This window comes from Heloderma suspectum, chromosome 1 (genome assembly GCF_057233095.1).
Source record: "Heloderma suspectum isolate Gila_16-S chromosome 1, 16-S_ref, whole genome shotgun sequence".
Classification (NCBI taxonomy): Eukaryota; Metazoa; Chordata; class Lepidosauria; order Squamata; family Helodermatidae; genus Heloderma; species Heloderma suspectum.
Window position 1 is genome coordinate 361,480,424 of NC_139458.1, and position 72,089 is coordinate 361,552,512.

At 43.4% G+C, this 72,089-nt stretch overlaps 1 protein-coding gene across 1 annotated transcript; it reads right to left on the minus strand.

Moving 5' to 3' along the window:
* Positions 1 to 2,649: 2,649 nt before the first annotated feature.
* On the minus strand, positions 2,650 to 57,116 carry THBS2 (thrombospondin 2). The gene is made up of 21 exons (XM_084828050.1): positions 57,047 to 57,116; positions 53,314 to 53,870; positions 50,378 to 50,462; positions 42,569 to 42,765; positions 39,851 to 39,994; positions 39,186 to 39,282; positions 36,863 to 37,033; positions 36,182 to 36,358; positions 34,849 to 35,022; positions 34,163 to 34,290; positions 33,870 to 34,022; positions 30,991 to 31,209; positions 27,827 to 27,934; positions 27,093 to 27,252; positions 24,212 to 24,330; positions 19,833 to 20,067; positions 15,280 to 15,507; positions 11,911 to 12,182; positions 10,607 to 10,704; positions 7,688 to 7,827; positions 2,650 to 6,222 (listed from the first exon to the last, which is right to left on the minus strand). The coding sequence occupies exons 1-21, from the start codon at positions 57,114 to 57,116 to the stop codon at positions 6,215 to 6,217; spliced, it is 3,540 nt and encodes a 1,179-aa protein (XP_084684176.1). The 3' UTR covers positions 2,650 to 6,214.
* Between the last annotated feature and the right edge of the window lie 14,973 nt (positions 57,117 to 72,089).

Consider the following 72,089-nt stretch of genomic DNA (forward strand, 5'->3'; position numbering starts at 1 on the left):
ACCATCTCTTAAAAAGAAAGAAAAAAGGAAAGAAAGACCTAAACAATCACAACTGCTTTAATAAACCCCTCAGACTAAAAATGTTCCAATAATTAAAATATTCTGGCGACTGCCAGAATCCCTAAACTGCATACTTTGCGACACTGGCACTGAAGTTCATTAGCTGGCAGCATAACTGGTTTGAGGCATAGATACCACCAGTATGGCAGAGAAACATTCATGTAGAATTTTGATATTCAGAATACAGCATCAGTATACAGTACATATGACATTCCTAGGGATGAGTGAGTTTATGTTATGTCCTCATTTTGATGCAGACTAAACCCTATTCGCAAAACCTCTCCCCCCAGGATAAAACACGGACTGGAATACAGTTGTGACCAGAAATTCACACTTCCCCAGAACACCAGGCTCAAGTTTCATCAATTTTAAAACTGAGCACAATAATTGCACAGATTTGGAACAATTGGATCGCTTTATTCAATGGGGGATGTGTACATCTCTAAAATCTGCACAAAAATGTGCAAAGAAAACATAGATCTATTTGAGGGGGGTTGTTGTTTTGCTTTCTTTAAAGAATCATCAGCAAATCGATACAAAAATGGGTTGTAAAGTTTTTGGTGCACAAACCTGGCAACCTCTCAGAAACAGCCTTGACAGAATCACCCATCCCTAGACAGATGACTATCTCCACCAAAATGTCTGAATCAGTTTGAGGGTATGATTAGCAGCATTTGAGGGCCAAGATTTATAACCATATGCTCTCCTATATGAATAAAAAGGACATGCCAGTCATTTTATTCCCTGGCCATTCATATAAAGGACATGCATCATTCTTCTCTAGTTCATGAAAGCTACCATATATCTTGGCAAACTAGTTTCTCTGGGGAAAAAAAAAACTTTAATTGCTAAAGCATTTCTGGAAAATACTCCAATAAAAATGCAGCAAATATTAATAACGTATAATGATTAAAACCGCTTTCCACACTCATCTGTAACTGTCATGATAGGAGATAGCATGCAAGGAAAATATAGTATTCTCTAGGAAATAAAACTGCAGAAAAATGTTATCAATAAAACCATTCCCACTGTATTGTGACTAGGGATAGGCAGACATACACACACATACCTCATCTGTTTTGGAATGGCTCCTGTTAAATCAGATGAATGTGACAAACATCCACTGGACATCCACCCAGAATTAATTTGATTTTTAACAGGGCCCACTTCAAATTGGAGACCCCTCTAGGCTCCCATCATATTTTTAATAATGGAACCCTCCCTGCTGCCCGCACTTTCTCAAAACGTACAAAGGTGTGGAGGCAGCGGAGAGGGCTCCAAGGAACCATCACTGACTGAAACACCTACAGTAGACCTTAGGTTTGCGGGCCTGGATAATGTGCATACACGTCAACATCCAGGGCCACTAGGAATTATGGGAGATTGTTCCCATGGTTCTTGGCAACCTTGGATGCTCTCAGGAAGTAGGTGTCCTACTTTACAGAGGACAGTCCTCCATTTCAGAGAACTGGCAGGGGATAGTCCTCTGTTTGAAGGTGTCCTCTATTTGATGGGTTGTCCAGTCCAAGTCCACTTCAGTGGTGGCTGGTGCCCACTGTGCAATGCCACTGACAACTCTACCCCCCAGTTCTTCCTACATCCCTTTGCAGAGACTGCTGGAAGATCAAGGTAAATGAGGCCAGGAAGCCAAATTAGTCTCTGCTCTGCCTCAGCTCAGCTTAGTATGGCAAGAATAGTGCATCTTCCTATCCTTTCAATATATGCTTATGGTGAAATAGTTCATTGATCTGCATTTATAATGTATTTGCAAAATCAGAAGGTGGCAGCCAGTTCCAGGTTAACCAGCACATTACAAATTAAACTTTTCTGTTTAGTGGTAACGGGTTAGATCCAGGATCTGCCTTCTATAGTCGGAAGGGTTCCACTCATGGAAGGTGCCTCCACCTGATTTTTGGGGATTCCCCCCCATCACCACAGCTCATCCCATTCAGCAGGGTCCCTCAACCTTCTGTGTAACATGTTCAGGGGGCTGAAAAGGCCGCATGGGGGAATGGAGGTGGGGAGTCTGCTTACAACAGCCCAGTTGCATACATCCAAATCTGGATCCAAACCCAGATGATTTTCTGATGATGTATTTGTTCCAATTTAATAGACTGGGAGGTCTGTCTAAATGGATTCTTATCGCTGTTCTCATTTCTGCAACCCTTTTTGTGCTGTGAATAACTGGTCATACAGAGAATCCAAAGGGGCTAAAGATAAGCCTATGCATCTGTTCAGAAATGCTACCCCAAGTTCAGTCAAGAAATCCATGCATAGCAGTGATGTTGACAAGAATGAGTTACTCTTGATCACAGGAATACTTTAAAAAAAGAAAAATGCAGTCCACCATGAACACCTCCAGCACAAGCTCCATTAAAATCAGTGGGAGGTTGCACAAGAGGATTGTTGTGGTATCAGATCAACTCCTCACAAATCAAGCTGAATTCCATTCTTATCAACATGGGCTGCTTACGAAGATCATATAAAGGATGCTTGGTTTCAATTACAGAGAAATTCCAGAAGATGGACATCTTGGATTTCTGTTAGTCTTTTTAAAATTAAGCTATGCAAAAGTAAAGAGAACACTTTCAATAAAACCTTTTTACAGTTTATTGTCTATTGTTAAATGTATAAAAAAGAGAATTTGAATAAATGAGGGACATTAAATGGTGAAATTCTCTCCATGCAAACAAATAAATAGTCATTTACAGTCTCTGGCAAAACAAAATGTAAGTCTTGTTGGTCTTTTGCTCATATGCACATGCATGCACACACACACACACACACACACTTGCTCCCCTCTCTCACACACACACTCCCTTGCCCCCCCCCCACTCACACACACACACACAAAAGGAAACCATCATAAATAATTTACATTATATAGGCAATTATGGTACAATCTAAATATTAACATCTTAGTCCCAGCACTGATGTCTTCTTTTTATTTGAAGGATACATAAACATTATTACATGAATGAAATTTCCCTCACTTCTCTCTGGGACTTAGCACTACACTTTCAAAACATTAAACATATGAATTGCAAAAACACTCCAGCAAAAAAACAAAAAATAAGCCTCATAAAGAGGACTTTATGTTAACATGACTTTATGTTAATATGACAGAACTAAAAAAATGTGCAATAAAGCCAGAAACACTGGATTCTTTATAAGGCATACAACATCCCAATCTATTTAAAAGCTTGATTGAAAAAGAGCGGAATTGACATTTGGCTCACTATATCCTCAAACAAGGCAACAGATCATCCCAATCCAGCAATTGGCTGTGGATGGTGCAGCCCAGATGCATGCTGAGAGGGAGAGCCCATCCACACAGGCAGCCCCATTAATGTGGGTGGAGGGGTAAGTGCAGCTCTGGGCTTGCATCCATTTGTATGCATGAAGCTGCCTGACCATTCATTTCTGTGAATGGAGCTGTCCACATGTGGATGAATTCCATCGCCTCCGTCATGCTAGGGACTTCCACATGTATATCCCTGGCTGGATAGGAAATCTTGCATTCAATTCCACAGCCTGATCTAGCAGCCAGGGCTGTGTAGGTGTCGCTGAATTTAACAGCTGGATTCCCACTTAGCAGCTGTTTGTTACCAGATTCTGTCTGCCATCTCCAACCAAAGCACTGATTGTCAGCTCTCCAGATTCTTTTCCTCCGCCAGACATGCACAGCCCACACTGCTCCATGTGCACTCTGCTCAATAAAGACCAACGCATGTGGCGGAGTACACACAGGACTTGGGATCAAGGCGGCTGTGTTCTTCTCTTAGTAACCCTGATCCATGAATAAAACTACACCAACCAGTATACCTCATGGGCAAAGCTCATTCAACTTAAAAGAACAAAACAAAAGTGTTAAATATGTGCATACTACGGTATAACTAAATAACTGTTGTATCTGGTTAGGATAAAAGGCTGACGTACCTTCAGCATGGTTTTCTTCGAAAGTCCTGTATACAGCAGACTTACATAAAAATACAAATGTTGTGGGCAGTGGTAAATGTCAGGGTTCCACTTATAAGGTCTCAATGGTTACTTAATTATTTGACAATTGAGAGCATTTTGAGATTATTGTAATCTATATATCACATATATGACCAAGTGCATTTATATCTGCCGGTTGTACCTTTTAAGCCATCTTCTCTGAGGTCTTTTGTTGCTAATATGCTCTTATGGCCTGCTTTCAAATAAATTACTGGAGAACAGAGCTGCGCATTACAATAATAAATAGCATCAATATCCTTATAAACTGGAACCATAACATGTTACCAGATTTCGGTCAAGGTTGCATTGCCACATTGTCAGAAACCCAGATCAAGGTTGGGGAATCAAAGTGCTTGCTGCAGCAGTGTTGGGGAACTGGTTCACGTGGCCAGGAACTATTTTCATGGAAGCTTCATGCACACAACCAGATAGTGCTTCAAAAACAGCTGTTTAACATGGCACTGCTTCTAATGTTAGTGCAAAGGAACGTCTCACCACTGCTTATTTTCTTAGTGTAAATTTTAAGGGCTGATTTTACACTTTACATGACAGCCAAGTTAGCTGTTTTTCTACCCTACATCTCCCGGTGAACACACGTGTAATGTTTTCAGTGTAAAAGATGTCCCTAAATACACAGTGGACAAGCACCAGGTCTTCTTCTATACAGCCATCCTTAGTATACCGCAGGGCATAAAACAAATGGCAGCGTGTATATCTGAGGCAGAGGAGGAATTCATACTGAAAATGGGACATGGGCGACGTGGAACCCATTTTATAAAAGGCACATCCATAAGCTTTTGCTGATATACACAGCCCTTTTTTTCAATTTACTGCAAAGCGGCCCTATTTAAAGTCAAAAGAGTATGTCTCTCTGCATATTCTAGCTGAGCTTTATGCAATTCTGATTTCTCTGGAGTGGATCATAGGATGCTGCCTCATACAGAGGCAGACCATTGGTCCATCTAGCTCAGTACTTCCTATTCTGATTGGCGATGGCTCTCCAGAGTTTTGGATTAGAGTCTTTCCCAGTTCTACCTGGAGACAGCAGAAATTAAACTTGGCATTATTTGCATGCAAAGTACGTGCTCTACTACTGAGCTGCAACACTTCCACTAGGTGCTATGACAACAATTACTGTGGAGGCATGTACATTTTTATTCTTTTACATTCTTAAGCTTGAATTATTGACATAGTTTTCCCCCACTCGTTATCTGCAAGATATTGGACTCCTGTCAACTCCTGCTTACAAGGTCGTCCCAAAGCAGCCCCATACTGGAATGGATTGAGTAATATCTACATTTGATGGATGGACTGCACTGAAATAACCAACACTCTTATATGTATGCCTCCACAAAAATAATTCCAAATCCACTTCTGTAGAATAGAAACAAATATAAAATCTGAAGATTCCTTCGGGGTTGCTAAGCTGAGGCTGAACTGTAATTGTTCACACTGAAGCTCGTGAAGTGCTAGTGTTTGTCATTACAAGAGGGAGATTATTTTAAAGTTCAAACTTATGGTTCATCTAAAAAAGTGTTAGAGAATCATTAGCATATTGAAGCTCAGTGAACCATCTGGCTTCTGTGTTAATTTTCCATGGCTTCATAATGAGCAAGATGTTTAGGATCAGATTCTCCTTAATTTTGCTGAAATGCATCTCTTAGACTTAGATCACCAAGGCCCAGCCCTGATCTGAGCAAGTAATGTGGGCTTAAGAAGCGATCTTGCTTCTAACCACTTCTCCCACCCTTCTTGATGTGTCTCCCCGCACCTCATATTCCACCATATCTATATCTATCTACATAAATACATTAAGTAATTACCCTTTTACACTTTATATGTAAACGTCATTTTTAAAAAAATCTAAGTGAATGAACAAACATGTGTGTCAAGTTTTCACTCTACACATCAATCTATTTTTGCTCCAGCGGTGGGTTCGATGGTCACGTTTAGGTCCTGTCAGTCCAAGCTCTTAGAAGGCACTAAGGTACAGAATTGGAGGGATCCCTCCTGGCAGCAGGGAGGTACAAGGTCAGGGGAATGTACCAAAGGGAAAGCTGAAAAGAGAGTGAGGGATTTGGAGTACCAAGATGTACAGAGGTGTCTAGGTTGAACGGCATCTACAGTACTTTGCTGGCTATGCAGCAGCTTTAGCTCAGACATCTGCAACAGAGAGAAACAGTTGGTTAGTACTACTGGGACTGCAGCATGGAAAACATGGAAAATTTAAAAAATGCTTGATTTTTGGCATATTATACTTTTTATTTGAAGGTTTAGGTCCCAAGGAGACTCGAAGAAGCAAACTTTGAGTATACAATAAATGTGCACAATAAAAAAAAAAATCAATTTAAAACCAAAGTGCATCAATGGGTCATTATTACATTTGCATTCTGCCCTTCCATTAAGGAGTTCAGGGTGCTAAACACAGAGTTGTCCCATTATCCTTACTACAATCTTATAATGTAGGTTTAGCTAGGACTTGCCCAAGGCCCACCAAATTTCATGACCGCACAGGTCTCCCAACTCTGACATCTTACTCACACCAGCACACTGGCTCTTGCTGGTTGTGATACTCCAGTTCTTTGGACCTTATTGATACAGATTATATGGTAATTAATGATTTAGGGAAATACTTAATCTTAGACCACCATTGTAAAGCCATGGCGACCTGAATCCAGATAAACTTTGTGAAACAGCTTAAAGCTGGGGTTGGCAACTTGTGGTCCTCCAGGTGTTTTGACCTACAACTCCCATCATCCCTCACCAATAGCTATGTTGGCTTAGGCTGATGGAGTTGTAGGCCAAAACATCCGGAGGACCACAAGTTGCCCACTCCTGGCCTAAAGTTATTAGTACTAAGGACAGCTTTTTTATTCCCCACAAGTCTGGCTAGATAACAACTCACATATGGGGACCAGAGAATGAAACATGTTGTAATGTGTATAATGCCAGTCTGCAAGTCTGGTTGACTACTGGATGGAATCTCTCTCTCTGGTTATGAAGGCACATATGTAAATGCTTAGTTACTGTATCCGATTACTGGAACAGGGTTGTTTGTCTGGGTTTCACACTGGATACACTATTCCTAAGCACGTTCATTCAGAAGTATTCTCCCTTGATTTCAATGAAATTTACTTCCAACAAAGTATGTTTCAGATCACAGCCTGTTTATCAGCTTTCATGTATTAAAAGATTTGGAACAGCTCAAAGCTGCATTTTTAACAGTTAGGAATTAATAGTTAAATTAGAGATTGCTCTCACTCAGAGGGCTGCTTCAAACATGCATGGTCATCACCCGATGACTGCAAAACCAGGGGATGAGTTGCGAGTGTGAATGGGCCATCCCAAATCTAACACTGCAGATAGAATTCCACATCACTTGATGGCCCATCGAACACTGTGTTTTACAGCAGAGTCAGTTCAGGTGTTCAGCTGCAAGTCCTCAAGTGCATAGTAACCAAGTGATGAACATGAGTATATGAATCAGCCCAAGTTTTCATCCACTGAGATCCCCCTCTCCAAACTAAACACATTATATGTGTAGGAATCCTCCACATGGTCCTGTGAAGCTGATATGTTTGGGAGCACAAAAACCAATGATTTATAATAATCCTAAGCATCAACTTACCTCTGCATTCATACTTGAGGTCAGAGAAGTACACCATCTCTTGCGAAAAGACAAAAAGACCTAACCGCCCACCAGCGTAGGTCTTGTCATAGATTGGTCCCGAATCTGCCATGACCTGCTTCCCTTCATACACTAAAACCCTATGAAGGAAGATCATCATCTAGATTAGATGCATTGCTTATCTTCCTTTCTAGCTGTAAAGAAAACCCTTTTAAGGGGGAAAATGGTGTCAAATTCCAATGCAAGTTTCTATGGAACATGACTTCTAACACATGGTCTATTCCATTACTCCTCTTCATGGGAACCAACCTGGCCATCCATCCATAGCTCTTTATATTGTTGGTCCATAAGTATGTTTATGGACACTATCAGCAAAGGAGTTCCACATTCTTATTTAGGCCAGCCAAGACTTACAGGGTAGACCTATACTGAGAAGATCGCACATTTGATCCCTATTAACCTCATTCCTCTATCGCCAATCAGATATTAGCTGGGAGATCTAGATATATAATTTAGCTCCAACTTGTCCCTTTTTATCCCAACAATAAATGTATTTAAAGCATGGCTTATTTTGCTACTCTCAGTTTACAGAAGACTGAGAGGTAGTCATGCACATAAGCTGGAGAAATAACTCCATAGCCTTAGATCATGCTGTACACTGTATGATCTCTGATAGCAGATGTTCCCATGTGCTTCAGCTGAAAATACCAACTATTCCCACCATATATTCGCCTGTTTTAAAGAAACATTTCCCCTGACCTCAGACAGTTAATCATTGGCTTTTGCAATTAAAAAATGCTTAGCACATTTTTATTAGGATTTGTTTATGACAATGCTTTCTCCACTTCTTCTCCACATTCATGGTTAGCTAGGAGCACGAGGAAATGTAAGAGTCAAAGCAGGGCTTTTTTATGGGGGAGAAACTCATGGTAATATATATATATTGCTTCTGCCAGAGTGCAGAGTGACAATAGGATAGCTTATGATACCAATCCAGAGAAACTTAGTCAGGGTAAAGATCCACTGAAAGTTAGCAATGATTAACTTAGGCTTCATTCATTTCAACAGGGCATATGGATGACAAATTATCTTGGGATCTGGGTCAATGTGTCTGTAATGTGCATTGTGGGTGTAGTGAGACTCACTGGAAATGCCCAGGATTGAACCTGGGATGTTCTGCATGCAACCATGTGCTCTGTTACTGAGCTACAGCCCCTCCGCTATTTGTAATCTGAAGTAGTACTTTCAACAAAGGACAGCGCCATTTCTTGAAAGCTTTAATTGGCCTTATGGGCTCATTCAGTTGAACTTTCTCATGACTGCAACTTCCCTTATTTATACATGATTTAATGTATATCCTGCACCTTCAACCACTGGGGTTCCCATATTCTTCCTTACTTGGTTTTGCCAAGGACAGGACACGCTTGCCCACATCTGAAAAGACACAGAGTGATGTGGAGACTGATGGGATTATTGGGACATGAGCTTTTATTGGCAACAGCAGGCTGCCATCTATAAGAATGTGTAGTACAATAAACCAAATAGTCTACTGGAACGGAGTTTGGGGGAAAACCCATAGCACCAGCAAATACCACCAGCATTGCACTAGAGGTCACCTATACTAGCGCAATGTAATTTCTGTTACTATAACATCAAACTGGATTCTACCTTTGGTACTGTGGCCATTTGGAGGTGTTTCTTTTGTTTTTTGGTGCTACAGACATATATGGCTGCTCTGCCAGTTGTCTGTGCTTGATTAGCTAAAATTAAACATTCATCCAACCATTATTTCTCATCAGGGGATTGTCCCAGTTACAGCATTGCCATGCTGATGTGCAATGGATTCACATGTGAATTAGTGAAGAAGTGTGTGGGTGTGTGATTTGCTTCCAAATAAAATATGCATTGGGGGAGAGGTATAATTTAATTGTCAGGGGATCTGGGTGGGTAATGATTTGGGGCAAACAAAAAATTGTTTCGGGGTGATCTTTAGGTTGGATATTAATTTGCGGGGAAAATAAATTAACTGAAGTTAGTGGCTGTGGTTTAGGGTATGTGGGTGAGAGAAACAGAATAAACGGAATGTGTGCGAGAGAGAGAGAGAGAGAGAGAGAGAGAGAGAGAGAGGCACAGTGATGATCACCCCTGAGGGAATGCAGCCCTGGGGGGGGGGGAGGAGGTTCACCCCCACCTGGTGTAGGCAGTGGACCTCCACATATCAGCAATCATGGAAGAAAACTTTGGTTTCAATAGTTTTTGTTCTAGGATTGTCATTGTGCAGTTCCTTTACCTGCACCACTCTCACACCACACCATATTCACATGTGAATGAAGACAGTGCACTCATCCTATGATGGGAACACATGTTGTGTGAACAGGAGTTTTTAACTGGCATTTTATTAAAATAATCTGCGTGAATAATTGTGTGAATGGTTGCATGTTTACACTGCAGTTAAGACTGGCTTCCAGATGGTCTGATCAGAGGTGTCATCACAAATCTGAGGAAGTATTTAAAATGGCCCTACTTCCAATTAATGTTTACTTCTAATAAGAGGGTGTCGGCGGAGGGGGGGAGTCCTTCTTTCAATCTTCTTTTTAGCTTTGTTTTGAACTCTCCCCACACCCCAGTTCAGATCATTTCATAAAAACAGCCCCTTTCCAAGTGTTTGAGGCATAATTTTTTATCTAATAATGGCACTGTTTATATGAGCCAGTCAAAGGAAATTGAACACATCTGATGGGATGGAAAGCCGAGGAAAGGCAAACTATTTGGAATCCTCCAAAATCTTTTAGCAATAACGAGAAAAGAGGCTGCCATCAATGAAGTGACAACAATGGAATTTGCTTACAAGCCATTAAATAAAACCTCATTTATGATCAGATGGAAAAGCAATATCATATATTACAAGAAATGTCATACTTTATTAATCCTGTCTTAGGCCTGTGGATCAAATGCCACCTGTAGGCTGTGTAATCTTTCCAGCCGACATTCTTGGGGTCATGCCACAAGGTACGCACCTATGAAAGAAGTAAGAATAAACACTAGTTTAAAAAGTAATCTATTGCCTATAGTTACTGTCCTTTAGACCGGGGTGGGCCACTTTTGGCCCTATGAGATTATTTTCCCTACAAGTCCCATTAGCCCTAGCCAGCAGAGATGGATGGTGGGAGTTGTAGGCCAAAACATCTGGAGGGCCACAAGTTGCCCACCCTGCTTTAGACCAAGAAACAAAAACCAGTTCAAAATGTGCTGCTGTTAGTTTCTATGTCCCTATTGTTTGGTCAGGTCAGTATGAGACAGTCACTCTTCTGCTACTATATTTACCAGCCAAATGGTACTACGGTGGATAGGGCATCAGGAAGAGAGAGAGAGAAAGAGAGTTGTATATTGTGGAGAACTATAATGGGGCATGCTGTGTAGTTCTGCATCTGCACACAGGGATCCCTTTCACTGGAGAGGCTGGACTACTCAGTAAGGGAGGTACAATTCGCTCCCACAGCAAAAGTATTCCCAAGTGCAGTATTTTTTTTTTTTCTGTAAAGAGAAAATGGCAGTGATTCATTCATATGGGAAGAAGTAGCTGGGTGTAGTCAGGGACATCACTGGGGTAGAAGCTAAATCTGGATCTGGTTCCCCAAGTTTCTTGGGTGGGGCAGGTTAGGTTATACCACTTGAAAATATAAGAGCCATGCTGGATCAGACCAACACCCCATCTAGTCCAGCATGCTGTTCCAGCGGCCAACCAGATGCCTATGGGAAGCCCACAAGCCGGACATGAGGGCAATAGCATTCTGCAGATAGCATTCCTGAGCCATTGGTATTCAGAGGCATACTGCTTCTGATACTGGAGGTAACTTATAGCCATCATGATTGGTAGCTCTTGACTCGTGCTGGCCAAAAAGGTCCGTATGATCCCACCAAGACCCTGCCCCAGAAAAGCAGCATAGTATCCCTTATAGATCACAATTAGACCACACAGAGCCTGGATCAGAAGGGATAGTGCAGCCAGGATTTAAGTCTGGCACTCCCACAGCTAAGCCTAACATTTTGTGCACTGCACCAAACCAATTCTGAATCACTGGCCACATGTACTGTACATTGACCCAGTTTTGCAAGGTAATAGCCAACCAAAGTATGATACCTAATACTGCCAGCTCAGGAAGATTTTGGGCAAGGGGATAATATTGACAGCATACTGTTAACGGGATTTACAAATCTCTTACCTGTCCAGGTGTATTTCCTGTGTGCCAAAGTGCATTTCTCAAATGTTCACCAGCGCCAGTTGTGGAGTTCACTACTTTAAGTGATACCCCTGAGTACCCATAAGCTCTGGTGGGCTTGTCCTCCCAATATGTCTGAGTAACTTGCTTCCACATCAGGACATAGAAGCGACTGCTGGATTGGTAGCCAAAGACAAATCCAGCATAATCATCATCCCGGTCTGTGTTGACATAGAATGTACCACTGAAGTCAACAGAACTGAATTCGTCATAACCTGGAGCAGAATGGAAAATGCTCAATATTCACAAGTGTCACAGCTTGTTAAGAATCTTGATGTTAAAATGCTATCATCTTCTTGTTCACCACAGAAACTCCAAATACTCTTGCGGTAAATGTTCGTGTTTTGTCTAGCTTCCATTTGGTTTCAGGTATCTGTTGTTGCACCATTTAGTTTAGAATGTCCCTTCTTTCCCAGTGAATAATGTATAAACAATGAATGAAGTTATAATGAAAATAAAATCAACAGACCTATAGAATTTTGACGTTTGTTATTCCAGAATGCAACAAACAAAATCGATTTCTCCATGAAACTATCAGTAAGTTAATGAAGCCAGCTTGGGAGCATGGTAGTACAGTCTGATATCTGATGATCCCATCCCACCTTTATCCTCTTTTTTGAATAGAGCCTTTGCTGATATTCTTCTGGTTCCCCCCGCCCCCTTCAAATTCTGATATTTTTTTCCAAGCATCTGAAATAGAAGGATTAACTAAAAGTGGTATGTTTATAATGAGAAACAAAATGCAAGGAAGAACATTCATGTTGATGGCAGCAACTCTACCCATCTAAGCAGGGCCTTCATCAAGGGTAGGCATGGTTGGGCCCACACTCTTCACCACTGCAGCCTGCTTGTTCACCTACCTCTCACACTGGCCCAGACAACAATGGTGGTGAGAAAGAGGAGCAGTAGATGCCACTGCCTACTTGCTCACTGGCTCTCTGCCTGTCAAGCAAGGAAGTAGTAGCAAAAATGAAGAAAAGGAAGAGGAGCAATAGCAGCTGGAGACAATGGTGGTAAGAAGATAGTCTCAGGATTGATTCTGAGCACAGGGAGATAGTTAGCAGCTCAGATTTACAAGAGGAACAGCCAGAACCGGAGGATGCATTTTCTCAAGCCAGTTCAGATATGGGTAGGCGTGCTTCTCAGGTTACTAACTACCAGATGACCGGGCCTGAAGCCCCCCCTTGCCCCCCTCTGTGAGAAGCCTGGACGAGGAGGAGAGTGGGGGCTGTGACCTAAGAGATGCTAGACTACAGCGCAGAGCTAAGAGGGAAACATCAGGGGCGGAGCTCAGATGGTCGACCCGGTTAGCGATGCATGGGAGGCAACTTAGGGAAGCATCACTGGAAGGGTGGGACATCCCTCCCTAAGTTAAGTCTAGCCAGCAAGCCTCACTTCAAACTGTAGGCAACGTGGATGGTCCCATTTGAATCCCTTGGAGGCATTCCTTTGTAGCCTGAGTGTCTTTGAGGATTTGCATCTGTAATTAACCTGTTGATAATGAATTAAAGGCCTGAGACTGAAGCCTGTGGGGGGGGGGGTGCGCACGTGCGCGCACATCAGGAAAGAGGGGGCCCAAGGCAAACATGACAGATAGAGTGACTGAGGAAAGGGGCCCATTGAGGGAGTCTTGCCCAAGGGCCTTCAAAAACCTGGAGTTGGCACTGCATCCAAGATAATGGCAAAGTCAATCAAGAATTCAATGTACAAGTAAAAACCACCATCCAATTATGATTTTTTACTGTAGGATGTTAACCACATTCTTAAATATTTTACCCTAGAGATTTTAATGAAAGCATATAGATTGCTCTTATGACTGGATACATATTCAGCCTGATTATTCTGACCTGTTAAAATGTATTTTATAACGTGAAAGTGAACTACAGATATCTAGCAATTTTGTTACTTCTCTGCTGATCTGATATGGATGAGACAGGATCAAAACACTGTCATCAGCATAAAAGCTTATTTTGATGGTAGTGACCCAAAGTTAATTCCATTAATATTATTATTCTTTCTAACCATGAATGGTAATGACATAATTATGAGAGTAAATAGTAATGGAGATAGCTGACACCCTTGTTTTATCCCTCTAGCAATATTACCTGGGAAATAACCATTTACTAAATATGTGCCCTACGGTGATGGATGTAATCTTTAAAACAGCCTCCCACACTGAAAGAATTGAATACCACAGAAAGATAACCCATTCCACCTGGTCAAATGCCTTTCCAATATCTTGGGGCACAATCCTATGCATGTTTAGACAGAGAAAAGGCCTACAACTCCTAGCCTTCCTCAGCCAGCCATGCTGGCTAGGGAATGCTGGGAGTTGTAGGCCTTTTCTCTGCTAAATATGCATAGGATTGCACCCTAAGAGTAGCAAAGCACATTCTTGTCCAGAATTATTAACTGTGTTAATTACTTTCCTGATATTATTTGATTCTTTTCAAGATATGATAATGCCATTTTCATTGGGTTTGATATAAACAAATTCTATACATGTCTACTCAGAATTAATACAGTAGATATCTTATATCTACTTACTCCCAGGTAAGTAGATATAAGATTTCAGACTCAATTTACATGCAATTATTGTGAACCAACTTTTAAAGACATGACTCAGAAGCAAGAGCATGAATCTGGGAGTGAGTTACCTTTGTTTTGGATAACTATTATTTTGACTCACCCCAAGATACAGGTAGAGAATGCAAATGCATCATCTCAGTAATTGTAAAAAGAAAAGGTGCAGCTATTTTATCATTTTTTAAAATTTTATTTTTTGTAAAACTCTGATGTCAAGCCATCTGTATCAGGCAAACTATTGTTATGTAACTTTTTATTGTTGCCAAGTGTTCATCAGAAGTGATATGGGCTCCTAACTTTTCCAAATCAATCTGAGAAAATTGAGGAATAGTTTAGAAATAATGTCTTAAACTGATTGTATGAACTGTCTGAAATACTTGCACTTCTTCTGATTAGCAGTGTGTGCAGTATAGGTTCCAGATGATAGCCACAATTCAGAAAACCATGTAATTAGCTCCAGACACCCAGTGGAGTTTTGAATTTTTACTGCTTAATCTATAGCCCTCAATATCACATAAACAATTCAGGGGAGTTTCAAAAGCAGTTTGTAATATGGCAAGGGTTCCTGTTGTTCAAAGAAAGCTAAGTCCAGAGTGCCATTGGATGCATGGAAGCCCTTGTGAATGGCTACATTTGTCCTCTAGATTGTGATCAAAGCTTATAATTCTGCATGTGTCACACTCAGGAGGATTTCTGCTATTACCGTTAGATGGTTCCAATACTCACCTACAGCTATGCCAGGATCTGAGTTAGCAGTCTGTACAAGTTCTTTGCCCTGGTGACGAATAACCCAATTTGGGTCAATCTGGGCTGTTCCTTTAGGATCCAGGGGGACCATTTGGAACTTTCTGAAATCAGTTTCACTAATGGCATCATTTTCAGGACACACGTCATGAATATCTGGGACTTTGTCATTGTCAAAGTCATCTTTGCAGATGTCACCTCTGCCATCACCTAAAATGCATACATATTTTTTTAAATGCACACAATATAAAATTGTTTAACACTATGTTCACAAGTCCCTCTTCCTGCGGGAAGAACCAACATTCCCCAGAAATAATTATGGAAACTTACAATGTCTATCAAATATTACTCAGCATTGACATAAACACTGCAAATTCAGCAGGCACACCACACTCTTTAAAAAACAGAATCAAATGTTGTAGGTAAAGAGTGGCTACCATGTTCTATTCGACGGTACTGGATAAGTAATACTACAGCCATTTTTACCAAGCCTAAAGTGGGCAAAGATGTAGTCAGTATTTTAAGGTATACCCCTAGAGATATGAAGAGGCTGGTCAATTAAAAGGTCTATCATAGTCTCCTTCATAGAATTTTAGACCTAGAAGAGACCTTGGAGTCCAGGGGTGGGCAGAAGGTAGATCTCCAGATGTTTTGGATTTCAACTCCCAGAAGCTCCTGCCACCATGGCCAATGCTCAGGAATGCTAAGTTTTGAAGTCTTATAACACCTGAAGATATACCTTCTGTCCACCCAATCTAGTGCAACCACCTGCTCAATAAGGGATGTGCAGGGCAGGATGCAACTATAGCACCTCTGACAAATGGCCACACAGCCTCTGCTTAAATACCTCCAACAAATGAGAGCCCACCAACTGCCGAGGCAGTTCCACTGTCAAACACTGCTAGGAAGTTTGCATTTTACAATAGGGAAGCCTTTGCACTCCAGCCTGTAGGCCCTAATGATTAGGGTTTGCTTTCCAATGGGAACTTCATACACCCCATGTGCAGACACTGCGTACCCCGATCCCTTTGCATATTGGGATGCACTTCCAGATATTTCGTTGCACAAAGGCTTCCGCTAGTGCTTGCGCAACAGTTTAAACTACAGTGCTAAGGAGTGGACCTGTTCCATTCATCCTTCCTTGGATCCAATCCGTTATTTTTAAGTTGGTAACTAAATGCAGGTTGTTCATTAACGTTATCATTTTTGCCTGGTATGTTGTTGCAACTGCTCGATGCTCATTTGTATATCTGAGCTTAGGGTTATGAGGTCGAAAAGAGCTCCTGTACCTTCCTGAGGTGCAGAGAGGGAAAAGTCTACCAGGTGTGGCTTCTCTTGCCACTGCCAAACTAGGATGGAAAACATTGTACCATGTCCTGTGCAATTGTTAAAGGTACAGCAGACCTCTTTAGAGTCTGGACAGGGCCGGCAGCAACCCTATCTGAGCTGAATGTGAAGTCAAATTTCTGAGAATATGTGTAATATCTTCTCAGCATGTGAACTGGAATATCAGTTGCTGAGAGAGAGAGAGAGAGAGAGAGAGAGAGAGAGAGAGACTGAATCCTTCATATCCTATTGAGCCCTGAGTGCAACAAAAGTTGATATTAAAAAGGAGCTTTGGAATTTTAAAATTCCACTTTATCTCTATGTCATCAGATGCCTTCAGCACTGTTCTGTCATCCATACTTAAGTTTGTGGCCATGTATTTCTGTCACATCTGCATCAAATGAGTGAACAGCATTACTGTAAATCATGTAAAAATAGCTCTTGGGTACTCTCTTTATTTGCAGGAAAAATTGTTTACCCTGCAAAAAAAAATAGCAGTGATAAGCTATAAGGGAAATAAGCATTCTTCTAAACCTTGGAATGTGCCTATAATTAAATCTCTGTTGATTAATGTGGTATTTAAGGCAGAGCTATTCAAGTGAGCAGAGGCTGCAACCACCAAATCTCCGGTTCTAGAGAAGCCCTGCTGCTGGCAGTGTGGTAAATAGTTTGAAGGCTATGTCTCAAAATGTAATATTTATAGCGGTTTGGGTTAAAGAGTTGTTTAGGTTGAAGAGCAGTAGACATTCAAGTAGATGCCAAAGCACAGAACTGACATCTTACAAATCTGTATTTTGAGTTCATGGGCTAACGAATGAGTTGCAAATCCCATCCCACAAGTTCACTGTATTCTTAAATGCACACCCACACACATCCTACAACCAATTTTCAAAAGCTATTTTCCTTCACTAGGGAAGTAGGATTAATCTATGGATTCCTTGTCCACTTTGGTTTCTGATATTTCATCAGGTATTACCAATACATTTCCATATTTTTCCTTCCAATCATGAGTGCCAAAAGCTTGTTTTTGGAGACAGAGATGAAGTTCTCAGCCAATTCTGTACCAGTCAATTATTCTCCTATAATATTGTGAGTTTACACTGATTTCCCTTATCAGCAAGACCTATATCACATTTTTTCAGTGGCATGTTCCTGTCGAACACTGTCTCCCACTCTAATCTTCTCCCACTCTAATCTTCAAGGACAGACTTTGTTATGCAACAGCCAAAAATCCTTTTTTTAAAAAAATACAGGCCTAGAGAGAATCAAAGATCACAAATGCTTTTGGAGTTCATCTCTATGAGAAAATGGCTCCACATTCCACTGACTGACTGGCTGGCTGGAAGCCAAGTTGAACTCCAAATTCTGACCAGCTGTATGCTCCTGAATGTGTTTATCTTAACACTTAAGGGGGAAAGTGTGTGTTCCCAGTTTTATTCCCTCTGCCAACATCAAAGAAGCAATTTCTTTGTCCAAATGAGGTTTTCATTATTTGGTGCACATGCTTGCCCAAGTTCCCCAGGGAGCCGAGTGCTGCTGACAAGGCTGCTTTTCCATCAAGAAACTGAGAAACGTATCTGACCCACCAGCCATGCCCACATGAGCTTGGGAGACCTGAAAGATGGTTGCTCAAGCACATGTAGAACAAAAGCACATAAGAACGTAAGAGCCCTGCTGGATCAGACCAAGAGTCCATCTAGTCCATCGTTCTTTTCACACAGTGGCCAACCAGCTGCCTGTGGGAAACCCACAAGCAGGACTTGAGTGCAACAGCACCCTCCTACCCATCATCCCCAGCAACTGGTGTACACAGGCATACTGCCTCTGATACTAGTGGTAGCGTATAGTCATTGATAGCCTTTGCCTCCATGAATTTGTCTAACCTCCTTTTAAAGCCATGCAAATTGGTGACCATCACTACGTCTTGTGGTATAATAACAGTTTTATTTCTTGATGGGATCCTAACAATCTGAGCCTTCACAATGAAGTAAAAGTGACACAGATGACACCATGGGGTATCTGTTACAGAACAGCTATTCACAAACCTAACTGTCAAGTAACCTATGGAATCACATGTAGAATCACATGGGCAGGCAGCCAAAAGAGCAGGATCTACAGGTGTGCTAAATTGTGAGCCAGTATTGTACAGTGGTTGGATTGTCAGACTAAGACCAAGGAGACACCAAGTTCAATCAGCCACAAAGGTTGCTGGGTGACCCTGAGCCAGTGGAATAAAAACAGATTAAAATTAAAACGTATTGCGTTGCTCTGGGTTAGCTGATTTGGGAATGGGCTTGCTCACTTTCTAAACACCAGCTTCAAGTGACTTAAAAACTATTTGGCAGGGTATCTTCATAAGTACCCTTATGAAGTTTTCAATAAAAGGGTGCCTTTGATGCAAGATTCAGTCTTTGATGCAAGACTGAGTGATGCTGAATGTACAACTGCATTATTTTCCTCACTTCAGTATTCTTCTCAAGTTACAATTCTTTGCAGAAATCATTCATCCTGGTTTCCTTCCTTAACCCCATAAAATGTACTTTGTGGATCTATCTGATAAACAACCTGGAGGGACTCCCACCCCATTATCATTGCATTTCAAGACAAAGGGATACTTTAGGCTGGGGTGGGCAACATATGGCTCTCCAGATGTTTTGGCCTACAATTCCCATTAGCCCTAGCCAGAATAGCCAGTGGTGGGAGATGATGGGGGTTATTAGGCCAAACCATGTAGAAGTCCACAAGTTGCCCACCCCTGGTCTAAGGATACCGAAGCAATAATGGCCCTACCGCTTCTCCACCTGCAACCTCGGCTTCTGAATGCCGAAATATTCCTAGTGTACTCAGCTGTCAGATGTTGCATCATTAGTGTCAAAAGACTTCAGTATATCTTTGGGAGGAGACCATGTGCAACGTCTTTCATGCTAGAAACTTTTTTAACTGGATGCAGCAATCAGTGCAAGTCAACAGCAATGTGGGAACACACCTAAACCAGATTCATCTGTGATATAAATGGGTCGAACTTTGGTTGGCTTTGAGACACACAGGCTCAGCTTGGATTTAAAGAGCCTTCCTTCATATTCATGTGCCGCTTGTTGCTCAAGAAAAATGACTAGAAATCATTCTCTCTATGGGCTGTATATGAAAAACAAGATGGGGCCTGCAGCTGTACATTGTTCTTGCAGACTACTGCTGTGAAACAGCCTTACCATCAGAATCCTCCTGGTCAGGGTTGAATGTGAGGCGGCAATTGTCCCTGTCATCTGGGATACCGTCGTTGTCGTCGTCAGGATCACATGCATCGCCTTTCCCATCTTTGTCATGGTCAGCCTGATTGGCGTTGGAAATGTAGGGACAGTTATCTTTGTTATTCTGGTGACCGTCTTCATCTATGTCCTCATTGTTGTCACACTCGTCACCAACCAGGTCATTATCCACATCAGTCTAAAGTGGGGCAGGGGGAAGATAAACAGATTAGAATTTTTGCAATGGTAAACCAAAAAAAAAAGAAATCACATAACTACGATGCTAGTAGTTCCCTTCAGAAATGTCAGTTTTTGGTGAAGGCAATAAAAAAGGCAGACAAATAATATCCTGAAAACATAGCAAGATTCTCTCAAACTTGTAAATTAGATTTTTCACCATGGTTCTTAGTTCAAATTCATGGTTTAAATCTACTGACTTCAATCATATATGTGTTACTCAGATGTAAGTCTCACTTCAATCAACAGGGTTTACTCCTAAATAAATGAGTATAGGATTGCAGCTGTACAGGGCAATCCTATACATGTCTGCTGAAAAGCTGAGCCCCACTGCAAGGTTTTACTTACTCCCAGGAAATGTATGGGAGTGCGGCCTTACAGTGCAATCCTGTTCATATATGTTCAGAAGTAAACTTCAATGGATGTTAATTTTATTTTAGTTATTAATTTCTATACCATCCAATAGCCAAAGCTCTCTTTGAATTCAATGGGGCTAACTCACAGGTGAATGTGTATAGGATTGCATCCTTGGTCTCATAAAACTCCTTAACACAGACAGAGCTTAGCAACAGTTGCCATTCCTAACATCAACAGGGGCCAAAACTTTAAATCTGTGTCTAGCAGCTACATCATTCCCCCCCTTTTTTTACTCTAGAGTAGGTGCAGAAGACCCAATCTGGATCATGAGCCTTAGCACGGGGGTTATCAGGCTTTTAGGATCTGGACTGAGCCCCCTGCACTTACTCGAGAGAAGGGGTCCCCAACCTTTTTGTACCCATGGGCACATTTAGGAATGTGTTGGTGCCACCACAAAATGGCTCATACAGAGGATGTGGCTAGTCATAGAATGGCTGCTGTGAGGGCCTGGCTAATCAAAAGTAAGCAAAAGGGAAGAAATTGTGAGGCTAGAAGGGATGGTGAAACAGCAGAGCAAAAGGGTGGAGGGGAGAGAAAGAGCAAGGCTACAGTTTGGGAGGGAGGAGAAACAGCGAGGTAAAGATGTGGGGGGAGAGAAACAGCTAAGCTAGAGGCTGGGAGAGGAAACAGCAAAGCAAAGGGGTAGAGTGGAGAGAAAGAGCAAAGTTAGAAGCTAGGCAGGAAGAGAAAGAATAAGGCTAGAGATGGGGAAGGGAAAGAAATAGCAAGGGAAGAGTTTGGGAAAGAGAAATAGTGAGGCTAGGGGCTGGGAGCTGGGAACAGAAAGCGAAGGGGAAAGGTCTGTGTGGGTGGAAAAAGATTGGGTGGAGCCAGAATCTCACTCTCTCCTTCTCTGCCTGCCCACCAACAGCTGATCTGCAGCAGGTGCAGGAACAGGAATAAATTTTTGAAGGGGGCAAGGAGTGGAGAGCTTCATGGGCGGCGTTGAAGGCCCCCGTGGGTGCCATGGCACCCTATGAGCACCACGTGGGGGACCCATGCTTTATTGCATCTGCTTTAAAAGCAAAAACATTTGGAATCTGCCCCACCATATCCATTAAGTCAGGGGTGCATAACCTCAGGAGTGTGGGCCAAATCCAGCCGTCTGGGGTTCCTCAGAAGGCCCCACTCCATCGCTGGCCCCATTCCCTTTCCCCCAACTACTTATTGTTTGTGGGTTTCCTGGCTGTTGCACATTTTTCCCCCATTCTAAAAGGTCGAAACGCCTCTCCTAAGGCTTCGTTACTGGCAGTAAGGGCTTTAAGTTAAAATATGCTGGCAGTTTTGGTGGGTTTGGCCACAACGTCTTTTGCTTTCAACCTCGCTCACCATTGGAATGTGGCCCCCAAACATTTCTCCAAAATGGAATTGAGCCTTTGGGCTGAAAGAGGTTCTGCACTCCTGCACTAAGAGTGCTGCAAGAGGAAAATGTGACCCAGTCATTTGAATGAAACTGGTCCCAGCGGAGGAACACCGTGACTTCAACAGACCTCAATTCTAGCCTTAGGTCTCAGTGTCAGATTTTACAGATGAGAAAAATCTGTGCTGCTCTTGTGGCAAACTTCTCTTGCCTAGACAACATTCTTAAGGAGTGACTGGCTGCTACTGACCTCTGTTTATAATTTTTTTTACAAACCCCAAGAAGCCAAAGGCAATAACTTCATACAATTAGAAATTCCAGACCATTCACCCAAATCAAAGGCAAATATTTCATGTTGGACTCTGAAAACATGAAATGCTGCTTTTTAAAGACCTGGGCATTCAATTCACCTCAAGCCAAAGAGTTTGCCATTAATAGAATCATGCACCCTGTTACTGAACAGAACCATCTTAATTCTATGTAAACTAGGTGGTTTTTCCATCCCAAATAGAATTATGAATAGGTACAACATAGCACTGCTGTAATGCAAGGCTGGAAAGCCCATTGTGGTCTGGGACTTCTGTTACCAATTTTAAAATGCCCAGTGGGCCAAATAAAACATACACACACACACACACACACACACACTCAGACACACATAGTTTGTTTCACTCACAGGGACAGAAATATCATGCATTTGCATTGGCACCAGCTTGGTAAGAAGCTGTTTAGAGGAACACTGTGGAAAGCAAATGGCTTGGGGAGATTGCTGTGAACATTTCGTCTCTCTGAAGAATCCTAAAACTAACTTCCCTTCTGCCCCTCCCAGGTCAGGCCCTGCCATTAGGCAGGGTGAGGCAGCGTGTCCTGGGAAGTTTGCCTCAGCAGACTTTGGAGTACTATTAAAGGATAGCAAATGCTAGGACATGTTCTGAGGGTGCATGATGCAGACACTCTGCTGAAGCATATCAGGTCTGGATCTGTTCCACCCTTAAATGCAGGGTTGGTGTCAAAAGTAGGCACAGTCAGGAACCTGCTGTGGGCCTACTCCCCGGCAGGGGCCCACTGATAAGAGGCCCCTGGACTTGCTCCTCCTCTTCTCCATGGCAACCTGCTTATTCACTTGCCTCTCACTTTGGTGGTGGTGAGGAGGAGGAACAGTAGATGCCACAGGCTGCTTTCTCTCTGCCTGGAAAGCAAGCAAGTGGTAGCGTTGATGAGACAGAGAAGGAGCAAGAGCAGCCAGTGCCAATGCTGGTAAGAAGGGGGCCCACTGGGGGTGTCTTGCCCAGGGGCCCTCAAAAAAACCTGGAGCCGGTACTGCTTGGATGGGAGACTGCCACAGAATCCCCTATGTACTACTTTGAATTTCATGATGGAAGAAAGGTGGTACACAAATGTAGTACTAGATAAACATGACCACCTGTGTGGTTTATTGTTATTATATCTTTACTGCCATGGGATATGCTATCTGGATTTTCTTTCACAGGCACCAAAAAGGCTTGGCCCATCCCTGGCCCCTCTAATGATACTGAACAACCGGCAGAGCACAAACCAGCTTTTGTTTTGAGCAGAAGCAAGCTATAAAAAAATTTCTACCATGTTTGTAAAATAACAAATGCCATTTCCCCTTCCCAATGCACTGCTGAAACTCTAAAGCTGGAGGCAAGAAAACAACTCATCTCAGAAACCGGGCTGAATACTCCTGCTATCTTTGCCCACTCATAGCTGACTGACACATGCATCTACATTGCTAAGCAACACATCATTTGATGGCTCGCAACTCAATTTGTGAACCGCCTCCATTTGAAAGTATTGTATCTGAGGTGATATGGGATCTCCATCTGCGGTGCTTAATGTATGATGGCTGTTTCACACATGCAAGTCATCACTTTATGTGGCAGTTACTGAATGATGAGTGTGCATGAGTGAACCCACCGTCGAAGTCTGGACAAGTCCCTGGTAGGGAAAGGGGTGGAAGACTGAAGGCTGTGCTACTGCATGTGATCACAAACCCCTCATTTTCCTTCACTTCCCTACATCTTGAAAGGGTTTCCCTCGGTAAGTAGAGGAGAGTAGTTAATGGGAATAACCAAGTATCACTGCAACAACAAAACCTTCTTTGCTCTCTCCCTGTCAGCCAGGCATGAATTTAGGTCTTTAAAAGCATTGTTGAAACATCCTTCACAGCGGGCAGAAAGCATCTAGTTTCATCTCAGACCCTGAACTGTGTCTATGGCACTTCTACAATGAGACAAAATGAAGGTTCTTCAAGTCACTCCCCAAATCCTTTCATTCAGCCCCCACACAGAAGTGCTTCTTCCTTTACCTGATCAGGGTTATGCACCAGTGGGCAGTTATCACAGTGATCACCAACTCCATCCCCATCTGTATCTCTCTGGTCTGTGTTGTAGACGTATGGGCAGTTATCGCGTTTATTAAAAACATCTGCCAGGATGAAAAAGCAATGCAAATAAAGCCAGATGTTCAGATCCCACTCACAAAGAGCAGCATTCAAGAACTAGCACAGTCATAAATGAGGATTGTCCCTGTTTTATCCTCACAAGAATCCTGTGTGGCAAGTTAGGCTGTGGGAGAGTGACTAGCCAAAGGCCACCCAGTGAGATTCATGGCCAGTGTGGGATTTAAACCCAGAACGCTCCATGCCAGTGGCATGCAGAATATCTTGAATTGAGTGCACTACTGCATTGTCTTGTGCTTGTTAAATAGGGCAAGTTTGTCTTGCCATGCCTTCCCTAACTGGCAATTCCCTTCTAAAAGGTTACAAATACTCTAAAGTCTAGTTCTATGTTGTCCAAACACCTTTCTGATGACGTGTCAGTGAGTCATTCCTAGTCTAGCTCTGGGATTACCCCTTTCTGCCCAACAATCTGCCACACAAAAACTTTGCACCACCTGGAAAGGTAGGAACATAACAGCCTATTATGTTCCATTGGCTACCTATCAGCTTCCATGCTCAATTCAAGGTACTGCTTTTAACCAGACCTTTCAAGCTATACACAGCCTTAGAGCAAATCATAGGTGAGACCCTCTATCTGGCAAGTAAGTCCAGTCAGGGCCTTTTCAGTGATGCCCCTTACATTGTGCAACTCTCTTCTGACTGAGCCCTGCTAAATCCTTATCCTACAAGTTTTTAATAATAATAATAATAGTATTTTTGAAAGTGATACAAAGCATTCTTTAAAAAAAAATATGTATCTCCTGAACTGAGGTTTATGGGGATTTGTTTTAGGTATCAGTCATTTTAAAAAATTGGGATAATTTTTTTGCTGATTCTTTGGTTGTCTATAAGAGACAACCAAAAAGAAAGTATTTTATAGAAATATTGTTGCGTTAATGTTTTAATCATTGTACGCTGCATGAAGATGGGTGATATGTCTAAATAAGTGAAATAAACATCCTGGAGTGCTAATAGAAATTTCATACTATTGAAAACCTTCAAAGATTTTAGAGATTCTACAGAGACACACATCCAACATTTTACACATTTACTGAATCAAATCCAAGGCTTAATCATTTTTTTCCCATTGCTGAAAAATCGGATTCATCTGCCAGGAAATGCTGCAGCAACATCCTTTCTAAGGACATTGATGCTTCTGCTTCAAAGTCATGCCAAAAACCACAAACCTAGAGGCATTCCAAAAAACACCAAAGATGTTTGGGTTGGTAGATTTTTGAGTACTGGGCTACTGTTCAGGTCAGTTTTGCCAGTTTAATAACCTTAAATATCACTATTGATTTTTTTTCCCCTTTCCAGAGTCAAAAAATGTAATTTGGAATCCTTATTACTCTAGCATCCAAAATATATTTCCCTTCCTCTCCCAGGGCACTTTGGCAAGCACTTTCAGTGAAGACATTTGATTTGGCTGGCACATCAAATATGGTTCTTCATGTAGGCATATTCGATACAAATATTTTATTGTATTTTAGTCTTTTATTTCTTGTAAGCAGCCCAGCTTTTTGGGTGGCCTGTATATAACCACAGTAAATAAATAAATAAGGATCAATGACTATTGGGTATTGCTGGACCATAATTATACTTTCAAACCATTTTAAATTAATATATCAAATGAGTGAGATATTCTTAGAAAGTGTCTCCCCGCCCCCCAATATACGTTTTTCGCCATAAAGACCTGTCAGACAGACCTGCTTAGAGTTCACTCTATTCCAGAATTGCTTGGGAGACCTGGCAAGGTCTTTTCTCTACTGCCCCCAACATTATGGAATTATTTCCCCAGTAAACCCCATCATAGCCCAAGTCTGCAGACTTCTATAAGATTATATAAAATAGTCCTTTTAAAATGTCCTTTTGAGGGCACTCAGTGAGTTGGCTGGTTTTATGGTTAAATTGGATGGAATTTAGTATATTATTTTCCAATGATATTTTCTAATGAAATATTATTATTTTAATGATGTCTTGCATTTTGGGGTCCCATTTTACTATTTGTTAGCCACCTTAGATTTATATATATATAAGCTAGATATAAACTCCTAAGTAAATAAAAATGAATCCAAAAGTCTGATGGAACAATTTTAAAGCAAGAAATAATCTTCAGATACCTGGTGTAATAACAAATTAACCAATGAGACAACACAACCAATGATACTAGGTTGTATCCAATGGTGGTATTCTGTTCATGGAAGGCTTTTTGCTCCAATGAACGGAAGAGAAGGAGACAATTTCCACTGAATCTGCTCTGGAGGGTTAGGGGACATTCTGAAACAAGATGTGAGGCGGTGCAGGGAGGCAGAGAGAATTGGAAAACATTGCTTACACACCCCTTTCCATTCATGGAAGCTTCCACTGGATCAAACAGCCTTCATGAATGAAACACCACCATTGAATAGAACCCAATATCATTGGTCCTAAGAATTCAATTGTTGCTAAGAAAACAAGTCTCAAGACTGGCCAATATAAGTCATTTGAGTTTGAAAATGGTGGACATAAACCAGAGTTGAGTACTCTAATATCACATGGAGAAGAATATTTGCATGTATCTAACGTCTGGATTTCATCCATACTTTGTCTTTTTAAACATATGCACAGATGGGTTTAAATATGATGTCAACAGCTCTAGCTAAAACAATGCCACAAAGGAGAGAGCTAGACATGGAATTGTAGTTTATTCTGAACCATTTGCTACAATGCTGAATAAAAACAAAATATATGAGAATGCATAAGAATGTACCGTCTCCATCAATATCCACCGCACACGCATCACCCTCTCCATTATTATCAGTGTCAATCTGAGCAGGATTATGCACATAGGGGCAATTATCACAACGGTCACCAACTTCATCCTTGTCATAATCAAACTGACGGGGATTAAAAAGAAGGGGACAGTTGTCCTAAAAAAAGAAACAAAATTAAAGAATATATGAGCATAGTTCAGAAACAATTACATTCCTAATTAAAAAAAAATCCCTTCTGTAAATAAAATAAAATTAAGAACTATGTTCCCATTGGGATTTCCAAGTGGCCTCATGCTAATAATAATAATAATAATAATAATAATAATAATAATAATAATAATAATAATAACGATGATGATGATGATGCATATGCATTATATCTTGGATAGATAAATATAACAGATTATCCTAGTGTCAGTGACTTCAACTTTAAATATTTCCCTCGATGTATATTATATTATACTATCTAATAAAATAACTGTGAAACTGACCAAGACTCATGGAGTGTGCCATTCTTTGAGAAATTGCGTTGGTTTGAAATGTGGAACATGTAAAATTCAGTGACATCCATAAATAACAGTGTGGCGGCCCAAGCTATACAGTTTAAACACTGTGATATCAGATAAACTGAGTTAGAGAAATAAGGACACAGCAAAGGTACTGACAACTTCTTGATAATGTCCATACTGATTTCTTCTGAAAGAAGATAACTTAAAGAAAAATAGCTTACTTTATCATCTTCTACACCATCGTTGTCATCATCTTCATCACAGGCATCACCTTTTCCATCTTTATCAAAGTCTTCTTGTCCAGAATTAGGCAGGAGAGGACAGTTATCCTGTACGCACAAACAACCCTAGATTGTTACTCACTTCTACTTCACGCGCCAAGGATTCCAAACCTTGAGTAAATGTTTGTCCCGAAACTATAAAATACATCACTGGGCAAGTTCAAAATAGGAATTCTGAAACCATTTCTAGAGAATTACAGTTTAAAATGCATATGTATTCAATTGATTTTCACACACTTTTAGGTTGTAATGGAAGGCAGCCTTTGATTGTGTTGGACGATATTGCTAAATTGGAATGATATCTGATGATGGTTTCCACCTGGTATTTTCCCTAGGTTGTTAAGAAAGGCATTTAACCTCTATCAAATACACACATGCACTACAAAAATAACGGGTTGAGCTTTTGGGAAGAGCCTCTTCTAAATGGATTCAGCATGTTAGATTTTGTATATAATGAAAGCAGATCTTAGTACTGCTTCTTGACTCAAATGAAGTATGTCCTGCTGACAGGAACAAACAACAACAAAAAAGAAATATGAATTGTAAATACTGAGTTGGCCACATTAACATGTGATCAGCCAGGGCTGAAAGAATTCAATGTCTGAATTGTATGTTCAGTGAAAGTCTAGTACTCGCTTCCTGTTCATGGAAGAATTGGAAGGGAAAAATTCATTCCTTGTTCCATTCCACATCCAGTTTCCAAATTACAAGCATTTCTCTCAGTTCCTGATGTTTAAAGTAAGGCACAGAAACCTCCTATAGAAGGAACAATGAGGGGGGAAATAAACATCTTATAATTAGGAATAGGGGCAAAGTTCTTTTGGCCTGTATTTTTAAGTGGACTGAACGAATTTGCACTTCCTGGACTAATAAGCTGATTGGAGCACAGTTATCCTTTTGGACTGCACACTTCTCTGAATTTTGCAGAGCAGTTCTTGGCTCAAAAACTGTGTACAAAAATTACGGGACGCTGTGTACCAAATCTATTGGGGGAAATGAGATACGAAAATAGACGCACTTTTTTAAAAAACGCTGACAAATTTGCAAAATTGGATGGAACAGACTTATGATTGAATACCTGTGAAACCAACACAGACCATAAATAAACTGATCAGTCCCTCCCTACTTACAATTAGGGGGCATCAAGCTATGGAAAACTAAATGAAGTTATATTTTACTGAGAGTTCTAGGCCTCTGTAAGTGCTGGGATCCACTTTGGAACAACATAGCGTTAGTAGGAGTTGCAATGTGAGTTCCACAAGGCTGTATAGAGTAGAGTTTTTATTCAATGGAATGGGGACATTCTGCCATAAGGTACATTTCAGAATAACTCTGGCAGTTAAATCCAGTTCATTCAGGAACTCAAGCACTGAATTCCTTCTACATTGTCCTACTGTCTCAATGACCCTATTTTGCCATCTCTGTTTTCCAGTGTGTAAGATAAGCCTGTTTTGTTACAGAGTTTAAGTATAGAATAGGGGTAGGCAACATGACACCTGTGGGCACTAGTACACCCTCAGACACCTTTCTTGGCACCCACTGAGGGCCTTACTCCTCCTACTTGAAAAAAAAAAATCACTTACTGGCAGCTTACTTGTTTCAAAGCAAAGTGAGGGCCTCTAGCTGCTTCCATCTTCTTTACCCATAAATGCCTCTGCGCCCCACAAGGGGATTAAGATGCATTCTTAGGAAATGAAGATGGCAGGTGGCTGCTGCGTGATGCCTTCATCTGCAGCACATCCACTTTGTGATGATGCCCAGAACAGTTTTTCAAATGGCGAAATGTGCCCAGGCCCCAAAATGTTGCCTACCCCTGGTACAGAAGGTGAGTGCATCACTTTCATACAGTGTTGCAACTACTATTCAGAACAAACCTTGATTTCTATGGGTGACATCTAATATCATGCAAGTGGACCTCCACTCATGCAATGGGACTTCCTCTCTCTCTCTCCTCCCCCCTGCCCTCTTCCCATGTATCCCCCCTCCATCTGCTCAGGAGAGGAACACATGGGGGCTGTGAGGGGCATATGTTCTACCAATGGTGTCCATTGTACTGGTGGATAGACACTGTTGGATTTCTCCCCAGGCATGTGCTTAGAATTGCAACCTTAGCGACAGAAATGTGTGTGGGCTCTATGCATGTTGCACTTCGCATTTGATGAAAGCCTGTGGGTTAGATGCATCTGATGTGACCAATGAAAATCTGTCCATTTGATCTGGGATGCAAAAAGTCACCTCCAGCACTTTCTGTAGGTATACTCAAGTAATCAGTAACATGATTACTTAAATCATGTTACTTAAATGGCACGTGGACATCCAACATTTGGGGATAAGAAGAATGAAAGGTGAATTGTAGTTTATGTTCACATTTAATTATAAGTTCCAAAAGGGGTAGTAATGTTAGTCTGTTGTAATGAACAAAACAAACACAAATTTGGAGCTCGATCCTAAATAAGTAACTTCCACTGAGTTCAGTGGGGCTTTCCCCCAAATAAATGTGGATCAAATTGTCTGATGAACCAAGGTGGCGAAGTAGCACCATTGCATGAACTGCAGAAAACCTGCATTCTGTGTTCGCTTAGTTTAATGGAATGGCTCCTAGAGAAATTTGTGATGCAACAGAAAAGCCTAGGATTCTTACCAAATCTGACAAAACGCAGAAGTAGTTTTGTTGATTCATAAGAAAAAAAACTTCCAAAATCCAGTTGGACTATAACATCCAGCCTATTTCTTGTACTGTTTTGTGTGTGTGTTTTCCGCCCCCCCCCCCCTTTGTGCAACATCCAGCCTGATGAAGAGGTCTGGAACTCAAAAGCTTGCTCTCTATTTTGTGACACATTTGTTGGTCCTAAGAAAAAGTATTGCCCAATTGTAGATTTTGGAGTTTTACCGTACCTGGTATCACCATTTCTCTCATTCTTCTGTTTTTGGTGGTTCATAGGAGGAAGATAGATGATAGATAGATCACTCACCATTCTTGCTCACCATTCTTGCTATCAACAGTAGCATAACAAAAGGCTCCAGAAGAGGGGGCTGTCAAAAGACTCTTCCAATTACCCTCCCCTAAGACATTAATGGCATTGCCATTACTTCTTCTCATTTACCTTAATGCAGTGATAAGTAGCATTGGCAGCACAGACTAGGTTATTATTGGGCCATCCATCCAGATCAGAATCTTCACCACAGATGAATCCATCACCAGCATAGCCCGTCCTACATTCACACTTGTACATGGGGTCACTGAAATGTCCCAGGTAGATGCACTCTGCTGACCTGTGGCAGTTGTGCGTTTTGTCTTTGCAAGGATTGGCAGGCTCACATACCTGAAATGCAGATCATAATCATTCAGACCACTCTTCAGTAGGAACATGCAGGTACTGTAGGTCTGGAGCTGGCTAAGTAAACTGCATCATGGGACCCCAGCTAGATTCGGGGACAGGGGGAGGAGGCTGCTTTGATGTAGTGAATCCCATTTTCCTCCTTTAAACGTTTTTCTGAGCTGAATGGAAATGTAATCATAGAATCAGAGAACAGTAGGGTTGGAAGGGGCCTATAAGACCATCGAGTCCAACCCCCTGCTTAATGCAGGAATCCAAATCTAACAGTCAGGAGGTTTTTCCTGATGTTCACCCGGAACCTGGCTTCCTGTAACTTCAGCCCATTATTCTCTGTCCTACGTTCTGAGATGATCGAGAAGAGATCCTGGCCTACCTCTCTGTGACAACCTTTCAAGTACTTGAAGAGCACTATCATATCTCCCCTCAGTCTTCTCTTCTCAAGACTAAACAGTTCTCCAGTTTGTCTGCATCCTTCTTAAAGTGCGGTGCCCAGAACTGGACAAAGTACTCCAGATGAGGCCTAACCAGCTGAGGAGAGGGGAACTGGTACTTCATGGGATTTGTAAGTTATACTTCTATTAATGCAGCCCAAAAGAGCACTGGCCTTTTTTGCAGCCACATCACAGTGTTGGCTTATATTCAGCTTGTGATCTACAGTAATTCCAAGATCCTTCTTGCTTGTAGTATTGTTGAGCCAAGTATTGCCCATCTTCTAACTGTGCACTTGGTTTCTTTTTCCTAGGTGAAGAACTTGGCATTTATCCCTGTTAAATTTCATTCTGTTTTCTGCCCAGCGCTCCAGCCTATCAAGATCACTTTAAATTTTGTTTCTGTCTTCAAGGGTATGAACTATCCTGCCCAATTTTGTATCATCTGCAAATCTGATCAGCGTTCCCTGCACCTCCTCCTCCAAGTCATTAATAAAGATGTTGAAGAGCACTGGACCCAGGACTGAGCCCTGCGGTACCCCACTCGTTACATCTCCCCAGTTTGAGAAGATCCCATTGATAAGCACTCGAGTCTGGTTCTGTAGCCAACTGTGGATCCACCTGATAGTTGTCATTTATTATTGTATATTTTTGTTTGGATTTCATCCTCATCTTAGCAAGTTACAATACTTGGAAAGGAGGAGCAGAATATACTCTCTGCAGTACAGAAGATTTTAAGAACAGAACAACGTAGGCCGGCTGAGACCCTTCATGAAATGAGTACAGCTACAGCTGTATCTGCAGGTGCAAACACAAAAGGATGCTCTAGGTGACAGGCTGGGATAATAATCAAACTTTGCATTCAGATAAACCAGCCTTCCCAGACCTGGTGCCCTCGAGGTGTGTGGGACGTGATGGCTGAGAATGATGGGACTTACAGTCCCACACACCTCAAGGGCACCAGGTCAGGGAAGCCTAAAGCAAGCTGGCACAAAAATAAGTTCGGGTTTTTTTCCAGTGGAAAACCTCACTTTTCAAAGAGTTTCGGTATGGATAGTCAAGTAGTCAGTATGCTAGTCCCTTTGATTCAAATGGCACATGGGGCATCCAAAATATCCGACTAATCAGAAAGGTACATAAGTGGAAGTGTTACCTTCCCAGAGTACTGTGGGCTCTGGACCACATGTCATCTAGCTGGGCCTAAATTTAATGACCGCTCATTGAAATCCTGGCCAAAGACTCAAGGAACGTTTGCTTGCTGAGCTAGTAAGCTATGCACTTTTGTCAATGCAGCCATTGTGAATAAGCCTTTATTTAAATAAAGAATACCCTTCAGTAGAATTACACATTACTTCACAAATTTCTCTCACATCTGCAGACTTCTGGATGTCGTTAACTAACATGAATTTACTATGGGGCAAGAACATCCAGCCCCACCCATTTCCTGTGCAGCAATTTCAGGATGTAGCACCCAACCAATGCGTTAGTTGCCTTTGTTTTAAAACCATCGAGACAGCCTAATGGACTGTGATTTCCTCTCAACAAGTCCTGACTGGTACTTCTGTATTGCTATTGTTTGGACTGACAACTTTGCTAGAGTAATTTAATATTTATGGCTGTTTTACATTTAGACTTCATGAACTGTGTCAACCAGAAAATGAAGAACCACAAAGAGACTGAGTCAAACCCAAGAGAGCTATTTTAAGACAGAAAAATAAAATTTAATTTTCTGCAATGTCTTCTCGCACAGATCGGATCTTTGCAAATCAAGATCTTTCAGACAGATATCTGGCTGTGTCACACAGTTTCACAAAATGTATCCAGTATATTAATTGTGCCGGTTCTTCACCACAGCGCATTACGGATATGGAGGAGCTCAAGGGGCCAAGGGCTGCCCTTAATGCCCCTCCCATTACGCATCAGGCAACTTGCCCACAGACCTTTTAATTTGGTCCTAATCCATTTTTAAGTTCTAATATTTTTGCAGTCCCTTGTTGTATTATCAATATTACTTTGAGATAAATGTCTGGACATGTTTGGGTTTTGACTATCACATGTTTCAAACATACAATTCTACATTTGTTAATCATGGTTCTCTAAAGAAATGAATCTTTAGGCCTGATACATCTTCAGTCTCTGTGGGCCACATTTTTATACCAGATGTATCACATTTTCCATTCCGTTGCTGGCCACTGGCCTTCTTTCAATAGCACTTACTTGTTTTTCTGTCTTGGCAGCCTCGAGGCCCACCCCATAAGGCTGATTTCCTTTGTAGCGTGGAGGGCATGGCAAGCAATGGAATCCTGGATTTGTGTTTACACAACGGTGGTTCTGATTTAACTTAAAGCAAACGTCTGGCACTACTGCACACTGCCCAAAACACACACACAAACACAAAAAACAGAGAACGGTACAGAGTTATCTCACTGGGAAAGCTCCAAAAAATCAACCAAGTGTTTCCATGGGTGGGGTCATAGAAGTATTTCCATGCAAACTGAAACCTCATCTACCTCATCAAGGTCCTCACAGAATGTTCCATTACCAAGGTAACCAGCAGGGCATGCACCACAGGACCAAGACCCATCAGGGTAGCTGTTGCATTCTGATCCAGGAAAGCAAGGATTTGACAAACATCCATCTGCCAAAACAGGATGAAAAAGCATTATTTGTGGCAGTACTGCGCTAATCTCCTTATCTGGACAAAGTATAAATAAAGACAGGGAACAAGAATAGTTTGCACCATTTCCATAGGAAGCTTTTTTTTTTTTCCCTTTAAGGTGTGTAGACATAAACAGTTGTCTGCATTAACAATTACTATATTTGATAACTGTATCAAATATTCTATGGGACAGAGTCGCTCTATGTTCTACAAACACACAGTAGTGATATCTGAGTAAATATGCCTTCTCTTGAGTCATGTCTTTGGTCCATTCTAGCCCCAAGTGCCTATTCCAGACTAACAGCAGCTCTCCAGAGATTCAGGCAGATGCCTTTTTTAGCCATACTGCCAAAATCCTCTTAAGCGGAAGCGCCTTCTGCATACAAATCACATGCTCTCCCACAGAGCAACGCCTCCTTCAAAAATCTTAGGCTGGTCTTTCAGAAACCCTTGCAGTACTGGCCCTCACATGAAGTATAATGATTTGGGTATATTTGTTTAGATCACAGCTGTCTCTCCAATACATTCCATACTCACCTATTGGACAGTCCTGCTTGTTGCACATATCATGCTGTATGACATCTCCCACACATGCCTTTCCACCATACTGAGGCTCTGGGCTATTACAGAGACGGGATCTCTCACGAATCCCTCCTGCACAGGTAACTGAGCATGCAGACCATGGAGACCAAGGACTCCATCGACCATTGACTGGAATAGGTCAGACAACAGGAAATATTAGCATAAGCAGTACTATGCAATAAAGGGTCAGTACAGCAACCACACAGTGGAATCATTCATCCATTTCAAGAAGTTATTCCAAGTGGTCACTTCCTTTCTTCAACGAAGTATGGTGGCCAGATGCAAAAGTAGACAGGGCTCCTGCACCTTTAATTGTTGTGTAGAAGAGGGGCTTTTAGCAAGCACAGCTTGCCAGGGAAGCTACACCTCCTGAAATTCCTTCTTCTATACAACTGTTAAAGGTGTAGGAGTCCTGCCCTCTGTTGCACCAGGACATCCTACAACTAACTGGCAGTTGAAAGGGAGACTTCACTCTTTGAAAGGGTTTGCAAAAGTTCAGGCTGTAGCAATTTCAGCCCCTCTATATTTACCTCTATAAAGTCAATATGGTAGCCAAGAGGTAGATTACAATAGAGAGACTGAGGTTTTTATCTAAGAAGTGCACAACTGATTTAAATCAGGGACTGCATTTCACTTTTTTGGTCGAAATTTGCTTTTTATGCAGATGCTGCGAAACTCAAACCATGAGAGTAATCTTGATATCACAGACTTCCATTGTTGGAAAAAAAGAACAACTAAGGGTGCATACCTATGCATGTTTAGACAGAAAAAAGTCCTACAGTTCCTAGTATGCCTCAGCCTGCCATGCTGCGTAGGGGACGCTGGGAGCCATAGAACTTTTTCCTGCCAAACCATGCATAGGATTGTGCCCTAAATTGTCCAGGACAGTTTGACAAACCTAGGAACTTCTAAGAAAATAACAGCGCAATCCTAAGCATGCTTACTCAGAAGTAAGTTCCACTGATTTCAATGAGACTTGCTCTGTCATTAAGTGAACATAAGAATCTAAGCTGTCTAGTAGGATACAACTGTAATCTATTTATAGTTTTGGTCAGCAACCAGTTTCCCACAAGGGACATTTGAAAAAGGGAGTAAGGAGTAGCCTGCTGGTAGCACAAGGCAGACCCCGTTGGAGGAACAGATGGCACTTTGAAGTGGTCTGGATTTGGCCCAGGGGGGCTGCAGTTGCTGATCTCAATTTTATAGGATAGGTTCTTTTAGCCTAACAAATCTTGACATCTATACTGTTCCTTTATCAGAGGATGGAAGTTCAAACTAACAAACTTACTTGGACATGGGGGTCCTTCACATTCTTTAGTTTCACGTCCACTTCCTTTGCAGCCTTTCCCACCCATCTGTGGGATGGGAGAGTTGCAGAGACGAATGCGAGTTATGTTGCCTACTCCACAGGTCACAGAACAGGAAGACCAAGGGGACCAGTGGCTCCAGCCACCATCTTGACGTACTGGTCAGGAGAAGGAACGTAATCACAGTTCAAGAGCCTGTCTATGCAGCTCTGTAAGGCTCTAATGGAAATTCCCCTTTGCTAGCAAGTGTTAAGTAGAACTCGTTCAATTTACAATACAAATATCCATAGCAGCTACAGCTATCTGTCAGCTCATGCAAACTTCTAGCTATGTCAACCCATGGCAAGATGGTAATGAGTTTGGTGGTGCCATTAACTAAGCTCAGCTGAACAGGATTTTGGCATATCAACACAAATATAGACTGAGAGCAGTATCCTCACCTACCAGGTATCTCTGATCTACCCATTTTCATTGTGAAAAATGGGACAACCCCAAAGCAGTTGAGGTCATACAGTACCTTGGTATCTGATGAGCTTAACATCTGAGCTATCTTAAACCTTGATACATTTCTTGTGCATGCAAGATTGATTCCAGGTTTGTTTTGTTTGTTGAGGAAGGCAAGGAGAAGTTGCAAAGAAAAGCAAAGAAGTTACAGCACTCACTGCGATTGTCACATTTGCCAAGGGAACAGGTTCTCGTTTGAATGGATGGGCCTCGGCAAGTGTTGCTGGTGACATCGCATGACCTTCCTCGCTGCTGGGTTCCAGATCCACATGTGACAGAGCATTCTGTCCACTCAGACCAGGGAGACCAGCCCTCTTCACTGTCATCAGCTGCAAACAAGAAGAATCATACAAGGGTTTTAGTACAATGATGGTCTTGTTAAGTATTTGCAAGTGAAAGCATGCTAAAATTTGCTGGTAGGTTATGGAGCCAAACACACAGAAAATCCAACAGTGTACATTACTGATGAGTTACCAGCTCTCCAGAACTTCAGAGTTCTTAAGCCTACATGCAACCCAAAGCACTGGAGGGGCACAGCCTGAACAGTCACAAGGTGTTGCCGATTATTATCTTATATTGCACCATCAAGGCACACATCACCTATTTAGTCTCCAAAGATGTATGGTTTTATTCTTTGAGGTGTCCCATGTAAAGATTTGTTCCCGACATGACAAACTTCCCATGTCTGTGAGAAGGATAATTTTCAAGGATTCCCTCTGATATATTTTGATTTTCAGTTGGAATATAAGTTTAACATACGGGTGCTTTCAAACAAACAGCTCCCCTTGGAAAACCTGAGAGGGCAAGTCCCTGTGCGAGGACTCCACCACTTCAGACTGCAGGTTTAAAGCCACCCTTGGGCTTCTGTAAGCCTCCCAGAAGGAAGAAGCCTTGCTTATCTCTCCTGCTCCTTCTCTTCTTTCCACCACATCTCATACCCTGCCTTTCACCAGTGGAAGAAAATGATGCAGGTGACAAGGCATTAAGGTGTGGGGGGGTAACTGCAGGAGATTTGGGGGCCATTTTCAAAAACAAGGTAATTTTGACCCTACAGATGCCATTTCCCCCACAATGGTTTTCTTGTAATTGGGGGTGGCAGGGACTGCAGCGGGGGGCAGGGGGATCTGCATGTGGCTCATGGCCTGTTGTCCACCCCTGCATTAAGGGATCCCCAAAGTGATTATAACATATAGACAGGTGATTAAGCATACAACACTGGCACAGGAATCCTAGCTAGAACCAGACTCCTCTAGATTCTGCAAGAGCTGATGTGAGACTTATTTGCCTTGCAAGCAGGGGTGCAGACTGGGGGGGGGGGGGGCAACCTGCCCTCAGCCCTCACAAGGCTGAGGGGCCCCAGTGTGTTAGTTCATATTGCCTAAGTGTAGTGGCCAAACAAGGTGCGCCCATCCAACCTTTGACCTTCATGGCAGTGGCTTACAGAATCAAATAGGATGCCTATCCCCAGAATTCCCTGCAGGTGAGCTGGAGTTGGGACAAGCAACAGCCTTGAGTGGGAGGGAGAAGTACTAGGCCGCAACACCCACTGCAGAAAGCTTTGTTACTCCACAGTCTATTCCCTGCAGATGAGTAGGCATGGTTCCTTGAGTGAGAATTATAAGTTGTGAGGGATAAGAAGCATTTGCAGCAGTCCTGAGTGAGAGTAGAGAGGACTGTGCCCAATACCTTCTGCAAGAAGCTTTGCCACCCTTCAGTCTATCCTTATTTGAATTTCCTTCACAAGACCCAGGACTGTGTGACAACAATGGCAAAAACATCGATTGCCTTAAAAACCAAATTCATCCTAAGGCCTGGAAATTCTACTTCTGCAAATATGCACAGTTGCATCCCTGTACCTTTGCATAAATGAAATGTACCTTTAGGGCGCAGTCCTATACATGTTTAGACAGAAAAAAGTCCAACAATTCCCATCATGCCACAGCCAGCCATACTGGCTTGGGCAGGCTGGGACTTGTAGGCTTTTCTTCCATCTAAACACGCATAGGATTGTGCTCTTAGTAAACTGAAACTGGTAAAGGATCACCAAATCTCTTTTGACAATTTCTCTGATCAGTTTGCCAAAATAAAAGCAAGGAAGAAGTCATTCATGTAGGCTAGGTTCATTCATTATTGTAATAAAGAACTTTGTTCAAATTATGCAAGTGTTTGATAATTTCTACTCTTATCTTTAGCAATCCTAAATAATGTTTATAGATACAATGATGATTTGTAATTTCCTGAGATTGCAAGATATTCATTTTACATTCCATAAAAGTAGATTTGCCCATCTGCTGAAATATTCATGATGATTAATTATTATTAAATACTACATTCTGAACTATACATTTGTTCTGTTGCTATTCCATGCACTTGAATACACAATGTTATCTGCTGACAGAATGGCAGGGGGTGGGGAAGACACCTCTCTCCAGCTCTGTGTGCAAGTTTTAAAAATACATTGTCCCTGTATGTCATACTTACTGTGAGAACAAACAGGACAGCACTCGCCATCAATAAAAGATGGGCTGGCACAATGCACGGCTGGACATGTGATTTTATTGCATACTGTTTTAGAGTTCTACATGCAAAGAAAACAAAAACACAACCATTATTCAAATATTAGGCAACCTAAATGCTCTACTATCCAGCAGAGCCATCTTCTAAGAGGAGGATGGAAATCTACTCATTGCAGAAATTGTGTTTGACTATCTACTCTTGCCTTTTTGAGGAAAAGTGCATAAACAGTGTAAAAATGGCACTATACTATTTTCCATCAGAAACATACAAACTTACCCCATGAGATGCTTCATGGAGGGACATTATGTCCCTCTGTGTTCCTTTATTATGGTCTCTACAAGAGCACTGTTATATCCACTTGGAATACATTTTTAGAGCAAACCTACAAAATACCCATATCTGCATGTGGAAGCTTATTCAAAGTGTCCATTAATAATCTTCAGATTGGATGCTGGTGCACAGCTAAAAAAAAAAAAATCCTCTATGTGTGACTGGGGGAACGGCATATGAGAACTTGATGCTGGCAAGGGAATATTGGGAGTTGTAGTCCAACACATCTGGAGGGCATCAGGTTGGGAAAGAGTGGCATACAATATGAAACTGTTGACATACACACATTGAAGCCTCACCTGGCAGTGACATTTTGTGCAGCTGTCCACAACCCAGTGGGAATTATTTGCAAATTCACGACCATCTTGCCAGCAAACAGACTGGTTCTTGAGTGTTTTATTGGGGCCAAGCAATTCCGACACAATTTTTTCATTCACCTCCGACTGTTACAATGAAACGGACAGATCAGTAGAGATGACTTGACCTTTATGCAATGCACTACAAACAAACGAGTGTGAAATTGTAGACTCCCTGAGGATACAAAGCCAGAATACTTAGAAATAATACTTCTTTTGCCCAACTGAGTGCTTTCACCAAAACGGAAGCAAACAACTCAGTGACCGCACTACTGCTCTGGGTGCAAACTTTTCAGCTGATGCTACCACCAGGGCTTGCCAAGCTTACAGTAATCTTAATAAATTCTAGTGAAAAGCTTTTCTTCCAGTATCACTCATCATCCTCAAAACGGAAGAGGATTTTACTCTTGAGACACACATTACATTCCTTCGGATCTATTTGAAATGCATGAACTTGATTCATACCACGCAGGGAAAGAGAGAATGAAACATGAACCAGGCAATGACAAACAAGACACAGTAATTCATTGCTGCGCTATTTACCGATGCACTCATGCATATGCTACACCTATGTGGTGGCATTAGTTGCTATATGTAGTATATAAGTGCTTTCAGGATTAGCCAGTATGGGCCTTTCTGGGCATGGTGGGTGGCTTTGCAGAATACGGGTGGGAATGGAACTGTACAGTGGTCATTAACCCCTCCCTCATCTGCCCAGATGACATTGTCGCAGCAAGCACTGCTGCAAGCCCCTGTTGCCCAGCCCTCAGACTGCTCAATGGTTGCTGGGATACAATGAGGTACAATAGCCCTCTTACAACGTAGAATTAACTTGTGAAAGTCATCCTCCAGGGCCTCTTCCACTCTTTGCAACAATATCCCTGGCTCTTTTTAGATTGAGGAAAGTGTGGTATTATTTGGAAATGGCAGAATGAGACTCTCATGTATTTGTGCAATTCTGCTATAGCACAGTGCCACCTAGTGGTTGTTTAATGAAACATATAGAAAGGCAAAGAAAAACCCCAGAAAAAAAACAAGTGTAAAGGAGCCAAACTTAGTCCCACAAAGAATCTGGAAGCAGAAGCCTCAGTAAAGGTGCGGGTTAAAAGCCTCATGTAGAAAAGCCCATTAAGATTGCTGGGAGAATTATCAACAACCTCCGATATGCAGACGATACCACCCTAACGGCAGAAAGCGAAGAGGATCTAAAGAGCCTCTTGTTGAGGGTGAAAGAGGAGAGTGCAAAAGCTGGTTTGAAACTCAACATTAAAAAAACTAAGATCATGGCATCTGGCCCCATCACTTCCTGGCATATAGAAGGGGAAGAAATGGAAGCAGTGACAGATTTTACTTTCTTGGGCTCCAAGATCACCGCAGACGGTGACTGTAGCCATGAAATTAAAAGACGCTTGCTCCTTGGGAGGAAAGCTATGGCCAACCTAGACAGCATAGTAAGAAGCAGAGACATCACCTTGCCGACAAAGGTCCGTCTAATCAAAGCTATGGTTTTCCCAGTAGTAATGTATGGCTGTGAGAGCTGGACTATAAGGAAGGCTGAGCGCCGAAGAATTGATGCTTTCGAACTGTGGTGCTGGAGAAGACTCTTATGAGTCCCCTGGACTGCAAGGAGGTCAAATCAGTCCATCCTAAAGGAAATCAACCCTGACCGCTCATTGGAAGGACAGATAATGAAGCTGAAGCTCCAATATTTTGGCCACCTAATGCGAAGAGAAAACTCCCTGGAAAAGACCCTGATGCTGGGAAAGACTGAAGGCAAAAGGAGAAGGGGACGGCAGAGGATGAGATGGCTAGATAGCATCACGGATGCAATGAATATGAACTTGAGCACGATCCGGGAGAGAGCGCAGGACAGGAAGGCCTGGCGTGCTATGGTCCATGGAGTCACGAAGAGTTGGACACGACTGAACGACTGAACAACAAGAAAAGCCCAGTATCTGCTATATAAGTTGGTAGTCCATGTCATGGTAGGGATGGTCCTGAGATGACTTTCACAAGTTCATTCTAATACTCTCAGCTCTTCTGAGACCATTTCACAAAAGAGTTTGGGACACTTCCATCATGTCAAAGTGATCTCAGTATCAATGTCTTGTAGATACGCAAACAAGACGCTCATGATAGCACTAGCAGTTGGCTGGTTCTGGGCAGTTTTTGTTTTGTTTTGCTAATTTTTATGAACTATCATTGTAAATCAGTGGTTCCCAACCAAAGGTCCCAGACGTTGTTGGATTACATCATCCCTGACCATTGGGCATGCTGCCTGGGGGTGATGGGTGGGAGCGGCAGTGAAACAACATCTGGGGACCTAAGATTGGGAACCACTGCAGTATAAATCAAGGACTACAACTCCCATCATCCCTGACCATTGGCAGGTTGGCTTTGGCTGATAGGAGCCATTTTATTTATTTATTTGTAACATTTATGCACCGCCTTATTTGCCATCAAGGCAATGAACAATAATGTAAAACAACAACAAAAACTAACCATAAAAAGAACAATAAGAGGTCCTACAACTCCCAGCATTCCCCCATCTAGTCTTGCTGGCTAGGGAATGCGGGGAGTTTCTGGGGACCCAATACGGGGAACCACTGCAATGTAAATGAATGACTAAACACCTGGAATAGAACACACTTGGATACCTACCACTTTTTCTAACTTTTCAGTTAACCCATTGACAACAATCCGCAATCCTGTGAGTTCAGTAAACATAGACCCAAGCTCTTCACACGAGCGGTCGCAGAATTCTGCCTTTTTCTCCGTGTTGTCACCAACATACTCTGTCATGACTGAAGGACTAAGGTGAAGGATCTCGGTGCTCTCATTAATGGTGTTCACTTCAGCTGGGAGGAAGAAAGCAAAAAAATGACCCATACATATGTATATGTAACAGCTTTCCGCTGGTTATAACTTTTGGCTCAAATTATATATTGGTATTATAGGTGGATTGTAACTATATCTCTTTGGGAACAGTTTCATGCCAAATTATCCCCAGGAGAAAAACAGAGGGATTGCATGTCCGCCCCTCCCAATTATAGCCACTCCTTTTCACAGTTTAGGTCCCCGATCTAGGGGTGAACGAAAGTCACTTACCTTTTCTCGCAGCTTTTTCGCGGTGGGGGGGAGCGCTTCGCTGCTCCCCCCGCGAAGTTCAAGCCGGGGGGGGAGGCTTCCCGCCTCGCCCGGCCGAAATTCAGGCCAGGGGGGGAGGCTTCCCACCTCGCCCGGCCGAAATTCAGGCCGGGGAGGAGGCTTCCCGCCTCGCCTGGCCGCGAACACGAAAGTAAAAAAAACAAAACAAAAACGTCCCCTGATAGGCTATGTGACGATTCACGTAGCCTATCACGGCTAGATCTGGAAAGTCAGCCGTGATAGGCTACGTGAATCGTCACGTAGCCTATCACAGGTGACTTAAAAAAAAAAAAAAAAGTGCGTACGCGAATGGCGGCCCCCATAGGGAGCCGCCATTCGCGTTCCTTATTTAGTTGCTGTAGTCTACGTCAATGTTTACGTAGACTACGGCGAAAATAAGGGCAACGCAAATAGCGTTGCCCTTATTTTCGCCGTAGTCTATGTAAACATTGACGTAGACTACAGAGACCAAATAAGGAACGCGAATGGCGGCTCCCTATGGGGGCCGCCATTATCCGTACACACTTTTTTTTTTTTAAAGTCACCTGTGATAGGCTACGTGACGATTCACGTAGCCTATCACGGCTGACTTTGCAAATCTTGCCGTGATAGGCTACGTGAATCGTCACGTAGCCTATCAGGGGACGTGTTTTTATTTTTCTTTCATTGCAATGGCAGGGGCGGCAGCCGGTCGAAAGACCGGCTGCCGCTCCCGCCCCGCTCGAACACCGGACGAACCGCCAGCCGGACCCGCCGCCGGGAGGGACATTCAGGGAAGGTAAGTCCCGTCCCGGGGGGGGGGGCGGAGGATTTCTCCCCGAAACTTGTTCGGGGGGCCGAACACGTTGGCGCTCGGCCCCCCGAAGTTTCGGGGAGAAATTCTCCGCCATCCCTACCCCAATCTAAAAAAGCTTCATCTGCACACTTCAGCCAATGCAAAAAAAAAAAAAAAAATTCCTTTTGATACAGGGCAATCAAACAAATGCAATGTTATATACGAAGCTGGACAGCCATCTGTCAGGGATGCTCTGACTTGGATTCCTGCAGTGAGCAGGGGATAGGACTTGATGGTCTTGTAGGCCCCTTCCAACCCTACTAGTCTATGATTCTATATGCAATCCACTCATACTCACAAGAAGCGTCACATGTTCCATGACCACTCTGAAGTAAAAGTACGGCCTGAAATGTTGACTACATTCTGGTCCCTGAGAATTATTTAAAACCCCCACAATGTTGAAAAAACAAACAGTTTGGCTTGATCAACTTCTTCAGGAAGCTACAATATTTATAACAGGAATGCACTTATACAGGCATATCAGTGCAATTGTTTTCTTCCTGTTCAAGGACTTTAACAGGATCACTCCAAACAAAACAGCTCCCCAGCTGTTTGCACAGAAGATACCCTTGGATTCTATCAATTATTGGAGCCATTTCTCACCAGAGCTACAGGCTGCCAAATACAGCTTAATCTTAATGGGGACCAGGGGGAAGGGGGACTTTTTGCTAAACATTTCAGCAGTGACAAAAAGCTCACCTACCCCCTGCCCCCGTTTTTACACATCATGTTGAAAGGGGGGGGGGGTAAAAGTGGCTGCCCTTTCAGAGTGAGGGCATTGTGGTATCAGAAGCATTGCTCTCAGTCTGATGTGGCTTTGTTTGCCCTCAGGGATACTGCCACATAGCCAAATCTGACTGGCTACGTAGTGTTGGGATATCATCACATTCACTATGGGTTATATCCAGTTAGCCCCTCTTACTGATGGAATTGTTTCTATCAGCCAAATGGGGAGGGGGCTATAACCCCCTCCCCCTGCAACCACCTGTGTATCCTCAACATTTGCTTTGTAGGGTTAGGGGACCCTTGGAAGTAGATACGGGGGGGCTGCAGGGGGGAAGAGAGGAGGGGGAAACCCCCCCCCCATCGTGCAAGCAGAAATCCATTCACGAGACACTCAATTTCACCCTAAGTGATCATTCACTTAGGATCCCAGATCAAGGCTGGGATCATTCAAGGAAGAAGAAAGCTGGGACTGGGGGCACCAAAGCGACAGGAGGCAGAGAAATAATATCTATGAGCAGCCACAGTGGTTGCAATCCTATATGCACACTTACCTAGAAGTAAGCCCCACTGAAGCACATGGGACTTGATTCTGAGTACACAGGCATAAGATGCAGTGTAAGGTTTTTCCAGGGAATATTGCACGCACGCACACACGCATGAACGCACACACACAACTCTACTTTCTGACTCTCGAAATTAAAGGGATGAAGATTCACACAAAATAAAAATAATAGTACTGACAATAACATTTCAAATATACCTCTTCAGTCCCTTTAAGCAAACAAGGAGCAAGGGTCTTTCTAAACTGGACCATCTTTTCAGTAGATGACTCTTGCAGACAGCGGCCAAAGCGGACTTGCTGCTGGCACTGTGCTGCTGCCAGTACATATGCCAAAAGGGCAGGCACAGGCAACAGAGCCAAACTATAAAGTCAGGTGCGCTTCCCACTCCAATGATTATGTTTCTTGGCGTGAACCAGAAAACTGAATGGGGAAAGCGTAGCTAGCATTTTCCTCGCACAGACTGAGCAATATTACCATTTGTCCTCTAGAGACTCAGCCCTGCAAATTCAGACAACATGCGTCTAACGGTAAATACAGAGCAATCTGAGAAGTTTAAATCATAACATGTAGGGCTCTCAATATAATTCAGAAACATAGTCTTTTAGAGCTGGAAGGGACCTTGGAAGTCCTCTAGTCCAGCCTCCTGCTCAGTACAGGAATCTTGCAACAAATGACCATCCTGCCTGTGCTTGAAGACAAGCGAAGACACCACCTCCCACAGCAGTCGGTTCCACTGCTGGCCAGCAGCTGTTACCACCAGGACGTTTCTCCTAATGTTTAGCTGAAATCGGCTTCCTTGCAATTTGCACCCGCTTATAGGAAGTAGCCTACTGGCATGGTCACCTTCTATATTATTGAATGACAGACCGTGGTTTGGGGGCTGGAAGCTTATTTCGCTGCACAAACCAACCCCCACATGAGCGGTCAGGCTCCACAATAAAGTTGGCACCATTCAGAGCTTTTCTACACGAGGCTGTTAATCCGTTCTATCTTCTTTTGGTTTCATCGCAGAACTGAGATCCAAGAACTACATGAGGTGCGTTTCCTTTCCTCCTTTTCTACTATATAACCTCTAGGTGGCACTGAGGTATAGCAGAATACACAAGAGGAAGTCACGCTTTCTTTTGCTTTTGCAATTAAACGCTGCATTTTCCCTGCTCTAAAAAAACCTCACCGAAAGTGGTCTGTAGACACAGTAGTGAAACTGGAGTGTCACGATGTCTAAGGAACTCATAAACAACCGTAAGTAGGGAATGACAAGTGCACAATAAAAGCCTTCTGTAGAAAAGCCCTTAGAAGTAATTGGAGCTCCAGCACTGTTAAGAGTATTATATACCAAATGACAATGAGAAATGAAGGCTGCATTCCCCTAATTCTTATTTGGGGGTAAGCACCCATTGAACACAGTGACGTACTTCTGGGTAAACATGAATAGAATCCGGCTCCACTCATTAAAGCACAGAATGCCTCCCTGCTTTTCAGAACACAAATACCTCTTTTTGTCCTTTTCTGTGGGTAAACATTTCCACACTTTAACATAAGTTAGGCTGAAGGCCACCAGTTGGCCATGCCTGTTCGATGATATCAGATAGTCATCTTATACACACTTACCTGAGAGTAAGTCAAATTGAATTCAGTGGGATTTCATTCCAAGTAGACATTCATAGGATTGCACTGTAAGGCTGCAATCTTATGCTCACTGATTAGGGTCAGGGTGTAAGCCCACCTAGAATCCGTGGGACTTCATCCTGAATAAACACACATAGGACTGCACTGCACATCACACCTCACTTTTCCAGTAGAATGTCTCTTCCTGAAGTGGCTATTAAGCAGCACTAGAATATATTTAGTGGTGCGAAACCTGATGTAAACTTGGTTACAAAAGGCCATGTGACTGTAAAGTCCTTCGATTTAAGTACAACCACAACAAAGGGAGGAGTCCACCAGAGGTTGCCGTTCAACATTTGCTCATAAATTCATCAATACATTTCTGCATTTGTATTGCCTGCGACACTATATGAAAGTCAATACAAGGATATCATGATGATTTGACTCTCAGATACATTCATGTAAATCTAGAGTCATTCCAAGACAGCAGATAAAATTATATGCTTGTGTCAGCATGGTTAAATGAGAACAAATCCCAGTATTAGATCTGTAAATAATCAGAGCACTGAAATACAGTTAAGAAGGAACAAAAGCTGTTTGGCAGGGGAAAGATAGTTACTGCTAATGAAACTAATTAATCTAACCATGGTGACAGCAGTAAAGAAAACAATTTTCCAAAGTCTATAATGAAATGTTTCCAATACTGAGAAATCTTAGTACTTGGCTATCTTAGCCTCAAGACCGGAAACCCTAAAAATGTAATGTGGCACAATACAGCAATTTATCATGCAATGCCATTTACTGGAGTGTCATCTTTGTGGAATGAAATGAGGTCTTCCTGCCATGTAGACACACACAAGCTTCATGGGTTTCCCACATGTGACAGTTTTGAGATCATTAATGTCAGATTCTGATGCTAACCTTAGTAGGGCCTAGACCCGAGCATTTTAAGGAGATTATTAAGACTGAAGTCACACAGGGGATGTATAGGTGGCAGTATCTATGGCAGAAACAAAAAAGCAACACTCCCCACTGGCAACTGACATCCAGTAAAATGAGACATCTGGAGCTAGCCTTTGCTGGGGGATCAGTTTGTTTCTTTTCGTGTTCTGATAGGATGGCCAGGTGTACTCCTCTCAAGAGGTGTCTCCTCTATTTTGGAGACCTGGCAGGGAATAGTCCTCTATTTGGAAGTGTCTTCTGTTTGATGGACTGACCAGTCCAAGCCTGGTTTAAAGTCAAAGAACCATAAGGAGGTAGAGCAGCCAGGGACCATGAAGTCATCCATCAACAGTTAACACCTGGATAGCAGAACTGGTCAATCTTCTCCATTACGGTGAAATGTATGATAGTCATATTTAAATTACAGTTATTATTTCTAAATTTGCACTTATACATATAAATGTGCATATCCAAATGTTAAGCAATTCAATGCCCTCTTTGATCCTCTTTTTTGGCAATGCATAAGCGGCCACCCTATATTCTGATAATTTCTTACAGGAAAGATGATTTGCTCTTCAAGTCAAAATGGTTCCAAGTGGAAGCATTGCTATTAATGTGTGTTTTTGTTTACTTACCTATTTATTTTGAAAGGTATCCTACCCTTTTGCCAAAACAGGCTCTCAATGCACATCACCATCCTAACCCTTTACACCAGTTCACAAACATTGGTGTGTGTTTGGGATTTATGTCTTAAGTTTGTCTTAAGGGGACCAAAAAACATTTAAGTCTTTAGGGCACAATGCTATACATGTTTAGACAGAAAGAAGTCCTACAACTTCCAGCATTCCCCAGCCAGCTATGCTGGCTGGGGAATGCTGGGAACTGTAGGACTTTTTTCTGCCTAAAGATGCATAGGATTGTGCCCGTAATATAAATTATAAAGAAGGTGACACTTGGGCCCTGTATTATATGTCTGGCTGTACTCTTAGTCAGAGTGAGGCAGACACCTCAGGCAGCAGTGAGGTATTGGGTGATACAGCTGTGTGTGCCATACAGTCTGCCCCACATCTTCTATGCTGGCCTGCCTCCTTCAGGTGCATGCAGTAGAGGAGCCTTTCCCATGGCCTGTGTTGTAAGAGTCAACTGCCAGTCTGATCGGCTTCCGTACATCAAATGGAAGGGGAGAGCCATCTTGTCCTTTGTATCAGGCAGGAAAACCTTTTGGTCTGGCCCTGTGTCCAGTGGCTAAACTTTGGGCCTTGAATCCTCCCCTGTACATGCATATTGACCTTCAGTTAGGCTTCTTTAAAGACCAGTGTCCAAACACAGCGCAATGGAGCAACTAGGTAATTTTAGACCCTGGACTGAATGGTCTTAGGGGCTGGGGGGCTTTTGACAGCCTTAGGCTCTATTACTCCAGCTGTAAAGCACACAATTCACATTTCTCTGCTTTCCCACTGCCACCCCCGCCCCCGCAAAAAGCCGCCATTCCAGGCTTTACAACTGCATTCCTGACACGTTAGAACATTTGCCAACCCTGATAAAAATAAATACTCTGAACATGTGCAGTTTTGCAATTTAAGTTCACTGAAATCATTGCACCATCATGGCTACTAGAAAGTAGGACACATGCCTCCCCCTCCACATTAACCTGCCTGATTATTAGGCTCTTTCTCATACTCTCTTCTTCAAGTCCCACCAGCGCCTGAGGTGAGATGGGTGGTAACCTGTGATAAGTCTTTTTGTTGTGGTGGTGCCCTGACTCCCCAGGGAGGCTTGTGTGCCTCAGAATCCAGTACCTTTTCCGCACCAGATGAAGACCTTTTTGTTTGCCCAGACATTTAAGAACAGGGGCTGGCAACTTGTGACCCTCCAGATGTTATGGCCTACAACTCCCATCATCCCTCACCATTGGCTGTGTTGGCTAGGACTGATAGGACTTGCAAGTCAAAACATCTGGGGGGCCACAGGTTGCCCACCCCTGTTTTAGAGTATGTTTTTCATCTGGCTTTTACACTTTGGCCACGACAAAACTGTGTCTGTACCACAGAAGGGAAGTATTACTCTTAAAGGCAGCCTAAAAGTAATTTTAAATAAAAAAAATAAGCAAGTAAGTAAGTAATAGGAATGTAGAGACTGCATCATGTATTATTTTATCTTTGGCTTTCAGTAACTTTACTTTGGGGTTTCTCTTCTTGCCATCCTACATATTAAAATGCAAAATGTTAAGTCTTTCAAAGCAAGAAAGTTTTTTGTGCTGGTAGATATTTGATATTTACCAATATACACAAGTTTTTTTTTAAAAAAATTAACTTCATCTGATAAATATTGATCGAACTAGAACTTCACCAGTGCAAGGAACAGAAGTTGCCTCCATTTGTTTCTGCCATACAGGCCACTAATCCCACCAGGGCAAGTCCCGGAGATTGTGCCCAATGCGACAGAGTACTAACTGTGCTAACATTCCCATTCTACCCACTCACAATTGTGAATGACAGCTAGGAGCATTGGCAGTTTTCTCTGTTCTTCTGCTCAGTAACACTTTCTAGCAGTAACTGCTAGTCTATAAGAGGAGAGAATCTGCCTACATAAGAATTAATGAATGTTCTCCACACCAGGTGAATGATTTTTTCCCCTTCTTCTTATTACCTGACTGGCTCCTCTGGCATCCTTTGTCACGTAAGACATCCTCTATCGAAGTTCCAATAAGCAGATAAATATTTTGTAGGAGACCCTACAAAGAAAGAGAAAAATCTTTCATATCATTTTAAGGATATGCTAAAGCCAACGGGTGGACTGCTTCCCCCCACCCCCCAGATGTACTTTTTCCACCTTGACTTTAATCTTGAATAAATTAACACAACTATTTAGGTGATAAATATTATTTATCTAATACATTGATTCATGAACAAACAAGGCAGGATTTTTTCAGCATGGGAGATAATATTCAAATAGCTCTCTTGCTAGTACATGGTCAAAAGTTCTAATCTTCATGGTAGTGGCATGCAGGCTACACCAGGGATGGGGAACACATTGCCCTCCAGATGCTGTTGGACTGCAGCTCCCATCATACCTCACCATTGGTTATGCTGGCTAGGGCTGATGGGAGCTGCAGTTCAACAACATCTGAAGGGTGCACGCTCCCCACCACTGGGCCACATTATATGAGTGTGTGGTGTAGCTGACTAGGAACTAGGAGACTTTGGTTCAAATCCCTACTTAGCCATGGAGCTCACTGGGTGACTTTGGGTCATTTACTATCTGTCAGACTAATCTACCTCACAGGGATGTTGTGAAGATACAATGGCAGGTGGGAGAGAATGATGTATACTAGCTTAAGTCCCTTGGAGGAAGGGCAGAATAAAAATGTAATTAGTACTAGATGCCTACTACAAGCTCATATTGGTTTTATACCAGATTAACTATCATATTTTCCCCCAAAGAACCTTGGGATGGTGCTGAAAATTCCCTGGCAGAGGTCCCTAGCAACCTCATGGAATTACAGTTCCCAGCATTCCCGGGGAGGGAGGAAATAGCTAATTTACAGTGCAATCCTATACATGTCTACTCAGAAGAAAGTCTCATTCAGCTCAAGGGGGCTCAGTGCCTGGTAAGTGTGTATAGGGCTGCAGTCCTATGCATATTTAGACAGAAAAATAGTCCTGCAACTCACCGTATATGCATAAGATTGTGCCTTTAGTCATGGCTGGTGGGGGAATGCTGGGAGTTGTATGTCTTTTTTTCTGTCTAAATATGCATAGAATTGTGGCCCAAGGCTGCAATCCTTCTATACACACTTTCCTGGGAGTAAGTCCCATTGAACTCAATCAGACATATTTCCAAGTAGACATGCGTAGAATTGAGCTATAAAGAGATCATTCTACTTGCACACACCCTTGATGGGTGCATATGCTTTTCATACTCAACCACGTGTATCCAAATATTAAGAGAGAGAAAGAATTAGGACAAAGGAATACTAATGGCCTGGAACAGTCCCCTGCCCCCCCTACAGCCACCCAAGAAATGTCCACTTATCTCAGTCACTGCTCACTTTTAGATAGGCTACAATGGTTTTATTTTAGTGTTTTTTTGTAAAATATTACTCTGAATGTGGATCTATACTGGTGCTGCTTTTTTATTCAGTTTTAGTTTGTTATAATTGAACCTTTCCATGTACTGCTTTATGATTATATATTATTATTACTGTAAGCCACCTTATGTACGTGATTAAAGAGGTAGGGTAGAAATTATGGTAATAAATCATAAATAAATTAATTAATGACTACTGCATTGTCTCACATTATTTTGACTTTGTTAAAGAGCTATCATAGACAAACGCTCTGAGGTAGGTAGGCCATTCTTACAGAAGTCAACACAATAAACAAAAGGAGTCAAAGGAATACTGGCAAAGTATCGCAACTGATCATGAGAACTGGCCCTCTCTCCAGTTAAAGCTGTCTTATTCTGATGCCTCTCCTTTTCCCTTCCTTTCCCTGACTCATTGCTGGCTGCTGAACACACATTACAATGAGCTTTGAGAAGTCATAGAACCTTCACTGAAAACACTACATATCCCCCAGCAGAACTCAAAGGGTTCATCTGAAGGACATTTGCGCTCACTATACTAAGGGCACAATCCTATGCTGGCTGGAGAAGACTGGGAGTTGCAGGACTTTTTCTCTGTCTAAACATGCATAGGATTGCACCCTAAAAGCACTGTGTGCATTGTGTAGTTATTTCTTTAGCTGTCAGCAAACGGAGCTCTTAGTTTAGTTTTTGATGCTGAGGTGAACTGTTTAGTTCAGGCTTACCCAGCCTGGTGACCTCTAGATGTGTTGGACTGCAACTCCCATCATTCCCAGTCAACATGGCCATCACTGAGCAGAGATAAGAGCAGGGTTTCCCTGGCTAGCGCTGGCAAGGGAAAGTCCATTCTTCTCTCCAGTGACTGGTGATAACAGCAGGTTTGCCTTTGTCAGCACTACTGCTAGTTAGGAAAACCCTGCCCTTTCCCTTCTCCACACCAGCTAGGAAAATCCTGTGCTTATCTCTTATTAGTAATTGGAAATAAGTGCAGGGCTTCTGTTGCCAGCTGACAAGGGAAAGGGACCATGCCCTGATGTCATCCAGTCCCCAGTGTGTGTCCTGGAAGTCAATCCAGCCCCTGGGGTTGGAGCAGTTCCCCACCCCTGCCTTTGATGAAAGGTGTAAAAGAAATGAAAACTAAATAAATGAAATTATATTACACAATTATTTTATTACATATTATGGAGAGAGGAGGGGGCACGAGATGCAAGATTGCAATTTTCAGCGCCCACTCCATGATTTGAATCACATCTAGTTATGGCCCAAGAGATTGCAATATTAAGCATACTTACCATGAAGACAGACACCTTGAGTCCAGTGGGACATTCATCCAAGTAAACATGTTTGGGATCTCATTATAAGGCTGCAAGTCTAGACACACAAACTTACCTGGGACTAGTCTCACTGAATGCAGCGGGACTTAGCTTCTCAGAAAACACACACAGAATTGCACCGCAGGTCATTTACCTCCTAGACCTCATCTCTTGCAGGTTACCTACCCGGAAGTGGTTCTCTCTCGTAGATCCTTTTACCACATACATTTTACTTTTCTCTGCTGTCAGGTGTTCATAGAAAGGCTCCTCGAGGCTTAAGCTGTCAATGAGGTCACAACCAACATAGAGACTGTAGTTTTCTCCTGTTACTTGTACAGTGATGTTCTTCCACTGTACATCAGCTAGGTCCACGTCTTCCAACGGATACACCTTTCGGTAGCCATCTACCCAATAGGAAAGCTCAAGTGTATTGTCTCGGCCACTGGAAACAATATCGAACTGCCGTTGAGAGCTTCCGGGGCCTTCCAGTGCAAAGAGGGTACCCCTGGTCTGCCTGTCCTGCCTCAGGGTGGCTGTAAGAATGAATCCTTCCTTTTGCTGGATCAGTTTAACAATTTGCTTTAATTTCTCAGAGTTAATCGGGGGTATGTGATCAAACCGGATGAAGCGGTACGCTGGGACACCAGAAAGGTTACCCCGAAATACTTTGGCTCCAATTATCTTCCTGTTTATGTTGCTGATTTGCAGTAAGTCAAAAGCAGTCACATCCTCTCCGTTGCCATCTGCAAAGCCACCATCAGACAGTAACAAGATTAACAAAGAAATTGACAATATAACTGTGCATCAGAAACCTAACGCATCTCTCTCCAATGCAGTGGTGCAGCCAGGTAATTTTACACCCTGGACAAAATGGTCTTATAGGGGAGCTTTCAGAAGGCCATGTGTATTACTTCAGTTGTGAAGCAGCCAGTTAACATTTCTCTTCTCCCCGCCCCAACCGCCTTTCCATGCTTTACAGCTGCTTCTACGTTCCTGATAAGTTGGAATGTTTGCCAATCCTGATGTTACAAAACTTATACTCTGAGCATGTGCAGTTTTGCATTTTAAACTCACTTAAATCATTGCACCATCGTGACTACAAGAATAAAGTGGATTTTGCTTCTGCTGCCCTGATGCCCTCATCACCTGCTGCCCTCTGGGTGGTCATTTGGCAGTGGGGAGCAGGGCTGGCCCCACCATTAGGCACAGCGAGACAGTGGCCTCAGACAGCAGATGCTGGGGGGCGAGGTGGCATCAAGGTGTTGGAGGAAAGAGCTGTGTGCTACACAGCTTGCCCTGCTAGCCTGCTGCCTTCAGGCACAGCGGACGATGCTGTCTTCTAGACAATGTTAAAGCTGTCAGTACAGTTGGTTTTGTACTTGGAATCAGAGAGGGTGCCATCTTGTTCTTTTCCTCAGGCAGCAAAATGTCTCAGGCCAGCCCTGATTGGGGGGCTGGACTTTGGCCCTAAGGTCCAGCCCTAGTGGTGCCATTGCTCCAAAGCATAGTTTTACCATTACTAACCCTCATTTCTCTCGACAATTACAGTGTGATCTGCAGCCATTGCCCCATTCAACCTCACAACCACCGTAAGAGGTAGGTCATCGATATCCCAATTTTACAGATCTTAAATGAATCTTAAGCCATGAGTGTGATTTGTTCAAGGCCATCCGGCTGAACAGAAATATATACCCCGGGTCTCTCTGATCCAAACCCAACATTCTTTCCATGAACCACACTGATTAAATAATGAAAGAATTAATCAGCAGTCATCATCCAAGTTCGTCACATACTTGGGGCAGCCCTCAAACCCTGATCCTTAAACGTTACGTGGACGTAGGCTGCACTGCCAAGTTTCAATTGAGCTTACCTCCAAGGCCTGTCGCTTACATTAATATAACAGGAGCTGCTCAAGTTCTGCTCCTTCCTGCACCACTCAGTACTAGGAGAGGTTTTGCACCATATGTGAGAAGCCACACTGTACTTCCTTTCAACGCCAGAATAGTGTGGAGAGGTGTCTCAGCATAGCATAGGTTCCTCCGACACGTCACCTGGCTTCTCATGTTATCTGCAGTGCTGGAAGTAGTGGCACTTAACAAAAGACCCAGATCCAGGTGGCTTAAAACAATGGAAGTTTATGGGTTGTATCCAACATTAGTCCTACTTAGACGTATTTAAATGGATGGGATTTAAGATCGACTAACATTGGATACAACCAGTGGAGTCTGGTGGCTCTGATTTCAGTGGGGATGTAAATCCATTCTGGGTTTCCATCACAACCAACCAGAAATCTAAAGGAACTATCCAAGGTGCTGAACTTATTTTGGAGACAGAATTCAGCACTTTGGATAGCTCCTTTAGAGCTCTGGCTGAAATCCGGAATGGATTCACAGCTCCACTGAAATCAGAGCCACCAGCCTCCACTGGCTACAACCCAATAGATACAGACCTATGCCTGCAGAAAGGTATGACCCGAATGTTATTTTGAAGTACCTGCTGCCACAGAGAGTTCTTTGCACTGCATGGACTATCAAGAGCTGACCTGTGGTCAGTCTCATCCAGTCCAGTGGTCCATCTAGACCACTGATGGCCTTGTAGGCCCCTTCCAACCCTACTATTCTACTGTTCTATGATCTAACCTGGCAGGCCTCCTAAGGTTCTTAAGCAAGGTTCATTCCTAGCCCTGCTGCCCAGGATTGAACCTTTTCTAGCAGCTTTTCCCAACCTTAGTTCCCTAGATGGTGATGGACATCAGTTCCCATCATCCCTGACCATTGGGCTTATAGAGGCTGTAGACCAGCAACATCCGTGGGCCCCAGGGAAAGGCTGTTACATAGGCAACATGATGAGCACAACCACCAAAGCGTGACAGGCCCATCATCAGTTGGGCTGCTGGTGGAATGGAAATTAGCAGCTCTTCTGTGGCTTTGCTGCCATACTTATTACTTCATCTTGATGAGGTACGAAGAATTGATGCTCATTTGGCATGAAACATCAAATTCAGCAACTCCATCTATCTGGTACTGCTCCTTGGAAAACGTATGGAAGAAACATCCTTAATTAAACTGAACAGAATTTCAAATCGATAAAACCGATTTGAAGTTATTCCGATCAGTCATTCAAATCAAGGTATTCAGCTCAGTAACAATAAGATTCCAGTGAGTTGTCTGGGAGAACCCAATGCTATAATATTTATTGAAGCTAAGGAAATGAGGACCTGGGAACCTCGTACATCAGCTACTCTAAGCTGTCTCAAGAAAGAGCAGGATATAAGTAAACAACAACAACAAACAACAAAGCATTCTTTATGGCAGTTTTTTTTTAAATTACTCACTGAATCTTAATTCCTAGCAAAGAGCACCAAATTGTAAATATATTTTTAACAGCCAAGTAGCTAGCACTTACCCCTTCATGGATCTTAAGAAGCACTTAAGAAGAAGGAGGTCTTTTCACCACAAATTCATTTAGGGCGCAATCCTATGCATGTTTAGACAGAAAAAAAGTCCTACAACTCCCAGCATTCCCTAGCCAGCCATGCAGGCTAGGGAATACTGGGAGTTGTAGGACTTTTTTTCCTTTCTAAGCATGCATAGGATTGCGCCCTTAGTGCCTAAACATACACATTAAGTAACAACTTGACCATTGGTCAATTGATGCACTCTGTAAATCTGGTCCGCATATCTTTCCCCCTCCCCTTTTCTTGACAAGTTTCTTGTAAGACATGTTGTCTGTTCAAGCCAGGTTCATATTTCAGGCATGTTATGGAAAGAAATATCTCAGCGATTATTCAAGACCAAACCAAGTGAGTGTGCATTAGACTGCAGGCTAATTCCTCTTAGAAATCAGGTTACAGTTACTATAGTTTCGGCCCATTCCGAAAATACTCTGGCTCCAATGATACAGATATTTAAAGTCTTACCTTGAGCCTCTGATGAAATCCACAAAGCTAGCAAGACCGTTAGCCACAACAGCCTGCCCCTGTGTAACATAATGCCTACGAACAAACCAAGACGCACACATCATTGAGACTTCTTTGTCCTTTTTAAAGGCTAATGCATCTCCCATAAACTTACAAAGGAAACCATTACATTCCAAGCAAATTCTGCTCCTTACCGCATTTTACTGATAGTTTGCTACAAATAAGGCATTTTTGCAAAGCATTTATTCCTTTTATTTGACTGTGCTTCTATATTTGCATGCGATAACCCAAATGCTTGACCCAGGATTGATTTTTGATGACATTTTAAGTGAGACTGCACACTTAAAATGCAAGGGAAAGGTGGAGGGAACTCAAGTGTTTAATATCCTTCCTAATAAATTCAAGGAAATATATAGGGTACAACCAGAATTGTCTTCAAAAGTTTTCCATGAGACGTCTGGGCGTTCGGATAGTCTACTACTAGTTATTGCATCTCTTAAATCCACTTTTGGCTAGCTACAGAGCTACATTCTTGGAAGATAATGGAATTTCCAGCAGGGTTTCACATGTAATTTAACTTATATATCATGCTCGAATAGCAAATCTCAGCCTCTCTGTCTCAGTTTCTCTCTCTCCCTCTCCCCCACCCCACCCCACACACACACCACTGGAAAAATAGCAGACAGCCTGAGATCTCCTTCTGGATCTCAGACTGCAATCCTTTGGATACTTACTTTGGATTAAGCCCAACTGAACTCAGTGGGGCTTACTTCTAAGTAAAACTACATAGGAATAGGCTGCACATCCGTTCTATGTCTGAGTGGACTCAGCAGAGTAAACCTAGTCATACATTCATTTGTAAATTCTATACATTTCTTAATGTTTACAAACATCTTTATTGATTAAAAAAAATGTAAAACTCACGATCCAGCCAAAATTACAAGTTTACAGCGACAATCCTATATACTTGCTAGGCATGAGTTCCATTGAACAATGACTGTTTAATTGATTTGCTTTTATGGCTTAATTATAATTTTAGTATTGTGTCTTGTATGTTACAGTTGAGCACTATTTGTAGTGGAAAAGAAAGATACCATTTAATTGGTAAATACATAATCTGTAGGACCAGGGTGCAAATCTCTCTTATTCACTGCCTTGCTGCACATTTCCAAGATCACACCAAAACTGGGGAATTCTGTGTGCAGTAAATATTTGTGTAAGTGGGATTGCGTTTATTTTGATTAATGTGGCTATGGGGACAAGCCACTAAACAGTACTTCAGCGATAAGCGCAGGGACAAACTGAGACAAAGTTAAACATGGTTTAATCCCATTGATTTCACTGGGAGATTTAAGTACACGCTTAGCTACTCTGCAAACAAAGAAATAAATAATATGCTTAATTATTGCTGCACTGAACATTCTACTTTGACTGCACTACACTGCGAAGAAAGGTTTCGCCTTGCCAAGCCATGGATTAGCATTAGGAAAAGCAATCAGTATGTTAAGTTGGTATGTGCTTTCCACAGACACAGAAGAATGCTGTAGACAGAAGATGCAATCCAAAAGGAAGCTCTTCTGTGCAAACCCCAGTAAAATGAATGGGAGTTGTTGTGCAGTTCCCATTCATTTCACAAGGGCTTGTGCAGGAGAACTTCCCCATGGATTATGCCCAAAAGGCACTTTTGCATCTTGAGCCTCGGAAAGATGCCAATCCGATACACACACTTACTGAACTCCAAAGGGTTGCCTTCTGACTAGGCATACGTAGAATTGTATGCTCAGAGGTGCTAGATATCCTACAGAGCTGATAAGAGTTGCTGCCCTGAAGGTTTACAGACTGCTTGATCAGACACGTGGGCACAGCATCTCCTGGCGCTCTTGCAGGGCTCCCATTCCTTCCAATGGGGCTTGCACAAAAAAACTTCCCAACCGTGGATCACGCCTTTTATTCACCCTAAATCTTGGTTCTCATTTTAGCCACTACTGAAAAGCTCTTCCTGCAAGAAAGGATTAAGGAAAGAATAATAAAAGCTCTTATAAGCAGCCCAAGAGTATTGACCTATGAAAAAAAAAAAGGGGGGGGGAGAAGGGGGCATTGAAAAGAAAAGACTTGGGGCTGGATCCAGACTGAGGCTGAAACCCTATACTCACTTCACCGGGAGCAAGTCCCCTTGACCTCAATGGAATTTACCTCTGAGTAGGCATGTATAGGATTGCACTGTCCCTCTTGAAATCAGTGGGGCTTAACAAGTCAGGACTAAGGTGTCTCGTTGATTCGAACTTAACTAACTTAAAGGGAAAGCCTCACTGAAGCCGGTGGGGCTTACTCCCCAGTAAACCTGCTTCAGGTCGCACCGCGCGTGCCTTTCCCTCGCTCTTTTCTTTTCCTCCTCCCCAGGGTGCTTCCCCGTCGAGCCACGCGCTTCCAGACCTTTCCCGACTGCCGCCACACACACGCACCGGTATTACCTGGCATCCAGTTTCCAGGGATCCTCTTAAGGGCGGCAGCTCCCAAATCCAGAAGAGTCCCGCGTTTGTAAAGCTTCTGCGGGAGCGCGCAAGGGAACGCCGAGCGCCTTGCGCGGGGCCGTCCTCGGTGGGGAGGGGGGCGGTGTGGGAAGCCTCCGCTTCGCCTCTCGGGCTGGGCTTGCTTTTAAGTGGCTTCTCGGCGCTCCGCTCCCCCGCTTTATATAGGCTCCCTGTCCCTGCGAGGGCTGTCAATCAGCCAGCGGAGGCAACGCTTTTGACTCCGTCCCTCCGCGGCTATGACATAATTCCCAATTCCGATCGGACAGTTTGCGCTCTCCTCTACCTGGAAGGCGATCCCAAAAGCCAGCCACATCCTGAACCGCAAGCCTGCTCTTCTCCCCCCCCCCCGCGCCCCCCACCCCGCGCCACGTGCCGATCTCTGAGCCCATTGGCAGCTCCTAGTTGAGGGGAGGGGAGGAGCCAGAAGGAATGAGCCTGTGACACCCCCCCACCATGCACACGCACGGGCACACGCACACAACTTGTAGTAAACAGCCCATGCCGAACCACTTGGAAGGAACTTCCTTTGCATGGAAAGGATGAGCCCGTTGGATGGATTTCCCTGTGGGACAAATCGTGTATCTGGGTTGCGGGTGGCTGATTGACAAAGAAACAAACCGGGGATGACGGAGGGCCAGCTGGCCATGCGTCGTGCCGCAGGGTGGCAGATGCTCCTCACCGAGGATAACGCAGCCCACCAAACAACCGGGCCACATCATGTGGAGAGAGGTGTCCTGGAAATCGCTTGGCAGATCTGAGGGCCTCAGCTCTCCCAACATGGTGTGATGTGCCCACACATCCTTTAGAACAGCTTTCTCCAACCCAGTGCCCTCCAGACATTTTGAACCACAACTCCCAGCAGCCCCAGCCAGCATGGCCAATGGTCAGGAATGTTGGGAGTGGCTCTTAAAAAGAAAACGTCTGGAGGACACCAGGTTAAAAAGAAAGCATCTGGAGGACACCAGGTTGAGGGAAGGCAATGTCAGAAGAAAAGGGGAGGAGAGGGAAACAGAGTATGTTTCCCCCTGCCCATGGAATTTTATTTCAAAATAAAGTTAACAAAATAAAGAATGTACGTAATTATAATAAATCAAGATCAATAAAGAAACAAAGGAATTCACTAATTATAATTCTTAATCTATAACCGATATGCTTATGAAACATCTACAGTAAAACGGCCTAAGGAGGAGTTGAATACCTAATGAAAGTTAAAAAAAAATACAGTTTATGCAGTATATAAAAGGAGTGCATGTGAGTGGATGCTATTCTGTGTGTATGTGCATATTAGTCAGAAGAACAGAGTATGTATTTATAATGTATTATGATGTCTTACATACATTTCTGTCCTGCCCTTCTTCCAAAGAGCTTGCAGCAGTGTACATGCTGTTCCTCCCCCTTTTATCCTCACAATCATCTGGTGAGGTAGGTTAGGCTAAGAGATATTAGCAACTGGGCCAAGATCACCCAGTGATCTTCATGGTTCCTTCCCCTCCCCCCCCCCAACATGTTTTGTGGTACCCAAAAGACAATCAAGGCTTTCTCTGCACCAAGGAGATCATTCAGCATTGTCTTTTTTAAATACATTTTTATTTATTTTATTTTTATAAATGAAATAAACAATACCAAAATTACCAACAACCTAATCAGTACTTCAATTTCCCGACAGTACAATATTCCGATGAAGACATCACAATAACAAAGAGAGAAGAAAAAAGAGAAAAAAAAAGAAAAAGGAGGGGGAAGGGAGGAAGAAAGGAAGTGAAGAAGAAAAAAGAATTCCCTCCCCTTCCCTCCCCCTCCCCATTAAAGAATTGAGTTTACACTCCAACATCCCCCGGCCTCCGATGCCATTCTATTTTAAAAACTATATCTATAACCTTAACAATCTTACAGTTTAATAAACAACCTTACATTACTATATCATATCATCAATCTTATATCAAAGAAACAGGCCTACAATTCATTCCCAAAAGCCTATATTATTAGTAATCGTAATCATCATCATCATTCAGCATTGTTGATGGGGATACAAAATAAAAGGAGACAGGTTTTGCCTGGAGGTGCTTCCAGATGGACAGTTCCTAATGTTACCCGTCAAAATTAGCTCTATTCAAGCATTCATAGAATCACAGAATCATATAGAACAGTAGGATTGGAAGGGGCCTATAAGACTGTCGAGCAGGGAGAGGGGCCACATTGCATAGCTCATGCGCATGATGTAGCCCCTACCCAGATGTCTGTGCATACAGCACAACCATCTGTAGAAGACAGGTTGGTGTGTGTATACTTGTATGCACATTTATTTATTTATTTAAAACATTTCTATCCCGCCCTATATGATTAAGATCCCAGGGTGGCATACAGATAAAATCAATGTAAACAGTATAAAACAATACATAATTTAAAACACCTAAAAACATATTAAACTATTAAACAAGCTAAAACCAGTTAAAATCAAAAACAGTTAAAACAATGTACTAGAGAATGCATTTAGCCCTCAAAGGCTTTGGTGAAAAGCCACGTTTTTACTTGGCGCCAAAATAAGACCAATGTCTGCACCAATCTGGGTTTAGAAGAGGCAGAGGAACTAGAGATCAAATCGCCAACATTCGCTGCATCATGGAGAAAGCAAGAGAATTCCAGAAAAACGTCTATTTCTGCTTCATTGACTACGCTAAAGCCTTTGATTGTGTGGATCACAACAAACTGTGGCAAATTCTGAAAGTGATGGGAGTACCAGACCACCTTACCTGTCTCCTGAGAAACCTGTACGAGGGTCAAGAAGCAACAGTCAGAACCAGACATGGAACAACCGATTGGTTCAAAATTGGGAAAGGAGTACGACAAGGCTGCATATTGTCACCGTGCTTATTTAACTTATATGCAGAGTACATCATGAGAAATGCCGGGTTGGATGAATCAGAGGTTGGAATTAAGATTGCTGGGAGAATTATCAACAACCTCCGATATGCAGACGATACCACCCTAATGGCAGAAAGCGAAGAGGATCTAAAGAGCCTCTTGTTGAGGGTGAAAGAGGAGAGTGCAAAAGCTGGTTTGAAACTCAACATTAAAAAAACGAAGATCATGGCATCTGGCCCCATCACTTCCTGGCATATAGAAGGGGAAGAAATGGAAGCAGTGACAGATTTTACTTTCTTGGGCTCCAAGATCACCGCAGACGGTGACTGTAGCCATGAAATTAAAAGACGCTTGCTCCTTGGGAGGAAAGCTATGGCAAACCTAGACAGCATAGTAAGAAGCAGAGACATCACCTTGCCGACAAAGGTCCGTCTAATCAAAGCTATGGTTTTCCCAGTAGTAATGTATGGCTGTGAGAGCTGGACTATAAGGAAGGCTGAGCGCCGAAGAATTGCTGCTTTCGAACTGTGGTGCTGGAGAAGACTCTTACGAGTCCCCTGGACTGCAAGGAGGTCAAATCAGTCCATCCTAAAGGAAATCAACCCTGACCGCTCATTGGAAGGACAGATAATGAAGCTGAAGCTCCAATATTTTGGCCACCTAATGCGAAGAGAAAACTCCCTGGAAAAGACCCTGATGCTGGGAAAGACTGAAGGCAAAAGGAGAAGGGGACGGCAGAGGATGAGATGGCTAGATAGCATCACAGATGCAATGAATATGAACTTGAGCACACTCCGGGAGAGAGCGCAGGACAGGAAGGCCTGGCGTGCTATGGTCCATGGGGTCACGAAGAGTCGGACACGACTGAACGACTGAACAACAACAACAACTGCACCAATCGGGCCTCCAAGGGGAGGGCATTCCACAACTGGGGTGCCACAGCAGAGAAGGCTCTCCCCCACGTCCCACCATAGTGTATGTCTCGTACTGGTGGGACACACAGGAGGGCCCCTCCAACAGATCTCATTGGCCTCCTTTCAACAGATGTTCATGCCATATGCACAAATGTGTGTGCAGGGGGTGGGCTACATAATGTGTGTGACATTGGGTTTGGGGCTACATGGTACAGCCCTGCTCCTCACTTGCATAAATAGGTATTTTGCATACTAGAATTTTGTTTCTGTTCACAAATCATCAGAATTAGCCCTGCTCACAACCTCAAACAGGGACGCCAGCACATTACCCGGAAAAGGTTGCACATTCACCAAACTTGCAATTGTGTTCAAAAGTGCATTTAAAAAAAAAGAAAAAAGTGCACTTCAAAATGCACATTTCCCCCAAAATACACATTTCCACACTTTAGTCGAGGGGAAAGTGTGCGCTTTTGAAAAATGCACAGGCAAGTGTGAGATTTTCCTATTTGACACGCACACTTTCCCCGTTCAAACGAAAAGAAAAACAGGTTGCAAATGTAAATGGAGGCAAAGCAAACCACGCTTTGAAGTGGAGTTTGGAGAATCCCATCGAGCTCAGGGATCCCTGGATGCCCCATCCCCAGAACAGGACTATTGTGTGCAGCTGTTCCATCATTTTCTTGTTAATGGGTTTTTTTGTCAGTAAGAAAAAATATGGCAGAAGCAGCGGGAAAACCCAGGAGAATGTCAACATTCCATGAACAAGGCAGTTTTGTTGTTTATTCGGTCAGTCGCTTCCGACTCTTCGTGACTTCATGGACCAGCCCACGCCAGAGCTTCCTGTCGGCCGTCGCCACCCCCAGCTCCCCTAAGGTCGAGTCCATCACCTCCAGAATATCATCCATCCATCTTGCCCTTGGTCGGCCCCTCTTCCTTTTGCCTTCCACTTTCCCTAGCATCAGCATCTTCTCCAGGGTATCCTGTCTTCTCATTATGTGGCCAAAGTACTTCAGTTTTGCCTTTCATATCATTCCCTCAAGTGAGCAGTCTGGCTTGATTTCCTGGGGTATGGACTGGTTTGATCTTCTTGCAGTCCAAGGCACTCTCAGAATTTTCCTCCAGCACCACAGTTCAAAAGCATCTATCTTCCTTCGCTCAGCCTTCCTTATGGTCCAGCTCTCGCAGCCATAGGTTACTACGGGGAATACCATTGCTTTAACTATGCGGACCTTTCTTGTCAGTGTGATGTCTCTGCTCTTCACTATTTTATCAAGATTTGTCATTGCTGTCCTCCCAAGAAGTAAACCTCTTCTGATTTCCTGGCTGCAGTCAGCGTCTGCAGTAATCTTTGCACCTAGAAAGACAAAGTCTGTCACTGCCTCATCTGGAACTACCCTGTGCCTCTGGTTGGCAGCTAGTTTCAAAGGAGGGCCACTGTGAAGATGAGAGTGGAAGGTGGTGGGCCAGGCCCCAGCCCAGCCCAGCAAAGTAGACTGTCAAAAGTTCCCATTGGCAGCCACCATTACCTCCACATGGACCTCTTGCCTCTGGGTGGGGGCACCTGGTTCTTCTTAGACAGTCTGATCTGGCCTAGGGCAGGGGAAGGTAACATGGTGCCCATGGGCACCAGTGCGCTCCCAGACAATTTTCTTGGCACCCGCCAAAGTGCCCTACCCCTCCCACCTTAACAACAACAACAACAAGCACATTTTCTTTCCAGGAGCTGGGGAATGCAGTGAAATAGGTTTCTGTTGTTGCTGAAAAAATGTGAGTTCAAATTAATTGTTTAGTGTGTTGGGGCTCAGCCCCCACCACCTCTGCCTTGTACTCAGTCTTTTGGGCAGGTTACTTGTCCTTTGTGACCAGTAGAGGCAGCCATTTTATGATGGTACCCAGGACAGTTTCTCAAATTGCCAAATGTGCCCACAGCCCAAAAAGGTTGCCTACTCCTGGACTAGGGGCTAGAGTTGGGAATTTTGAAAGAACTAAGAAAAATAGACACAGCACTGCCTGGTCAATAGCTTGAACTTCCCACTCCAAGGAAGAGTTGGGGAAGTCGAAACATTTTTTCATCATTTTTCCTGTATATATTTTGATTGTTTATCACTGTTGCAGGCCTCCCTTGTTCCATGGAGCTCAAAGTATTGTGTGAGGAGTTATTCTAGCTTATCCTTACAATAACCATTCAAGGTAAGAACATAAGAAGAACCCTGCTGGAACAGACCAAGGGTCCATCTAGTCCAGCATTCTGTTCACACAGTGGCCGACTAGCTGTTGACCAGGAACCCACAAGCAGGGCATGAGCACCACAGCACCCTCCCAACCTTGTTCCACAGTTCCCCTGGTACTGGAGGTAGCATATAGCCATCAAGACTAGTAGCCATTGATAGCCTTTTCCTCCAGGAATTTGTCCAATGCCCTTTTAAAGCCATCCAAATTGGTGGTCATCACTACATCCTGTGGTAGCAAATTCCATAGTTTAACTACATGCTGTGTGAAGAAGTGCTTCATTTTATCTGTCCTGAATCTCCCACCAATCAGCTTCATGGGATGACCCCGGGTTCTAGTATTTTGAGAGAGGGAGAAAAATGTCTCCCTATCCACATTCTCCAGACCATGCATAATTTTGTAGACCTCTACCATGTCTCCCCTTACCCTCCTTTTCTCCAAGCTAAACAAACCCAGCTGTTGTAACCTTCTGTCATAGGGGAGATGCTCCAGCAGGTAGAGAGATTAGTCTCTAAGGTAGGTAGATTAGTCTGAGAAGTGGTGACTTGCCAAAGGCCATCTAGTGAGCTTCACAACTAAACAGGGATTTGAACCCAGGGTCCCCAAGTCCCACCATCTGTCAACTACATCACCCTGACTCACAGTCGTATAGCTGCTGTATGTACATGAACATGCAGTTCTTTTGTTACCTCAGATCTAGTTCTAGACAGCAGCAGTTTCCCTATCTCTATATCTCTACCTGATGGTAGGCTTTGGTCCATGAAACTTTATGCCACAATAAATCTGCTGGTCTTTAAGGTTCCATGGGACTCTTTGTTACTACTATTGTTGTTGTTATTGTTTCTGGAGGGGGCGTCATTAAAGGTGCCTCCCTTTCCCTGAATGCTGGGAAAGTCAAAGCAACCTATTACAAGAGGGATGCAGAACAGTTTTTCGGTCATCTGGGCCCTCGGCAGGCTGGATGACATCAGTGGCCATGGCCACACCACATGTTGTCATCCCCCACCCCAGTTTTGCCTTTCTCCATTTGGGGAGAGGTGCAGGGCCTTGGAAGTTTGGAGGCGGAGCTTAGAAGCCAAGCCCTGCCCCCAGAGGAACCCAAGGATGCTCTCAGGCTGGATGGGGAACCAGGCCGGATTATGTAAAGTTTCATGTCAAAGACACTGGAGATGGACAGTTGGGCTGCTGGACTCCAGTACAAGACAATGAGTTCTGAGCAGCCCAGCTTTGCACAAGATTTGCATTCTTTTACAGTCCCTGTTTTATTTACAAATGAACAGGTTGCGCAGGCGCTATAGGGGCAGAGAAACAAGCACAGGGGCAGGCAGTATATATTATCTAAAATCAATTACCGCAGCTTTATTTTCACTCTGGGTTTGCTGTCAGTTTTTTTTCTGCTGTTGTTTTTCTGCTGTTTTGCTTTTATGGTTGTATGACTTTTTTTTGTATTTGTATGGTTTTTATTAGGGATGTACGAAAGCCACTTACCTTTTCGAAGGGTGACATTCGCGGTGGGGGGGAGGTGTTCCATCCCTCCCCCCGAAATTCTCTCCGGCCAGCTCCGCTCCATGGAGATTCTGTGGAGCCGCCTGGCTGGGGCCGCCCGCAGCCAGACATCTGGCCACTGGGCAGCCTGCAGGGACGCAAAAGGCGGCTGCCGTAGCCACTGCCATTTGCATCCCTATATTTTGCCATGATAGGCCACATAACTATTTACATAGCCTATCACGGCAAAAAACAAAACAGTGAATGCAAATGGTGGCGGCTACGGCAGCCGCCATTTGCGTTCCCTTTTTTTTTTGCCATGATAGGTTACGTAAATATTTACGTAGCCTATTATGGCAAAAAAAAAGAAAAAGGAATGCAAATGGCAGCCACTATGCCATTTGCGCCCCTCTTTTGTCGTAATAGGCTACGTAAATATTTACGTAGCCTATCACACAGCCAAAAAAAGGGAACACAAATGGTGGCCGCCATAGCCGCAGCCATTTGCATTCCCTTAGTTTTGCTGTGATAGGCTACGTAAATACTTACGTAGCCTATCACGGCTTCCGCAGGGATGCAAATGGCGTCCCTGCGTTAGCCGTGATAGGCAGGCTACGTAAGTATTTTACGTAGCCTATCATGGCTATATGGAAGAAGCAAATGGCAGCCACAGACATGGCCGCCATTTGCAATGCAGCGCAGACGGCAGTAGGTAGGTCCTCCGTTCCGGGCCCATTTCGTGGGGGGGGGGTCAGGGGGCTTCGTTCCGCCACGGATTTCAGGGGGCCGAATGCACTGGCATTCGGCCTCACCGAGATCCGAGGCGGAATTCTCTGACATCCCTAGTTTATTTATTGTGGAGTTTATTTATTTATTGTGGAGTGCCCAGGGAACTTTATGTTAAGGGACAGCATACAAATGTCGTACATATATAGTAAATCTTCAAATTGAAAAGTGCTCTCCCCAGAAAGCTTTTAGCAGCTTTTCCGAGTTGAGGAGACAGGACACCATCTTGATAGTTAGATAGACAAAGACTCCCATGTAGATGTGACTGAAGATACATTTCAGATGCTTGGAACAATGGGAGGATCTACATTGTGTCTGCTAGCGCAATGAATTCAGTAGACTGGTGAGTTAAATGTCATCACATTAAAACGTGATTATTCAAACTCACCCTTTTTCCCTGTTTCAGTACTTCATTGAATGGGCAAGCACGGTTCACACTCGAGCGTTGTGCTGTTTTCCTGCTCTTAAAGAAGGCGGCTGTCATTGGAGGAGCAGAAACTCTTCCTGTTTCTGCTGATTCCCCGCCCACCGTCCCTCTCTTCCTCTATCCCTGTGTGTGTGTAGGGATGGCGCGAGCATCCTGTTGGGGCTCAAAGCCCGGTGAGAAGTTGCCCCCCTGCCCCCCCCGGACACCAGTTCCCTCAGCAAGAAGAGGGGAAGAAGGCAGCACCTCTCGTCCTCCCCCCGTCATTGCTACAGCAGCAGTGGCGCGGGAGAGGCTGGTTGTTTTCTGTAAGTTCTCCTGGCCTTAGGGAAAACTTGCTGCTGCCGCTGTAGCAGGTGGGGGTGGAGGGAAGAAGGAGGCATCTATCCTCTTCCCCCCCCCCACCTGCTGGAGGCCAGGGCGAGAGGCTGGGGGGTGTCTCCCGATGCTCTTTTCCCCGCACCAGCCCTTGATAGCCGGTGTGAGGAAGAGGGGCAGCGGCAGCAGCACCCAGCGCTTGGGTTGGGGGGGGGCTTCTAGCGTCTTTGAAGCTTCGGACTGCCCTATCCACCACCTATCCACCTGTCCACCACTCATGAGATGATGTTAAAATTGTCCATGGACATTTTTATTGATGTTAGTCCATGAACAGGGATGACTGTCTGCCTAGATATGTGTGTGTGTTTCTTTCCATGCTGCGAGTATGGAGGGGACTATGAAAAAAATTACGCTTGCCTGGGCTTGCCCGGGCAAGTTTGCAGAGAAATCAGGCTGGAGAAGCTATGATTCTTCAAAGATTTGAAGATAATGCCTTAATTTTATTTTTTTTTTAAGCCAAAGCAAGGGATAGAAGGAGGTAAAACTTAGTGTCATTTGAAGGGATAGAACAACCCCTACTCAATGCAGGAAGCCTGATTCCCAGGTGGTCTCCCATCCAAGTACTGACCAGGGCTGACCCTGCAAGATCAGACAAGCATGCGCACATCCAGCCCTTTGCTTGTTGGTGATGAAACTTTGAGTGCTGGGGAAGCTATGCAATCAGTAGCTGGAAGACCACACGGGGGCGTTGAGAGCTGTGATTGGGCAGGAGGGAAATACAAACACTGCTGTATATGGACAGGCGTGGGAGGGGACTACGACCTTATATGGTGACGAACACGGAAGAGCAGAGCACATGGGTGGGAAATACCGGAATATCAGGGTATTGAAAACAGTAGCAGGGAAGTGGGAAATTGCAGTTCCAATACGAAGCAGGGACAGCGTAATGTGAAAGACTGGGGCGAAACCTCATTGGAAGCGTAAAAAACCGTAAGTATAGATCTGCCCAATGTCTTTCTTACTGTGATCAATTGGCCATGATGCTAATAATCTCCAACCAATGACTAGGCCCAACCAAAGCCTAAAGGCAATGCCACTTTGAAGAACAAGATGACAGGGTCGTCTTGTGGGATATATGGCTCTGGAATATATGCAGTGAAACAGAACAAATAGCTTCTGAGCATTTGCAGAGTGTATTCCTTTCACTATTGAGTAGCACAGTCATCTAGATACGTTTCGTGATAGGCTTGTACTCTAGCAACCCCCTTTTCAGAAATTAAACACTGAGCTTACCACTCATGCAGAGCATGATTTTCGCCCTCTTAAAATATTTCCGTCATTGATTGTCAGTGCAGTCCAACTGTGTCTACTCAGAAGTAAGTCCCAATGAGTTCACTGGGACCTACTCCCACATCAGTGTGCATAAAGCCATGTTCCACTGCCCATTATGATCAAAGGGACAGATCTATTTTCTATGGAAGAAGAGCAGATGATCCAAGAGAGATAGATGCAACTAGGTTCGATTCACATACATCCCATCTCACACTGCTGACTGTTCCAGCTGCTGAACTTACAAAGCAGTGGGAAGTCGTGACTGACGTGGATTTCTTCTCCCATCTTGTAGCAACACTGTCTCCTTGGCAGCCGCACTAGTGTGTGGAATAAACCTGGCCCTCATTAGCTGGGTCGGTGCAAGGCTTGGGGCCAGTTAGCAGCAGCCTCTGCCTCCCCAGCTCCAGCATCGGGAAACAGAAGGGGGAGGCGTGGAGAGGGGATAGGAGGAGGGAGGCTGCATATTTCACTTCTGGAGATGCTGGCATGTTGGGGAAAGCTGCAGAGCAACTGGACTCCAGAGGGAGAGAGCCTGACGGAGCGCTCAGGCAAGATCCAGCAGCGAGGCAAGAGCCAGGGAAAAATCTCCTCAGTGCATAACTTTATGCCATACACACAGGCAGCCTTGCGGAGCTCCAGGCAGGAAATTCTTCACCTTGCTCTGCCCCCCAGCACATCTAGATTTGTAAATTAACTTTACAAAGTAGAACAGCCACACTTAAAGAACAGTTGAAGAATTCAAAATTCCCGCTGCCATGCCCTCATCTCCGCCGCAGCCTAACTCACACCAACAGCAGGTGGTGATTCAAATGGAACTGGACCACTTCACATGATCGTGTGGATGACATGGTTGAATGCTTTCCTGTGGGGGAAAAAATATATCCCTGGATATATAAAACTAGAACATAATGGAGAAGGTTAGGCTAGAACACTACAGCCAGTGTGGTGTAGTGGTTAGAGTCTTGGACTGGGACTCAGGAGACCAGGCTTCTAGCCACCATTTGGCCATGAACCTCACTTGGTGATTTGGGGCCAGTCACTGACTCTCAGCTTAACCTACCTCACAGGGTTAGGGTTAGGATACTGTTGACACTGACGGGCAGCAGCTCTCCAGGGTTTCAGGCAGGAGTTTTTCCAGCCCTACCAGGGATGCTGGGGAATGAACTTGGGACTTCTGCGTCTACTCTATCACTGAGCCACGGCCCTTCCCGCTTCAATGAGGCCATCTTGCATCATTGCTTTATATTGTAGGTGCCAGGCAGGGCAGGTCCAAGAAATTCTGCTGCCGGAGGCCCTCTCCCATTCCACATACAGAAGCAAAGAGAATTGGCAGGTGAATCTTACTTGAAACCTGGCGATGGGAAGCATCCCCCACCACACCTGAGCTCAACGTAGGATATGCAGGACAGGCTTTGTGGCACACACTCCTCTGACCCTGGCTGTTGCACTCCCCCTACCCCCACCCCGCTAGCATCTGCTGCCTTGGACACACGGGGCCAACTGCAATGGTAGGGTGGCTCCGGTAAAAATTATTCTGTTTTCTCAGGCTGTTTCTGAATCATGCTGACCTTTTTGAACTAGTTTCGTGGCTAGTTATTGATGCAGCTCTGATTCTCTTCATTTGATGGTGCTATTTTAAATGTGTTGTTTTCAGATTATTTTATGCGTTTACACGAGCTGCCTTGGACAAACCTGGAACAGAAATCTTTTAAACCCATAAAATAAAGACATGTTGCCTTTTCCACCTATAAGAATGAAAGCAGATTTGCTAAGAGGCTGTAAATGATGACTCTGCCCTGTGGTTGCGGAGAGAAGGAAAAGATAAACAGCACAAGCTTACCAAGGGTTAATTTTTTTTCTTTCTTTGATACACAGGGCGAGGTGTTTTGTTTCTAACATCCCTGGGAGTTCCATGTAACTTGTCATGAGATGGAACAACAATGAACTGAACTTTTGTAAGGCCTCCAGTTCCAGGATCTCAACATAGTTTACAAAGAATAGTTAGTTCATCAACTCAGCAACAGTGCCATAAAGAAAAATAATAGTTCTGCTGTTTTCAAATAAAGGAATGAAGTTGTTATGACCAGGTGCCTCTCCTGGCCCTATTGCTAGAATCCTGGAGATCCTGGAACAATGATGAGGTATTGGCAGTAATCGGAATG

What these genes read in the sequence shown, in the direction of transcription:
- THBS2 (XM_084828050.1), bottom strand. Translation starts at nt 57,116, where the DNA reads ATGTTACACAGGGGCAGGCTGTTGTGGCTAACGGTCTTGCTAGCTTTG. An exon ending in GCACAAAATGTCACTGCCAG is followed by an intron (nt 39,283 to 39,850) that starts GTGAGGCTTCAA and finishes CTTTGCATGTAG; the next exon opens with AACTCTAAAACAGTATGCAA. An exon ending in TGGTGCATAACCCTGATCAG is followed by an intron (nt 20,068 to 24,211) that starts GTAAAGGAAGAA and finishes GCCCCACTTTAG; the next exon opens with ACTGATGTGGATAATGACCT.